We start from the raw sequence: 72,089 nt of genomic DNA, 5'->3' as shown, positions 1-72,089 counted from the left end.
ATCTTAGATTTTACACACAGCCAAGTAGTTATTAATACATAAAAACCACAGTAGACACTCCTAGACTGGAAAGAACTCAGGAAGTCATAAAAAATCAAAACCTCTCAGCAGTATCTGAGAACTAGATTACAGCTTTGAGGGACTGTGGTTGCAGATGCAATGCTTATGGGCATTGGCAAGAAAGAAGTTTAAGTGTGATACCTACCTTACCTTCTTTAATATCTTGTCACATCTAAACTCAAAGCAGATATATTAAAAAAAAATAATGACTTCAGTCTTAAAATATCTTCTAAAAATATTTCATTAACATTCTTTTTTTCCCCTAATATTTTATTGTCAAATTGTTTTCCATACAACACCCAGTGCTCTTCCCCATAACTGCCCTCCACCATCACCACCACCTCTATTCCCCCCTCCCCCTTCCCCTTCAACTCTCAGTTCATTTTCAGCATTCAATAGTCTCTCAAGTTTTGCATTCCTCTCTCTCCCCAACTCTCTGTCCCTCCTCCTCTCCCCCTGGTTCTCCATTAGGTCTCTCCTCATTAACATTCTTAAATTGAGCACTGTTCACATTTTGGCCCAGGTGAGTCTTCATCGTGGGGGCTCTCACGTACTTTATAGGGTGTTTGGCAGCACTCTTGGCCTCCACCCATTAGATGCAGGCAGTACCCAGTTGTAACATCCAAGAATGGCAGCAGACACTGCCAGGTATCCCCTGGGCTACAATATTTATTCTAGTTGAGAACCACTGCCTTAGATGAATCTTTCAGAAGCAAGTATTTCTATGACCAAGAAACAATTATAATCATATTTAGCATTTCCTTGAGTTTCACCTTTGTTCTGTTATATTTTAGTGAAATTAAATTTAGTATTTCAAAAACAGTAGCTTGTATGTTATATAAATGCATTGTTAAAGTAATTTTGACTATCTGTCAAAACTTATGAACTGACCTATCATCTACCTCTTATTTATCTTTCTTTGTATCTGTACATATGCACAGGGAGATGCTGAACAAATAGCACTAGATGTCTGGTTGATGACATTTTAGGTTAATTGGTTTTTATTACTATTGCTTAATTTTTAAGTGATAAAATATTTAAATTTTGATTTAAAGAAGTCATTACTCTAGAAATAATATGTATTTCATTTTGTTTAATTTATTTATTTTTGGCAAGGCATTGTTATAAAGTCTGAAAAATACAGATAGGCTTTAATATATTTTACTTCATGTAATACAGCTGAATAGAATAATTGGAAAATGTGTTCAAAGTTGATAATACTTGTGTTACATTTCTGTTCACAAATAATGAAGCAGTGGAAAGAGAAGTGAAGGAATCAATCCCAGTTGCACCAAAACCTGTCAGATACCTAGGAATAAACCTGATCAAAGAGGTATAAGATCTATACTCTGAAAACTATAGAACACTCAGGAAAGAAATTGAAGATGACAGAAATGAGAAAATGGTCCATACCCAGGGTACTGGAAGAACAAATATATTTTTAAGTTTATTTTTTATTTTGAGAGACAGACAGACAGGCAGACACTAGAGAGAGAGGGGGAGGGGCAGAAAGCTAGGGAGAGAGAGAGAATCCCAAACAGGCCTGCCTAGAGCCTAACACAGGGCTCGAACTCACGAACTGTGAGATCATGACCTGAGATGAAAGCAAGAGTTGGGTGCTTAAACAACTGAGCCACCCAGGTACCCCAGAAGAACAGATACTGGTAGAATGTCTATACTATGTAACGTAATGTATCTACACTTTTGTTGCAATCTCTTTCAAAATACCATCAGCATTTTTCACAAAGCTAGAGCAAACTATCCTAAAATGTGTATGGAACCACAGAAGACCATGAATAGCCAAAGACATCCTGAAAAATAAAAGAAAAGCTGGAGGCATCACAATTCCAGATTTCACACTATATTACAAAGCTGTAATCATCAAGACTATATGGTACTGGCACAAACACAGACACATAGATTATATGTATATGTACACACATATATGTATACATATACATATGTATTGTTGACAGTAAGCAATGCTATAAAAGACACTTCTAATTTCAAAATGAAGATAGTATCATAGGTATTCTTGACTCTCAGTATTAAATAGTTACCCTAAGTTTCCTCCTAACTTTCTTTGCTCAAAATTACATGATGAAAATGGACATTAGGTAAGAGAGGATTTTATACTAATGAATGTTGTGATTCCAATTGTGGGCCAAAAACTATATCACAATTCAATTTAACAGAACAGACCCTGAGAATAGCTCCTCAGGAAGAACAGCAACATCAGAGTCGCAAGGAAGAGAAGGTAGGCAAAAACCCAATATGTAGATGACCATTGTAGAAGAGGGACAAGGACAAAACTATCATAAGAGGAAGGATGGGCTTGGAGGTGAGTCACCTGTGTTTTGGGCAACCGTATGTAACCATTTTTCTGCTTCTCCCTCTTGTGGGTGTTATAACCTATCCACAGAAATACTGGTGTACAGAACCCTACAAAGAGTGCAATAAAGCATTTAGCATCAATAGCCATGGAACCAACCCTGTGCACATCAGAGATGCATCATAGAATTTTTGAAGCATTGTTAAAAGCATTCATCATCAAACACTTATTCTACAAAAGAACTTTTCATATAAAACATACACCTATACACATAGGTACAACCATATATCTGTAATTATAAATATATATATATGACTACTTGTGTAATAATGGATGCTTTGGTGATTATAAACCATTCTTCCACTTAATAACTTTTTTAACTTTGATTATTGCAAAGCATATGCCCTTAAATCTGTACTTATGAACTTTCTATTTATATAACTCAAAACTGAAGACGTAGAAACTGAGAAATTTGAGTTTAGTACTTTAAATTGCCACTATTATTCATGAAGTAATGAATTTTGAAATGAAAAATATTAGCTTAGTTTCATTTTCAAAATTTAAAAAATGGTATAGGGAATGTAAATGAAAATCAATAGCAGATTATACACTAGAACCCAAATATTCTGATTTGTGGTCAAACATGTTGACCACCGAATATGTAGCCTCTTGCACAAATGCAAAGCACCAAGACATTTCTTATTCTGTATCTTAATTCAGTATTGATCATATTTGCCCTATACCAAGGACTTTTTAAAAAGTTTTTTAGCTTTTTAAGTTTGTACTGCTTTAATAGGTATGGACCAACACCCTTGAAAAAATGGAAAGACAGAAGTTATCAGCAAAGAAATAAAATATATAAAGAAGTATCAAAAGGAAATTTTAGAACTGAAATATAGAATAACTGGAAAGGTTTCATAGCAGCATGAAGGTGAAAGAGAAAAGAATCAGTGACTTTGTAGGCAGATCAGTAAAAATGATTCAATTTGAATAGTTGAGGTAAAAAAAAAAAAAGATTAAAAAAATTAACAGAGCCTCCGTGACTTGTGAGATAATAACAAAAAGTCTTTGTGTTATTGGAACCCAAAACGAAGTTCCCCAAATATTCCAAAATATTGGGGAAATAATGGCCTAAAATCATAGGTTTGTGAAAGACATGAACCTACTACAGATTCAGAAGTTGAGCAAACTCAAAACAAGATAAAGCCAAAGAAATCCAAACCCAGACACTTAGTAATCAAACCACTGAAAACTAAAGTCAAACAAGGAATCATGAAAACAACCAGAGAAAGATAACTACATTGTTTATTGGAGAACAATGTTTCAATTGAAAGCTGATTTCTCAACAGAGGCAGTGGATGAAAGAAGGAATTAAAACATTTTTCAAGGGATAAAACAACTGTTCAATCCAAAGTTGTTTAGCAAAAATAGTTCTTTCACAATAAAGGTAAAATAAAGACAATTTGAGATGAAGGAAAACCAAGAATTTGCCAACAGCAGACCTACTGCAAAAGAATTTCTAAGGAAAGATGATCAGAAAGGAGGGACATGATACCAGAGGAAACTTGAAACATTAGGAATGAAAAGAAATCTAAGTGGTAAATATCTAACTTAATATAATAGATTAATCCTTTCCTATTGTGCTATTCAAAATATGTTTGGTTGAGAAAAGAATTATAATGTTGTCTGATGCGTTTTTAATGGTGGTGTTATACATAAGACAATTAAAGCCTAAAGGGACGTATATGGTGGAAAGATTTTTTTAATACCACTTCAAGTGATAAAATACTGATTCTATATAGACAATAAAAAGTTCAGTATGTATATTTCCTAGAACAAGCATTCCAAGGGAACATATACAAGGAGATTAAGTTTTTTAAAACAAAAAGAGAGTAGGAAATTTTAAACTGGACCACTAAAAATGTTCAAATAATCTAAAAGAGGGCAGAAAAGAGAGAGCAGAGGAGTGAAAAATAGGAAAAAGTGAAAACGAATTGCATTTCTATTTGAGGACCTCAATACTCTGCCTTATGTAGTTGATAAAACTGATAAACAGAAGGCTACCTGGGTGGCTCAGTACTTTAAGCATCTGACTTTGGTTCAGGTCATGAATTCATGGTTCGTGAGTTTGGGTCCCACGCTGGGTGAGCTCAAGCCCCACTTTGGGTGAAAATGAGCCTGGCTTCAGATGAGTTCCACTTCTCTCTCTCTCTCTCTCTCTCTCTCTCTGTCTCTGCTCCTCGTGGGATTCTCTCTCTCCCTAGCTCACTTGAGCCTCTCCTTCCTGTCTTGAAAAGAAAAGAAAACTGATAAACAGAAAATCAGAAAAAATAGAGAAGAATGTACAACATCATCAGTAAACTGGATATTGTTAAAATTTATAGAATAGGGGTGCCTGGGTGGCTTAGTCACTTAACCCTTCAACTCTTGATTTTGGCTCAGATCATGATCTTACAGTTGGTAAGTTGGAGCCCCACATCTGTCAGTACAGAGGCTGTTTGGGATTCTCTATCTGTCCTCTCTCTGATTCTCTTCCCTCTCTCAAAATAAATAAACTTAAAAAAATTATAGACTATTCAACCTATCAACAGCTAAATATACATTCTTCTCAAATGCACATGAAACATTTAGCAAGATAGACTGTACCATGGGGCATAAAAGAAAAGTTAATAAATTTAAAAGATTTGAAACCATAAAAAGTATGGTATATATTCCCTGACAATTAAATAATTCAATTAGAAATAAATAACAAAGAAAAAATTTTAATCACTTGGAATTAAAACAATGTACTACTTTTTTTTACTTAAAAATTTTTAAACATTTCCTTATTTTTGAGACAGAGACAGAGTGTCAGTGAAGAATGGACAGAGAGTGAGAGAGATACAGAATTTGAAGTAGGCTCCCAGCTCTGAGCCGTCTGCACAGCTGTCTAAAGTAATCCATGAGTCAAATGGAAGTCTCAAGAAGAGCTAGAAAATATTTTGATTTAGTGCAAATGATAATACAACCAGTCTAATTTATGCAATGTAGTTAAAGTAGTGCTTCGATGGAAATTTACAGCATTTGAATCCTTACATTATAAAAGAAAAAAGATCTAAAATCAGTGACCTAAGGACTCCCATCTTATGAAACTGGACAAAGAAGAGCAAAGTGAACCCAAAGCAACTAGAAGGAAAGAAATAGTAAATCTAATAGCAAGGATCAATACAATTAAAAACAGTATGGAAAACTAAGTAAGTGATATTGTAAAAAAGAAAAAGCAATAAAATTGGTAAAACTGCAGTAAGACTTGCTAAGAGAAAAAGAAAGGCCTGTTACCAATACCAGAAGCAGAAAAGGAATTCTAACTACAAACTCTAAGTACATTTAAAGGGTAATATATTGGGCCACCTGGGTGGCTCAGTAAGTTAAGCATCCGGCTTTTGCTTAGGTCATGATCTCATGGTTTGTGGGTTCGAGCCCCACATTGCGCTCTGTGCTGACAGCTCGCTCAGAGCCTGGAGCCTGCCTCAGATTCTGTATCTCCCTCTCACTCACACCCTCCCCTGCTCACACTGTCTCTCTGTTTCTCAAAAGGAAAAAGAGGTATATATACCATGATTAAGTGGGATTTATTATGGATATGCAAAGATGGTTCAAATCACTAAGTGTGACATACCACATTAGCAAAAAGAAGGATAAAAATCCTATGCTCATTCTAATAGATGCAGTGAAAACTCTCAACAAAATGGACATAGAGGAAACCTATTTCAACCTAATAAACGTCATATATGACAAATCATAGTTAACATGATACTCAACAGTGAAAAGCTAAAAACAGTTCTTCTAAGATGAGGAACAAGACCAGGACACCACTGTTAATACTTTTGTTTGCTAGAGAAATTAGGCAAGAAAATGAAATAAAAGCCATCCAGATTAGAAAAGAAGTTGTTAAATTGTCTCTATTTGCAGATGAGATGGTATTATATATAAAAACCTCTAAAGACTCTACCAAAAAAAAAAAATCCTGGTAGAACTAGTAAAGTTAGAATCTAGTGAAGTTAGAACTTCACTAATTCAGTGAAGTTTCAGAATTCAAAACCTATATACAAACATCAGTTGTATTTTTATGTAGCAGCAATGAACTATCAAAAGGAGAAATTAAGAGTCCCATTTACAGTAGCATCAAAAAGAATAAAATTGACATAAATTTAACCAAGGGTGTGATCAAAAGATCTGTATACTGAAAACTATAAGACACTGATGAAAGAGACTGAAGATAAACAAATAAGTAGAAAGGTATTCATTCCATGGGCATCAATTGGGAGGATTAACATCGTTAAAATTTCAGTATTACCCAGAGCAATCGCAGAGTGAAATACAATTCCTGTTAAAATTTCAATGACATTTTTCCCACAGGATTAGAATAAATCATCTTCAAATTTGTGTGCAACCACAGAAGACTTTGAATAGCCAAAGCAATCTTGACAAAAAAAGAACAAAGATGGAGATACTACCCATTCTGATTTCAAACTATCTCACAAAGCTGAATTAATAAAAGAGGATGCTTTGACCTAAAAACAGACATAATAGATCAATGGAACTGAATTGAAAGCTGAGAAATAAACCCTTGCATACACATAATCAGTTAATCTACAACAAAATAGCCAAGAATATACAATGTGGAGAAGATAGGGTCTTCAATAAGTGGTGCTGGGAGAATTGGATATCCACATGCAAAAGAATCACACTGGACCCCTATCGTATACCATAGGCAAAAAACAATGCAAAATGTATTTAATACTTGAAAAAGGCTAAAACCATAAAGCTCCTCACAGAAAACTTAAGGTGTAAGTGCCTTGACATTGCTTTTATTAATGTTTTTTTTAATTTGACACCCAAAGTATAAGCAATCAAAGCAAAAATAAAGAAGTGGGACTATATTACACTAAACACCTTTTGTACAGCAGAGCAAATCATCAAAATGAAAAGACATTGTTTGTAATATTTGCAGAACATATCTGATAAAGAGATTTATCCAAAGCATCAATTGAACTCCTACTATTTAATAGCAAAAAAGCAAAATAACTCAATTTTAAACATTGACCAAAGACCTGAATAGATACTTTTCTAAAGAAAACATACTTTTGGTGGGAATGTAAATTAGTGCATTCACTATGAATAACAGTATGGAGGTTCCAGAAGAAATCAAAGATAAAACCACCATATGATCTAGCAGTCCCACTTCTGGGTATATATCTGAAGAAAATGAAACCATTATGCTAAGTGGATTAAGCAGACAAAAACAGACAAATCCTACATAATAGGACTTAGCTACAGATTCTTATAAAAGAAATTTTTTTGAAACTCATCAAAACAGAGAGCAGAAAGTGGTTTCTGGGGACTGGGGAAAACAGGGAGAAGTTGGTAAAAGGACAGAAACTTTCAGTTAAGAGAAAGTTCTGAGTATCTAATATATAACATGGTGACTGTAGTTGATGACACTGCTTTGCATAACTGAAGTTTTCTAAGACAATGAAACTTAAATGTTCCCACCAAAAAAAGAAAAAGGTAAGTACCAAAAAAGCAAACAAACAAAAAACAAAAAAGCAAATATGTGAGGTAATGAATGTGTGAACTCTATTATGGGAATCCTTTCAAATGTATATTATTATGCTGAGTACTTTAAATGTCAGAGAATTTTATTTGTCAACTATACCTCAATAAAGCTGAAAAACAAACAACAGGATAATAATACAATTCTACAAGTACAATTTCACCAATTTAAGTGAAATAGAGGAATTCTTGAAAACTCACAACTGTCAATATTGGCTGAAGAAGAAATAGATTACCTGAATAATCTGTAACTATTATAGAGATGGAGGCTCTTGTTAAATTCTTCAAAAAAGGAAATATACATGCCAACTTGGTTTCACTGGCAAGCCCTACCAAACATTTAAGGAAGAAATAACACTAATTCTATGGAATGTTCTCCAGAAAATTGAAGAGGACAGAACAATTCTAAATTTATTTTATGAAACCAGCAATGCCCTGATATCAGAACCATACAAAGAAAGTCCCCCCAAAATAAAACTACAGACCATTATCTGTCATGACCAGGGACCTAAAATCCATGGCAAAATAGTAGCAGTCTAGCAGCATACTAACAGTATAGTGACGCCACAATTAAGTGGGGCTGCATTTTCAGTATGCAAGGCTGCTTTAATATTTGAAAATCAAACAATGAATTCTACCATATTAACAATCTAAATCTTTTATTAAAAACACCTGATTATATCAAGTGACATAAAGCATTTGACAAAATTCAATATCCATCACGAGAAAACTCCCAGCAAATGAGAAGTAAGGGGTAATGTCCTTTAGGGCAGCTACAAAATACCCACAGACAGGGTGCTTGGGTGGCTCAGTTGGTTACGACTTCGGCTCAGGTCAGATCTCACGTTCCTGGGTTTGAGCCCTGCATTGGGCTCTGTGCTGACAGCTAGCTCAGAGCCTGGAGCCTGCTTCTGGTTCTGTGTCTCCTTCTCTCTCTGACCCTCCCCCTCTCATGCTCTGTCTCTCTCTGTATCAAAAATAAATTTTAAAAAACATTAAAAAATTTAAAAAAATACTCACAGATAACTTTACTTACTGGTGAAGAAGGCTGAGCAGTTCCTGCCTAAGATCAGGAACAAGGCCAAGATGTCCATCACCACCGCTGTTCAACACCGTACTGGAGGTCCTGGGTAGTAGACTGAAGGAAGAAAAAAATAAAGTTGAAAGGGGAGAAATAAAACCATCTTTGTTTCCCAAACAACATGACTATTCATGGAGAATATCCTAATACCTACAAAAACTTCCTAGAACTAATAAATGAGTTTGGGGTTACAGAATACTAGGTAAAAAAACACAAAAATCAATAACATTTCTGTAACTAGCAATGAACAATGAGAAACTGAAGTTTAAAAAAAAATCAACAGTTCCAAAAAAAGAAATGCAGAAGTATAAATCTAATGAAACGTAAGGGAAATGTGTGCTGAAAATTACAAAATGCTGATCATTGAAATCAAAGACGTAAATAACTGGAGTGATACACTGTGCTCATAGGATAGAAGGTTCAACACAGCAAAAAATTGCAGTTTTCCCTATATTGATCTATATATTTAATACAACCCCAGTCAAAATTCCAGCAGGAACTTTTTTTGTGTGTATGTATGGGTTATCAGTTGCTCTATACCAAATTATGTCAAAATGTAGTAACTTAAAACAGTGGACATTTATAATCTCACAGTTTGTAGGAGTCCAGAATCTGGACGCGCGTTAGCTGGCTTCTCCTTTACTGGTTTGTCAGAGGCTGCAGTCGAGGCATACGTATACTGGGCTTGTTGTCTTCTAATAACTCGACTGGGGAAAGACCCACTTCCACGCTTATGTGGTTGTTAGCAGGCTTTTGTTCCTTATGGGTGGTTGGACTAAGGGCCTCAGCTCATTTGTGGTTTTTGCTTGGAAGGTCCCCTCTGTTCTATACCATGTGCGTGTTTCCAACAAGGCACCTTGTTTCCTCAAAACTGAAAAGGGAAAGAGAGAAACTTCATGTTAGTCACCTAAAGAGGGTAAATGATTTCAGGGAAGGGTGATAGAAGCTGCTGGAAGTTAGGGTAGCCAGGTAAATCTTCCGTGAGTGAGTGGTCTGAGAGTAAAGGTCTGAGGGAGGAGAAGTGACCCAAATGTCTCCCTGCAGGAAGAGGTTTTCAGGAAGAAGAAATGGCAAAGGCTGAGGTCTAAAGTAGAAGTATATCTGGAGGTTTAGTGCTGAGCAGGGAGGTGAGTATGACTGGAGCCGAGTAAGCACCGGGGAAGGAGGAAGAAGATGAGTAGATGTGGGTATCAGGTAGTGGGAGCGGATGTGCTGGAGGAATGTGTCAGTGCATCTACAGAAAATCTTTGATCGTCTTTTACCATCTGTGATCATGTTTTTTAAGTCTTTATTTCACAAAGAAAATGTTTTGTGTGTCTGCCTTGATTTGTGTGGAGTTTTACTGTCACAAATGCTCATCATCATTTTTAGCACTGGAGTTAGTAGTTAAATTGTTCCCTGTTTTTCAATTTTGTTTCTCTGGAAAAATCTTGGTTTGCAACCCTGTTTCCATCTTTGCCATTCTTATTTCTGAACTCTTTGATGGTTCCCCACTTGCCTCTTCTGTTGGGCAGTCCTGGGCAGGACTTGAAATCTTAATAGAAATCTTACCTGAGATTGTATATAATAACCAAGATGTTCTCTTGCAAGTTTGAAGAAGACAAAATTAAAGCCCATGTATTTTCATTTATAAACAAAAGCCTGAATGTTTTTAAGGAAGGGGCTATTTGACCAGTTTTAGGGACAGTAAATTTTTCAATTTTTTTATTAATGAAGTACGGTTGACAGAGAGTTAATTTTTAACCATGCTCAGCTCTTGAAACTGCTACCTGGAGTGAAAACAGCACACTGGTTCACTCATTTGAACTTTTCAGGGACAGAATATTAGTTTTTCTTTCTGCTCTCCTCGCAGACTTAATGCTGAATATTTATGAGTTTTTTAATACATGGAATTCCCTAAACATAGCTGAAGAAAAATCAGAATGATAAGAGATGATCCAAATTGCAAATCTTTTTCAGAGGTTTCCCAAAAAAGCTTTAGTATATGAATAATGATGTGCAATACAGAAACCATTTATTTCACTAAGCACTAAAACAACATGTGTCAAGAAGATAAAGTTCTCCTTTCCCATCTTCTGTAGCTGGAGCAAAGTCTTGAATGAACTTAGGGGCATGGATTTCATTGCCAAGGAAGAAGGGGGACCTTATTCTTGGCAGCAGTAAGTACTAGACCACGAAATTAAGTATCGCCCCACTGGAGGGGAGGGGGAATCCTCACAGATCCATCCATTGCATTCATCTTCTTCTCTTCAGACTGTCCCATGCTGAGTCCATGCCAGACAGATAGGAGCTTATCTTATTTTTAAATGCCTACTTCTTTTCCCAGGAAGAATTTCTACACGAGAGGAGCACTGCCCCTGCATCAGTAAATAAGCAAAGCTGATGGCTGCTTGAGAGGGAATGTTTTCTCCTTGGGAATTCTGTCAGAAACAGAAAGTCAATGTGAAACATTGATTTTCATTAAATGACTAAAGAAAAGACAGGGTTCTACATATAATTTCCTGCTAATATCATATATGTACTTACATATATACAGTATTGATTTTAAACATAGACAATGGATTGATTCCAAGAAATTGGCTCAGAGAATTGTAGAGGCTTGGCAAATCTAATTTTTTTTTACATTTAAATGGATAGGCCAGTAGGCTCGGAACCCAGGAAAGAGTTACCTTTTTGTTTGAGAGAGATTGGGTCTTTGTTCTGTTAAGCCCTTCACCTGACTGGATGAGGCCCACTCACATTATGGAGAGTAATCTTTTTATTTTTTTAGAGTCCAATGATCTAAATGCCAATCTTAACAAAAATCAACCTTCACAGAAATCTCCAGAGCAGCTTTTGACTAAATATTTGGATACTGTGGCCCAGCCAAGTTGACAGACAAAAATCATCAAGATTTTATTAATAATTTTGCCTAATTGTTTATTAATATTGTTCTTAGAAAAGCTGTTAGCTTAATTTATTCCTTTTGTTTATTTAATAAATCAATTCCCAGGAGATCAAAAATATTTTTTAAATGAGTAATTATGTATTGGTTAGTCATTGAAAATATAATGTAAACCTGAGCAAATAGAACTTTTCAAAAAGTCCAGATTAGAATGCAGTGCAGAGATTTTTGTGAATTATGAAGTGCATTTTACATTGAAATGTTACAGATTCTGATCCTAAATGATATGAAACTATTTCTAGCTCTTTTTCAGGACCACTGCCAGCATTAAATGTGGCAGTGGACATACAGGGGAACTCCCTCACTTGGAAATTTATTAGAATTTAGCAATTACTTCTGAGGAGTATTTTTTTTTTTTTTTTGGTAAGGACTGGGACTGAAGTGGACGCATGTGTGATACATTTTTCTAGAGAAAGAATGTGTGACATTTTTCTAGAGAAAGCTTAAGAAAACCAGCCCAAAGATGTTCCATAGTTAGATTCTCATCTCCTTGTGACATTTCATCATAAAAGTATCCTAGGATCAGACCCAGGCCTGGTTAGTGGCCCTCAGGAGGGTAAAGTTCGCCAGTAGTGGCTGCATATAAATAGTCAATTATATAGAAAGGATGGTTCAAATGGATTCTCCCCAGGAGGAATAAACTTTGAGATGAGGAAAGAACAATGCCTAGATAGTCTTTGTGTAAGAAATTGAGAAGTGGCCCTCAAAGCAATATCAAGCTGGCCTCCAGAGAGCTTACTGCTTGCTATAAATTGCCTAAAATTTAAAATGTTAATGTCTGTGTTACTTTTCGGGTTTCCTCATTCATGCAATGAATAGCTAATAGTTGCATTAATAAGGAAGGTATGTTGTAAATTGTGAGCCAAATTATATTAATTTCTCCTCTTATGCCAGGTTTTATTTACTAATTCATTTATATGTACAAACATTATTAAGATGAAGTTTCTGGGGGCTGTTTATTTTCTTACCAGTCCTACTGCACTTAAGAAAATCATATGAATATTATTTATACAGAAATGGAAATAAAGCACTGAGGCCTGTAGAGCAGTAGTTCTTCCAATCTGTCCGAGTCACATGGAGGGTTTGTTCCAACACAGATAGCTGGGCCTTGTGAACAGCATTTCTGATCCAGTAAGTTTGAGGTGAAGTCTGAAAATTGGAATCTTAAAAAGTTTCCTGATGATTCTGATGGTGCTGTTCCTGAGAGGATAGTTTGGGAACCAGGACTGAGGGCCTGACATTGAGCATTGGAAGCCATTAACCTTGAAGGAATTCCACCGACCATGAATGACAAATTCCCCCTTTTTGAAAAAGATCTTTATTGGTAGGGGAAATAGCTTTTTAGGTTATTAATGCAAAGTGGTAAATTATTATCATGCATACCATATATAAATATGTTTTCAAATTTTCAGCTTATAATTTTAGACTTGACCCTTTCCTATCACCAGTTAATGATGGGCTTACAAAAAATTCTTGCACTACTGCCCACCCAAGCCATTGGACACTTATTTATCCACAAGTAGTAACTGTTTCAAATACAGTCCCTCTATATATACATATATTTTACATATGTCATACATCATATATGTGTATGTATTTTATATATAGTATAATATGTACATATTTTAATAACATTTAAAGTTGTGGTTGTCTTCCCTTTAGAACCTTGTTGATAAAGTGTCAGCATCACCTGGGAAGTAAACAATCCTGGCCCCTGCCCCAGATCTACTAAATTCAAATCTGCATTTTAACAGGATCTCTAGGTTAATGAGATCTCATTTCCACATCAAAGTTTGGGGAGTTCTGCTCTAGGAATCATTTCTTAACAAATAAAAGCAGTTAATTCAATGCAAAAGCAGAAACTTTCTAAAAATCACACTATTGAGCACCTGTGGACCTGCAAGTGAGCTGCTGGAGTCACATCCTAACAAGGTGTTGCAGCTGGGGGGCTAGAAGCTCTGAGCTGTTGACCACTCTGACTTTGGTCATGCTGAGTTTTTCTATTTGTGTAAAAGAAACCCATTAATTAAATAGCCTTAGATTCTAAACAACAGGGAGAAAAATCAATTAGAACACCTTGGAGAGTGAGACAGTATTGGAAAAAAAATTTTTTTTTCAGATTCCCAGCGTATCTTGAGAGGGAACGTTAGATATGACCTCTCTATGTCACTCAGTAATACTGCTCAAAAAATGATCATGGGGAAAGTATGACCTTTACCCAGGCCACTTGACACTTTTAAATCCAGAGATAATAACTGTCCTAAATGAGTGTTGGTTTCTTTGAGCCAAAGGAAAATGCGCAAATCGGCCAGTGCCGATGAGAGGTAAACAGGTTCAGCACTGTTTTTCCATCATTTGTTTTTCCCACCATTTCTTATGTTCTGGTGGGTTCTGGGTTAAATGTGGGTTGTGCAATCATAGTTAATAGAAGTAACACCATTTGCTGCATTGGAGATTACATTTGACAGTTACTTCTTTTCAGATCCTGAGAAATTATCAGGAATAGCTTCATAAAGCTTTCGTGCAACAAAGATAACCTTTTACTGTCTCCTGACTTCTCCTGTACTCCTATAGCCCTTTCTTCATCCTGTAATTTGATGGATCCTTTTAAAACCTAAGTTATAACACATTATTCTTCTGTTCAAAACCCGCCACGGACATTCCATCCCTCTTAGAGCAAGATTCAGAATCCTTAGTGTGACTTCCAAGGTCATTATCTAGTCCCTAGTTACTACTTCTATCACTCTTTATATACTTCCTTTCTTCACACTGCCTTTATTCTCCTTGATTGACATTGTGCTAGAGCCTCAAAGTCATTGCACATACTTCCTTCACATGGCTCCCTTTCTCTATTATTCTAGGTTTTTGCTCCAATTGCCTACATGGTGGGACTTCTATGGCCACACATTTGAAGTTGTGCCCCTTTATATTTGTAATCCCCTTAAACTTTTTTTTTTCATCCTGACATTGTAGTAAATATTGCTTGTTTCGCTTGTTGAATCTTTCTCCCCCACTAGACAGCCTTGGTCTATTTTGCATCCCATTGTAATTCTATGCCTGACACAAAGAAAGGGTTCAGTAAATATTTATTGAGAGAGTTATGGAATTAAGTCAACTCATCATTCTATTTAAGTATTCAGATGATTTTTTTTGACACATCGTTGTTCAACGAAGACATATACATAGTATATGTAGTGGGCTCTTGTTTCCTGTTCTCTTTGAGGGTCGGGTCACAGGAAGACAACTACTCGTTCTTGAATATTGACCTATACATTTATTACCCCATTATTTTTATTCATAACAATCTTATGGAGAAGGCATTATTGCCCTCATTTTATAAATGAGACTTTGGGAGTTTAAATTCTTTATCCAAACACATAGAGCAAAAAAGAATGATATTCTGTAGAGTGGGTGACACCATAAAGAAAGTGAAACATAAGGCATAGATGGCAAGAAGACACTAACAACTGTTAACCTGGACAGAGGATTACTATGCAGATTCAATAGAGAACACTTAAAAACCAACTAGCAAAAGATAGATGGTCCCATAGGAAATGGAGTAAAGACTACGAACAGGCAATTTATAAGAGTTCTAAATGGCTGATGTAAGATGATGTTTCACCTGACAAGTAACTGGAAACTGCAAATTAAAACAAAATACCATTTCATACTCATCAGACCAGTGAAAGTTAGAAAGTCTAACCAATTTTGGGAAACAGGTATGCACATATTAAACTACAAGTGGGAGTATAAATTGGCTTAACCACTCTGAAGACGTCTATGGTAATATCTAGTCATGGTGAAACCATGCGTACTTAGTGACCCACGATTGCTTCTCTAGGTATGTATCCAGGGTGCTATTCAGAGTATTTAATAAGTGCTATCGGGTGCCAACAGATCAGAGTAAACACATTGCAAATGACTAGCATGGTCATTTTGGTGTATTTCTTTTGAATATCAGTCCTGTATATGGCATAAAGAAACTCCTACACACATGCATAGAGACATGTGTAAGAATATTCATTACAGCATAGTTTGTGATAAAAAAGCCCTGAAAATAACTTCATATAATCATAGAATGGCATGCTATTCAGCAATTTAAATGAATGAACCATATCTACATATAATTTCTGTAAAATTTCACTACATAATGAGAAACAGAACTCAAAAGAATTCATATGGCATGATACCACTTCTGTAAAATATAAAGCACTAGAAATAATACTATATATATATATATACACACACACACACACACACATACACACATATATATAGGCACATGCGAAAGTAGTAAACATAAAAATACTGTGTGTGTGTGTGTGTGTGTGTGTGTGTGTACAGGCACATGTATAAGTAGTAAACATATAAAATACACATGGGAAGGATGAATCCGACTTCAAGAGCATATACCTGGAGTGCAAGGAAGGGAAATTAGGTTAAGGTAGGACAATTTTAACATTCTGTATCGTTTTTCATTTGTTGACAGATTAATGAGGCACAATATTAATATTTGTTAAATTTAGGTGTACATTATCTGCTACTTTTTCTTTTTACCTTGTGTGTATGTTTCATTATTTTTTTAAACAAAGGAATGTAAGTAATGTGATAGAGCTTGTATTGGACTCAGATCTGTTTCCTTTTGAAGCCAGAGAGTTTTTCATTACCTAAGCTCTAGAAGAGACCCCAGCCCTACTTCAGAGATGCAGCCTTCTCTTACTAATACTGTCAGCAGCGTGCTTAGACACCAGTGTCATGATGGTTATTTGTTTAGTAATCATATCCCCAGAGGCCCCTGATCTACCTTAGGCACATGATGTGATACTGGAGGAGTACGATGGTCAAAGGGTGGCAGAAAAATGAATGTTTTCTTTGCACACTTTAGAAACTAATTAGGGCACAGGTGCTGGTTTGGGATGTATATACTTGTCAGAGATCCGTATCTGAGAAGTTCTGTCATCACTCTCAACACAGGGCTTTGTGCATGCATTTTCTCGCTGAGCTGGTACTCAGTAAGGCAAAAGGGAAGACTTCCAGGCATCTTGTGAAGTCCAGCTCACCACTGTTTCCCTGCCTCTGTTAGATTTTAGACAGGAGCACAAGCGTTTTATTTAGGTTTGGAATTTCTCCACCAGCTTATGGCTGAGGACTCAGGAGGCACCATGGTTTGCCATGAAAACCTCCAGATGAAGGTTTCTGAATAACCAGCAGGCCTTGATACCAGTGGTAGAGATCATATGCACTGGCAGTCAAAGCATGCAAAACCAGCGGCCTGCACCACTTCTTCTTCACTTTATGTAAAGTTATTGTCGCATTAGGAGCCTCTAGGATTTAGAGTAGGGACGACACGGTGTATATAAACTCTTCAAGGTAGGAGAACTGAGATGTTGGCCAAAGGGTACAACTTGACATTATAAATTATGAGAATCTAATGTACAGCATGGTAATTATCATTAATAATGCATTATATATTTGAAAGTTGTGAAAAGTGAATCTTAAATGTTTTCACCACCAGAAAGAAATAGTACTGATGTGACATGGTGGAAGGGTTAGTGATCTTGTGGTGCTGTTCACATTGCAATCTGTGAGTGTATCAGATCAACATGTTGTTCACCTTAAAATTACACATTGTTATATGTCACTTCAGTAAAGCTAGGAAAACAACTCCTCAAGACCTAGCCCTGATGTAATACCTGGTTCGACTGAATAGCTCACAAACATAAAGGAGCTTTCTACATAATAGCAAAGAAAATACTTGGCAGGAAACACTCCATGAAACCATTCCCCTGAATTCCCCAATTTTACCTTTGAAACATCTTTCCCTCAACGGTTTAGTCTACATTTAACCACATAGTTTATTTTCTTTCTTTTCAAGGTTCTTTGACCTCAAGGGATACTTTGTACTATCTTAAGATTTACATTTTCTGGCACATTCAATGTTATACTCTAAGATATTTTGTGAAGCAGCCAGTGTGATTAATAATTACTTAGTTTTCTATGCAGACCACTTAACTCTCAGCATACTGAACTGATACATTGAGATAACACATTAATAAATGAATGAAATGTGATAATGAATTAGATCTGTGGTAAATAAGAAAAAAAATCTATGTTATATTTGAGAGAGTTATCCTAAATCAATTTCTTTGTGGTTTAGGATGATAATGGAAAGTAGAAAGTGCCAAGAAATACTTTGTCTTACTGAAAACTTAAGTGTGACACTGAACATATATTTTTAGTACTAGTATGTTAATATCTAAACATGATAATAGGATAAGAAAATGAAGTTTCATGTAAAGATGTCTGGCGGGCGAATAACTCTAATTGATAGGAGTTGTCTTATTTCAAACCTGAAGTTTATTAATAGAACACTGTCAGATTTAGCAAAGAGTGGGCTTCAGAAGTTATGACATAGATATTATTGTGAGTACTGCTCTTGGAACTATGTTTATGAAAATTCATTAGAAGCAAGTTCTATTCATCAGATGATCTTATCAAAGTTTGCACATGGGAGATATGTAAAATAAGTGATAAATAATAATGGATATACCAATGAGTTGAACCTCTAGGTAGTATAAAAATGCTCATATTTTAAAGAAATGCCTGAAAAGAACTGTGGTGGCCTCTACAAGATAACTAGAGCTGCTAGCTAGGTTTATAAAATGATAGATATATATGCACTTTCATTTTAAGAAAAACAATTTAATACTGTAGTCACTAAGGTCCCTTTTCTCTGAAGTTTACTTCCTCTCAAATACAGTGATGGGGTGCTACCAGCTATATTTTTGTTAAAGGACCCTCTTAGCACTAGTCCTCTCACCCACAACTCTTGACTGGGCCATAAGTGGACACCTGATGTAAATTGGACCAATCACATCTTCTCTTACAGAGAGAGAAACTTGTAGTCTAGCTCAACCTAGAATGATGTTATGAACAGATGTCATGTAAACCAGAATGCTATGGAATCAACTGTCATTCAACGTGTGTGTAGAAAAATAGCAAAAGGCAGTCTGTGGAGGGGGAAGAATGAACAGACCTACAGAGAGAAAGAGAAGTCAAGAGCATGCATGATCCATAGGTAGAGAGACATGACATGTGTCCTTTCCATGGAAACATCTCCCACAACAAAACTACCATGTTTGGGGAATTCTTTCCTATTATTTAAAAATTTGTAATTTGTGGAAGTGACAATTATGTTGGATTGGCCTGAGTGTCACCATCATCTTCCCAAACTGTTTTCTGTTTTATGAAACTACTGAGTATAATATTCTTTTATCCTGGGTGCTCTCCATCTTTACCACTTAATCTTCACGAAGTAGAAATTAAAATCATCACCTTTTATAGCTCTCGAAACCAAGACTCTGGGCCTTTATATGACTTCCTCAGATTCACATAACTAATCACAAGTGGCTGAACTGAGACTCCTGTGCAGGTCTTTCTTACTTCTAAGGCTTCACCCCTAACTGTTATGTTATGCTTGAATATGGGGTCAGCAGCAAGTATCTTCCAAAAAGTGAGGGAAGATCTTTGTCCCTCATTTACAGAATCAGCCAGTGGAGCTCACTCTTCATATTATGCATTGCACCATGTTCTGAGTTCTGAATGGCAGAGGTCTGGATGACTTAGGGGTCTAGTGCAGGCTGTGTGTTCTCAGCAAAACTGGACGCTGACACATCTAAGTCTGTACTCTAGAAGCTGGGGGATGAGTAAGGAGGGGACTCTTTCCCAGAAGCAGAAAACTCATCTTTAATTAACAGAGTTAACATCTCCCATCCATGAGAGAGTTAAAGTGAAATGGATTGACACATGGTGCTTCATAGGAGGATACCCCCAACAAGGGTGTGTGTTGTAGGAATGGCCTACATATGGAACAAAAACAGAAATACTGGGAAGAGAGATGATAAGGCCACATTTATTGATTCCAGAGGAAAATTAAAACATTGATATAAAATAGCATATGGGTCCTCACAGAACACAGGCCTAAAAGCAATTAGCTCAGGCTTCAGTGGGATTTTGCTGAATATGAGAAATGGGTTCCAATTGAAATTTTAATTAGGACCCCAAAACATATCAATATACTTATTGCTGAAAGTTCACCACAAATTGCAAGCTTTGGATGATTGGCTGGACTTTATTTAGGCTGGGTAAACATCACTGCAGACATTTTACCCTGTTGAAAGGGCTTGAAGAAAACAGAAGTTCACAGTAAGAGAAGGGGCCTCAAGGGTGACATTTACATGTGGTGGTGAGCAGTAACAGGCTTTTACTATCTTTTGTGTGCTAGGTGAGGAGGTGTCAAAGACTACGGTGGTTTTGTGGACTTGAATGACCTGCACAGCTTCAGCAGAATTTAGGAAGTAAAATGGAGGAGTCAGCATAAAGACAGAGGACCAGTTCTCCCATTTTCCTACTTAATTATAGACTTTTTCCCCAATCAATAGACCAAGAAATCCTGAATTACCATTTTTTTTTATTAAGGGGAGAGCACTTGGGTTACAGGAAGAGAGGGGAGACAGAGAGAAACGTTTGGCTGACTTTCTCAATTTTCTTTAAGAGCGTACTTGCTCTTTGCTTTTTTTAAATTGGATTTTCAAGCTCAGGTGGATAAACAAAGATGGCCCATCAATGCCTCTCTCCTTATTCCCCTTCTCTGTGAAAAAAAATTGTTTTAATTCCTTGTGTTCAAGAGAAGATTCCTATTGTTTTTGACTATGTATCTCCATTAAGTAGTATTATTCACCCTGAGCCCTTCTATGCTGTTGAATGCAAGAACTTCTTTGGTAGGTGACATTTCAAGTCTGTCAGAGCCAGTGATGTACTCCAGGTGCAGCCAAGTGTGCATGCTGTTAAAGCTCTTGGTTCAGATGACCTTGATATTGGGTCTTTTCATGACTGCTGCTCAAGTTTTCTACTCTACTGGTTTCTCACTTCTTCCTCTAATTGCTGCTGACTATTCAAAACCTGGGCTTGTTGGATATGCTTCCAGTTATCTATAACATCGTATCAGCTTTCTATAGAATCCTATGTTTGCAATACCCTCATTATATAAACCTCCAGAAGAGGGGTTTAACTTGTTTATTGTAGTCAACTCTCATCTAGTAAAGTGTCCTTCATTGGTGCCTCTTCGTAATAATGGAAAATTCACTGCCTCAACACAAGGTACTGTATGGCTGTTTTTCCAGTTTATCAGTTAAGGATTTGGGCTGCTGGTAATAAAATTAATAGTGACTTTAATGATAAAGACGTTTATTTCATATAATGCAAAGTTCAGAGGTAAGGGATTCCTGGGTATATTTGCTGGGTCCAGTGTTTAATGGCTGTAGCACCTATGAAAGGTATTGAGAGAAAAGGTCAGGAGTGGTCAGACAAATCCTTTCAACCCTAGCTCATACCTGATACTTGGGAAAGGAGGGGAAAAAGAAGAAGGATTAGGTAGCAAGAGCATAAGGCTCCACTGAGGCTCTGAGAAACTCAAAACAGGCTTAAAAGGGAGCTCTACTGAAGATATTTTCTGTAGAGGAGTCCCATGTTCAGCAGAAATGATGGAGTCCTGCTGTCCCACTGTGCTGAGTCACGGGCCAGCACTTCCTGAAGAGCTTCATCTCCACGCAGTTGCTGCCATGGATTGTTTGCAGCTGGGGGCTGTCAGATACCTGCACTCGTGGCAACTGATCAGTAAGCTCTTTCTTGAACAGAGATCTGAGCCCCCATCCCCACCCACCCAGGCTGCCATGCCGGCTTTGTTTCAGAAGCACATCCAGGCCCCAGGTGCTTTCCACATCTATATTCCATCACACCCAGTGCCTTGGTGGTCTTCAGATTTAGTCTAAAATGACTGTTAAAACCTCATGTTTTCATACATATATCATATACAAAAGCAGGAAAAAGAGCTTATCCTTGCATGTATCTGTGCTTAAGGGAGGAAGCTCTTTCTTTAAGGTTGCCAGGCACCCTTTCCTGTCAGTCTGTGGGCAGGTTTGAGTCACATGACTCTGCTGGAGCTGCAAGGGAGGGTAGGCTGGGTGTTTTTCTGGCTTTTCCAACTGAATCATGGGCAGTGGGTTAGGCCAGCAACTAAGAGGGAGGTGGTGGGGGTGGCTGTTCAGTAGGTAACCCACCAGTGTCTGCCACCCTCAGTATTGCTAAGGTGGCACTTCATAATTGTATTCCCAGAAATTCAGACAATAAAGGTTATAAATTGATTATTGAACTTAGATTTGGTCCCCTGGCAGGTTAGTCTGCTTCTTTTGTATTCTCATCTGTCCCCCCAGCCAGGAATATGAAGGCTTTATTGCAGTCTTCATGTCTTAAATATATTTTGTATGTAGGTGTCGAACATAGTAGGGGCACGTTCCTTTTCTTTCTTGTTGCTGTGGTTCATAGTTTACTAAATGTCTAAGTGAACAGATCTCCAATTGTATTGTTGAGACTAATCTTTTAAAAGGACTTCCGAGAAGTGTGATTGCATTAATTGATGTTTGTAGTGTGTCATCTTAGACTTTGAGTGGACTCTGTAGGTTTCTCCACTGTGCGAAAACTACAGATATACTTAAGGCCCGGGGAGAAGAGTAGAAAAAAGTTGGCCAAGTGTGAAAATCCCTACACAGGGTACTTTTTTGGTACAGAGTGAAATATCCATATGCTTTGCCTTTCTCATCCCTTGTGTGTTTCTGCACACTCTATGCTACTACTTCACTGAATTTCTCATTTTCAGCAGAGTCAGCTCCACTACTCACCTACTGGGGGAAAGCTGTGGGACGTCTTCGAGCCTCCGTAAAATGAGATGAAGACTTTCCTTCCTGTGGGGCTCCCCTCTTCCTCATTTGTTTTATGGCATTAGAAAGGTATTTCTTGACATAGAATTTATCCGATAATCTGTATAAATAATTATGTCTTTCCCTTTCTGCCTCTTCACACAATTTTTGCTTCTTCCTAAAGCAAAAACAGTTCTGAATTTTGCAAGTAAAACCATAAGAACCCCCAAATTTTATTTCTACACAAATTAGATTTCTTTGAGATTCTGTGGTATGTGTTCTTGGAAAAGAAGCTCAGATATTTGAGTCTTAGTCTTGTCTACATACGCACTGACTCTGCTATTCATACATGAAGTAGTTTTTGTTACAGAAGTATTAGAGCTGTGTAATTGTTTTCCCCCAAAACCTAACTTTCCAGAGACAACCATTATTAATATTCTCATGTATCATGACAAATCTGCCCCTAAGCACTGCCAAGCATGCGTGACTGTATTTACATACAGCTATAATTAGGATTTTTAAGTCAAACTGGAATCCTATTGTGCAATACTGCAGTGTCCCTTGTTTCCTTTAACAATGTCATCTGATCTTTTTTACTTTATTTTGATATGTAAGAGTTAGAAATCACTGGCTGTGAAATCCATGGTAAGTATTAAAACAAACAAACAAAAACACCCAAAAAAAAACCAGAACCAGAGTTTCCATTGGTCACATGGAAAAGGACAGTGGGTGTCTGATCCAAGTAAGTTGGAAGCCACCTCCAATCCTTCCTTTTTTTTTTAAAATTAGCATTATTGAGGTATTATGTATATGCAAAGAATTGTACATATTTAATGTGTGCAGTTTGATGACTTGAGACATATCTGAACACCCATGATACCATCACCCAAATCAAGGAAATAAACGTATCTAGTACTTTCTAGAGTTGCCTTGTGTTCCCTTGTTTTTGTTTTGTTTTGTGGCAGGAACACTTAGCATTACCCTTATTATGAAACAGAAGACAAGGTAAGGTATAGGCCAATAGATGTTAACTGACAAAATAGAGAACAGAAATAGAAAAGCTCACTTTGGCTTAATGATAGTAAAATAATGTATTTCCATTTATTCATTCCCTTACTAAGTTGTTCAGATATTTACTGGGCTCCTCTTAGGTTCCACAAGCATTGTTTTCAGCCCGTAAGATGCTGTGGTGGAGAAGAGAGAAGTTTCCTATCAGTGATTTTTAAATTTTAATGGGGGAAAGAGAAGAAATGCTTGTATTTTGAATACTTTCAACTACAAGGCTTCTTGATTCATTGCTTTAGTCATTTTATTATTCATGAAGTTACTTTTGAAGTAGTCACTCAAATATTATATACAGTATCATTTTTATTATAATAAAATGATATAAATTTTAGAAAAATATTAAAACTACCTATAACTGCACAGTATAGAAAACTATGACTATCATTAATATGTGCCTATCTCATCTGTTTTTGTCTTTAATTTTTAAACATTTGTTTATTTTTAAGAGAGAGCATGAGCAGGGCAAGGGCAGAGAGAGAGGGAGGGAGACACAGAATCTGAGGCAGGCTCAAGGCTGTGAGGGGTCAGCACAGAGCCTGAAGCGAGGTTAAACACACGAACTGTGAAATTATGAACTGACTTGGAGGTCAAATACTTAGCCCACTGAGCCACCCAGACTCCCCCTTATCTGCTTTTTTCTATATAGGTATATAGACAAGTGTGGCTTTCTAAAAATAGATGACTTTATGAACTTCCCTTTTTACTCTTAAATATTCTTTAAGAACATGATTTCTTCTATTTAAGATTGGGAATAGATATCCTGCAGTTTATTTAACTTGTATCCTGTCATTGGACTTTGAGGCTTGTTTTTAAATTTAGTTTTTTCATGGGTGCCTGGGTGGTTCAGTCGGTTAAGCATTTGACTTGCTCTCAGCTCAGGTCACGATCTCACGGTGTATGGGTTCAAGCCCCACTTCAGACTCTATACTGACAGAGTGGAACCTGCTTGGAATTCTCTCTCTCTCTCTTTTTCTCTGCCCCTACCCAACTTGTGCTCCCTCTCTCTGTCTCTTTCAAAATAAATAAACTTAAAATTTTTCTTCTTTCAAGCAACCTTGTGGTAAACAGCCTTGTATGTACATCGTGGTATGTGTATGTGATAATCTCCTTAGGGTAAATGTCTAGATGTGATTATTACTGGGTCATAGTCGATTAATCATATACTGATTTCATACGTAATCCCAACTATCCCTCCAAGGAATATGATCTTACCAAATTTTAGTTTATCAGTGTTTACTTCCCCGCATCCTTACTAGTGGTAGGTATTTCCAGTCTTATTTTTTTAATCCTAGCCCAGTCTTCTAGAGGAGACAGTATGTTATTGATTTAATTTTTATTTGTTTGAATAGAAAGATGTAAAGCAGTTTTTCACATGTACTGTTCAATTGTTTGTCTGTTTGGTGATTGCCTTTTACATTTCTGCCCATGTATCTATTTTGGAACTCATCCTTTATTTTTCTTGGTAAAAATCTCTGTATAATAAATATCAATAACTATGACTTTTATATATTTTAAATTATTTTCCTATTTCCTATTCCTTTTATGGTGTTTTTGACCTTTCAGTTTTACATTGTTAAACCTGTTAATATTTGCCTTTGATTTTCTGTAGTTGCTTCTATGTTTAAATTGTTTTCCACTTTCATGTCAGAAATTACTTTCCTATATGAGTGAGCTTCAATTTCTTTCACTTTTATAAAAAGCAAGAATCTAGTGGGGGTTTTATTTTCATAGTAGGAGTTTGATGATTGATCAGTTGTCCTGGTATGTAATTTTGAATTTTTAAAGTTTGTTTTAGAATAGACTTTCCTGTCTTTTACTAACTTAAACATTCCCCCTTTACTGTATGCCATACTAGCTTTTTGTGCAGATTTAGCTCTGGATGGTTCCCTCATGGTTTGTCAGTCATACAGGATAAACTGTTTCCACTGTTATATTTTTATAGTGTGTTTAAGTATTTGATAGTGTAATTTCTCTAAATTGTTTTGAATGTTTCAAAATTGTCTCTGCAGGAATGCAAATTAATACAGTACAAATGTCAACATTATTAGTAGATAACAAAAAACTACACAAGTTTTGAATTGGGGGAAAGCAGAGAGGATCGTAGGGAAGATGTGGCACTTTGGCTGGACACAAAATGATGAATCTTATTTGACCTGGCAGAAAGGAAGGAGAAAGGGTTTTCCAGATGCTGTGACTAAGAGCTTCCAGGATTGTGGTGAAGAAGCATCATATAGTGGGTGATGGGTGAAGCATGGCAGATGGGTCCTTATCTTTGTTGGGTACCTATTAAATGTGAATCATCAAAGTAAGCCCTGTACAGGAATAACTGAGGTTGGCTGAATCCTCATACTTTCTCCTCTGTCAGTGCATGCTCAGTGATCTGCTTTTACTCTATTCCATTTTGGATGCAGAATTCAGTATTTCTTTGAGTTTCTAAAGGAAGAGTTGACTCACAAAACTTTGGTCAGTTGATGTAAAGCACAATTTCTTGACATCAATACCATAGACATTTTGGGCTGAAAAGTCCATTGATTTAGTACTGTCCTGTGCATTATAGGATGCTTATCCCTGTCTTTGTATCCACTAGATGCCAACAGCAATCTTGATGCCTGGGTGGGACAACCAAAAATGTCTCCAGACATTGCCAGATATCCCCTAGGGGGGGCAAATCAACTCTGAGAATCATTGATATAGGTGATACCAAAGATAGGGAGGTTGGTGGAGGATTTTCTATTAAACAGTGCACAAAAAAGAAATATCCTTTGTTTTCCCTGCTGAACTCCCTTCTTGGTTTCTCTGCAGGCAAGTTCGAGGAATGATGTTTTGCTTAATTGATTGTGAGGTTTCTCAGCTCTGACACCAGTGACATTTGGGCTACATGATTCTTTGTTTTGGTGGGTGGTCCTGTGCAATGTGGGATGTTTAGTAGCACTGCTGGACTCAACCCAGGAGATGCCAGTACCCTTCCCCTTCCTTAAGTTGTGACAACCAAATCTGTCTCTAGACATTGTCAAAATCAGCCTTGATGGGGAACCAGTGATGCAGATTATGTCAAGAATAGGAAGGTTGTAGGGTTTTATTCTGTGTAACCCATAAGATACCATTTTTCCTCCTTTTCTTTTAACATATGGTATAATAATATTTTCAGAAGTAGAATTTAATGATTTGTCACTTGCACATAACACCCAGTACTCATCCCAACAAGTGCCCTCCGTAATGCCCCTCACCCATGTAGCCCTTCCCCCCACCCGACACCCCTCTAGCAACCCTCAGTTTGTTCTCTGTATTTAAGAGTCTCCTATGGTTTGCCTCCCTCTCTGTTTTTATCTTATCTTTCCTAAAAGATATCATTTAAAACTCTCTTTCTTCCTCTGAAGCTTTTTCTTGGTTACTGTGCACCTGGTTTTCGTTGTTTTGTTCATGCTCTTTTAGGGATTGTCCATCTCAGTACTAATAATGTTTGGGGCCAAAAAATTCTGTGTTATGTGGGGCTATCGTGCAGATGGTAAGGTGTTTTCACAGTATCCCTCACCTCTACCGACCACCTGCCAGTAGCACCTTCCCACCCAAGCCCCCAGTAAGAGACCAGTGCTATCTCCAAATACGGTTAAGTGTCCACTGGAGGGAGGACCCACAATGCCCCTGGTTTAGGACCACTGTTCCAGCTCTGCTTACCTTTCCACATACAGCACTCTTCTTTTCACTTGTTTCTTTGACAAGAAATGGACATTTTCTCCTTTTCTTATGCATTGGTATTGAGTGATCATTTTTGTTGCTGTTAATTGAACATGATTGAAGAAGCTCACTATCTCAAAGTGGTTTAGTTGTTACCCTTTTCTCTAACAAATACAGTGTTGCCCGTAAGAGGAAATCTGGCAAATAACATACAATCTGAATTGCTAAACTTTCATCATTTCTACTCTAAGTGAATGCGAGTGGGCCATTTGAGCTTTCATCACCGGTTCTGCGCTAGACTGCTTTTGCATTAGGGTAAATCTGCACATACCACTCTGTTTCACTAAACCTGAACATATGGGCAACCTGAAGATGAGCATATTGTCTTACACACATTAACTGTGTTAAAATGAAAAGAATGTCAATACTGGAATTAGGCACAATTGGGTTAATGTATCACTTAACTCCTTTTTAACCAATTTAGTAACCTTAGGGGAATTCGTTTCTCTGATCTTGTTCCATTCTTTGAAAATTAGAAGTAAGATTACCTTCTGAGTGGGTTTTTTATAAAGATTATGAATTATAAAATACCTTTTTGTATATCAAACACTCAAAAATGCTAACCATGGTTAGGAATTTCATCAAGAAATATTGACGCCCATATTAGGAGCCTTTGAAGCCAGGTATTAGCCTCAATCACCTATGCCTAGAGTATTTACCTCTTTATTTCACTTAATTTCTAACTGACTTGTTGTGGTCACTGCTAGGGATGCTGGGGAAAGATATGGTTGCATTAGTTTTTTTAATTTTCTGGGAGTTTTAAGGCTTGACTAGTTCTTATGTTTTCATAAAGTGACTTTTAAAATTTAGCATCATTGGGAGGACTTCTTGGGATGTGAGAAGATTCATATTGCCTCTAAATAAAACATACAAGATAGAATTATAAATTTGGAGTTCAACTAAAATTGGTTCCTATACTGGGGCACCTGGGTGGTTCAGTTGGTTGTCAGACTCTTAATTTTGATTTGGGTCATGATCTCAGGATTGTGGGATCAAGCCCCACGTCAGGCTCCATGCGTCAGGCTTCACAGTCTGCTTGGGATTCTTTCTTCTCTCTCTCTCTCTCTCTCTCTCTCTCTCTCTCTTTCTCTCTCTCTCTCTCTATTTCCCTCTCCCCCTCCCTCTCCCCCACACTTTCACACTCCCCATCCCCCCTCCCACTCACTCACTTTCTCTCTCCCCACCTCCTGCTCACTCACTCTCTCCAATAAGTAAAATGAAAAAAAAATTTTTTAATTGGTTCCTATGGCAAAAGTGCCATTTGGTTGAGTTTTTAATATTTTCCCCAGTATATAACATACATTTTTCTTTCACATTAATTTTTCAATTTGTGTAAATGAAGTTTTGGCCTTTGTAAGACAAATTGAAAAATAAAATATGATGAAAAAGCAAATAAAGATAAGCTGTGAGTCACATTTCAAAAATCAATAAAAATGCAGAATACACTATTCTGGTCATTAAAAAGGGTTTCATGGTTTCAATTTGTTACACAAGGATGTGGTTTTCTTTCTAGATTAAAAAATAAGGTGTTAGTAAAGGCTGAGTTATACAAATTTGGTTATAATATAGAATTTAGAGGTGAAGAGGACCCCAAAATTATGTAACATAAGCATCCCAATTGATTAGTGAAGAAAGTGAAGCCTTCAAAAGGTAAGTGATCTCCACAGAAGTTTTAAGCAAAGGTTAGTGATAGAATTTGTATGAGGATCAGATTCCCATTGAACCAGACACCATTGCTATTGGTCTCATCTATCTGAAAAAACAGAATTGTGGATCTTCTAGAAGACTGGGCATTTATTTTCTAATGATTTTTTTTTTTAATTAGGGAATGACAGTGGAGATATTTTTAGGGATTGTTGTGGAACTAACCACTGGGGGAAAATAGAATATTTTGACCAGGATAAACTTGATGAAAATTATGTTTCAGTTTACAAAATGCCACTTTGTAAAGCAAGAAAAGCACCATTGTTGTCTGCTCCCAGGCTTTTAGAGAAGACACAGATGGACATGGCAGGCTATAAAAGAAAACTAGACTTAACCAACACATAACATTTAATTTTTTCCCACATAATCTCTCACTCTTTCATTTTTCAAACACTTTTGGTTTTATTAAGGAACATAGACACCATTGAAAACTTGTATTTAAGAACTGGGTAAATGTCCTCCAGCTGCTAATAGGTTTCTAAAACTTCTTGATGTATCTTGAATATTACAGATCTTTAACATATCTTCAGTCTTCAAGTAGTGTAGTACAACTTTTCAATGTAGATATCAGAAAAACTTCTTGGGCTTGTCACGAGATTTTGATTTTTTTCCTATGTCCTTCTTTTGCTTATATAACTTGTATTGCTCGGCCATTGTTACAAGATCTTCGGGGACATGCTGATTTGCTCGGTTCAGAATTTCAATCACTTCGTTGGCAATCTTCGAGTCATTTTGAGTCATGAGAGTAATTGATGTGCCAGTCTTCCCTGCTCTTCCAGTACGCCCCACTCTGTGTACATATTCTTGGATATTGCGTGGGAAGTCGTAATTATACACATGTGTGACATCATTAACATCAAGGCCTCTGGATGCTAAATCGGTAGCAATCAATATTTTCACCTTTCCTGTTCTAAAGTCCTCTAGTGCTTGTTCACGATCATATTGTTCTCTGTCACCATGCAGTGACTGTATAGCGATACCTTGTATGCTGAAATCACTGGATAAATCATCGGCCACAAGCTTTCTGCTGACAAAGATTATGACTTTGTCTTGTGGAGACAGATTCTTAACGAATTCTTGGATAAGAGATCGTTTTTCTTCTTCTTTGGTAACAATTATGTTTTGCTTCACTGTATTTACGGCAACTAGATTCAGAGTGCCAACATAAACAATCATAGGCTCTTTCAAATAAGATTGAGCAAGTCGACGAATGCTATCTGGCCAGGTTGCACTTGTCATAACGGTCTGGCGGTCTGGGCGCACATCTAATAAGATCTTCATTATCTGGTGTTCAAACCCGAGATCTAGCATTTTATCTGCTTCATCTAAGACTAAATAGGTTATGCTTCGTAGGTTGACAAACTTATTCATTTGCAGATCATTTAGTCGTCCAGGAGTTGCAATAATGATATCTATGCCTTTGGTAATGTCTTGTATTTGCTGATGTCTGTTTCTGCCACCATATATGCAAACACTTTTAAGACCATTGTATGAATACTTAGAACATTCAGCTTCCACCTGAAGAGCTAATTCTCTAGTGGGTATAAGGACCAGCATGCCAGGTCCATTCCTTTCCTCTCTTGATGCTGATTGATTATTGAGATGAATAAACCCAGGCATTAAATAGGACAAAGTTTTGCCTGTTCCTGTTTGGGCAACTCCTATAAGATCTATTCCCTGTAAAATAATTGGCCAAGCCTGTGACTGAATTGGTGTTGGCTTTTGAAAACCAGCTCTCTTCAGGACTTTCACAAGTTCAGGAAAGGGTTGGAAAGCATCTTCAAATTTACAGGTGGGATTGGGGATGCTACGCTTTTCACCATCTTTCAAGTCATCACACATTAAGTCAAAATTTTCCTTTCTCCACTTAGCTACTTGAACCTGGCTCATTGACCTTGTTGCTTTAGTTTCTATGTAAAAATTTTTCTTAATTGGTGGTAAATCGGCCCATTTTTTTTTCCTCCATTCTATGACTCCCATCTTGACTTTATCCCAATCTATCATAGGCCGAACTTGTTTACTGGTGGCACCTGTGTGAAAATCTCCTCCCACAGAGGGCTGGGGGCCAGCATTAGCAACACTGGGTTCTGAAGTGCTGCTTCGTTCTTGTTTTTTAACAAGACTTTCTATAGCTGCCTTGGCCTTTGCTTTCCTATCTTTGGTGCCAAAAATTTTAACCTCTCCTTCAGAATCACCTTTTATAATCTGTATTTTGGTGTTGGTCGTACTCTGGATGTCTTTGATCTTTGATCCACCACGACCAATCACCACACCAATCATGTTGCTCTTTAATTTAAAGCACAGAGGTGGTTCTCGGGCGCCGCAGATCTCCATGTAGCTGCTTCTGCCGCTTCCGCCCCTGTCTCTCCCTCTGCCTCTGGGGCCACTGCTGTCACTGCAGCCAGCACCACCACCGCTACTGCCACCGCCACCGCCACCGCCGCTGCCACCGCCACTGCGGCCACGGCCACCACTGCCGCTGCCATTGTCACTACCCCAGCCGTTCTGGCCGGCTCTAGAATCTCTTGGATTAGGCTCTGCCTTTTTCTCTGGGACCCAGGCCATTGCTGAGTAATGGTGAGATTGGTATTGGCCTCTTGCCTACCTAGAAGTAGATGTGGTCGGAGACCTCTCTCATCATGCGCTTGACCAAAGGACTACGTTGCTAGGCAGTGGGTAAACAGCCTTTACACAAGGACCTATTGTTTGACGTGGGGCAGGGCTTTGAAGGCGTGACCAATCAGAGGACTTGCCACTAGAATGTGGTAGGCCGGCACCTCTGATGCAAAATTTAAAGGTACACTGTACCAGTGAGCCATCACTGGTAACTTTAACCTTGATAATTTGGTTAAGTAATATTACTCAGGGTATCCTCACTGTAAAATTATTATTTCTAGCTTTCCATTATACTAATAAATAATTATTATCTCTCTGTTCTTTGGCAGCAAGACATTAAGTCTAGGTGACCCTCAAAGGCCCACCTCCTTAAAAGCAGTTCTTACTAACAAATTGTATTTTTGTGGTACAATTTGGAAAACACTGCTCTGGGTGAATATTAATTATCTAATGACTTTTTTCATTTGGTTATTCACCCAGATGTATTTTGTCCAGACACAATATGAGTTTTCCACACTTCTTTGTGAATTATGCTAGGAATTTTAAAGCATTCCTGGTGTCTTTTAGTTCATTAACTATTAAACTATTAAAAAGGGAAATTTTAGTTAAATGTGGCTTTTATTTAATGAACAATGTACTATATTTCTCTGTCTAGGGCTTTATCTTTATGTGGAATAATACCACATATTACAGAAGCACAGAATTCTAGAGGTGTTGGATATTTTAGGGTCATCTTATTTTATTCCTTCATTAAAGAGAGAATGAAATCCAGGCCCTGATGTACTTATGCACTTGAGTAGGAGTATTCAGCAAGTCCTTGAGAGTATAAACCCAGAACCATTTATTAGCTTAGACACAGGAACTCTTACTCCTTTACTGTGAAGTGACTTGTCTCTGCCACTGTTGTTTTATGTGGATGACAGGAGAGAGTAGAAGGCATGATCATGAAGTGAAAGCAAGTCATAGAGTGGGGAGAAGGGTAACTATGCACAAAAACAATGCACTTTGTGGTGGAACTCCTTGTAGTGAATTATCGGGATAGAAGACTTTTATAGCTACTAGAGGCACTGAGAGATTGTGCCTTTAGAATCATTTATTACTATGATTGGCCTCATCAATTGGAGAAGCTGATTGTCACCTAAATTAAGGGCCACCAGTGTGATATTCTTTATATCTCTGTAAACAGGCTTATCACTTTTTTTCTGAAATGTTCCCATTAGGTATTTATCCCATGGGTTATGGTTTGATACCTCAATAACTTATTCTTAAACCACACACACACACACACACACACACACACACACACACCCCAAAGGATAAAGTTGTCAATTAGATGTGTTATAGTGGAGCCTCTGGCTAAGAGTTTCTTACAGAACAGAGGGAAGCAAAGAAGGAAGGGTTGGGGCTTCTGGTAAACTATATCTGAAGGAAAAAAAAAGGTAATGAAAGAAAAGAGAGGAGTGTACTTAAGATATTCATCACCATTTTGTTTAGGGTGGTCCCTTACCTTATACTTGATAGACAACAATAAGAGTGAAATATCATGAAAGTTAAACTGTGACTTCCACAAAGTTTTACTGTAAATGAGTTAATGTTGTTGTCCTAAACATTCTTGCAGGTAGGACTTCCTTAGAAATAATCTTGACAGTATTTTAATGTAATCTTCTGTGATCATCTAAGGCAACCTAGACTTGTGGAATTCCAGGTAACATTGGTAATTATAATTATAGTTCATTTCACATCGGTGTAGCATTTTATAGTTTATAAATACCTGTAGAATTGGTCTACTTGGATGATAAGTATCTGGCCATTATTCTATTCTGCAGGTGCAATATAGTATGGCAAAAGCTGTCATGATTATCGTACACATTGCTGTGTTTGCTTTGTGGACAGAACCATACTTAATACTGTAGGGTCTAAAGAAGCAGCAGCAGTGTGGAGTGGTAGTCAAGAACTCAAAAGCTTTGGGGCGCCTGGGTGGCTCAGTTGGTTAAGCGGCTGACTCTTGATTTTGGCTCAGGTCATGATCTCATGGGTCATGGGATTGAGTACCACATTGGGCTCTGTGCTAACAGTACAGAGCTTACTTGGGCTTCTCGCGCACACGTGCGTGCTCTCTCTCTCTGCCCCACCCCACTTATTCTCTCTCTCAAAGTAAAATGAATAAACATTTTTTTTTAAAAAAAAGAACACAAGAGCCCAAATAACTGGGTTCTGCTCTCAATTCTATCTCATATTAACTGTGAGTCCTTGAGCAAGTTCTAAGCTACTTAGGCCTTGGCTCTGCTATCTAAGGAATGACACAGTAATACTTATCTCATATACACAGACACACATAGTTACATTCCTTGTTCATAGTAGGAAGTCTCCAAATCTCAAAAACCCATGTCACAGAAACAGTAGGTGTGTACAGACAATTATGGAAGTTCCCAATTGCCTGTCCAAGAAGGTCAGATAGAATTTCCTCCCTCCACATCAAAATGAAGAAAATAAAGGTAATAAAAATATATTCATAAATCTAAATTAATTCAATGTAAACTTTTTTATTCTAACATTTTGCCCTCCTTTTATTGGTAAAATACCCTTTAAAAAGTGAAATGAGGATAACAGATGATTTTTAAAGATGTCCACTATGGCACAAAAATAAGTAAAACTAATGCCAGTAACAAGATTTGGTTTTAAAAGATTAACTTATATGTGAAACCCAAGAAATTCTAAGCTCTAATCTAGTATAATAGCAAGTAAACACAATTAGGATGCTATTAGGAATTACTCATGATGGCAGGCCAAAAGGGCTAGAGGGAAGTCTGGGAGGCTGGAGAGTTGAGGCACAGCCCTCTAAGGGATGGAGGTTTGTTCTTTGACCAGAAGGTGTGAAATGAGAGATGGGAGGATATTAAAGTTTTAGGGGAAGAAACCAATGTGGCCTTGCAGAAGAGATGAGGGCAGGCTGGAGGACCAGGACAGAAGACTTAGGGTAAGCAGAAAGGGGAAATGGAGAAAAATAGTTTGAGTCAGAGGAAAAGAAAGGGGGAGCTTTCAGGAACTGAAAAGACAATCAAAGACCTTTCAAAGTAATATGGTAAAAAAGGGAGGGGAAGTGAATCTAGAGTGAAGAAGCTCTCTGACACTGTCCGTATTCATCAGGGCCATGGGGGGAAAGCAGGATACAATGAAGCAAAGAACAGGGGCTGTGTTTGTGGTATTTTAAGTATATTGAACTGAGAGACTTGAACAGAGTGTGGCAGTTCTAATTCAAGAAAGGAACAGCTATAAAGAGAAGGGGCCCAAGTAGCAACTAATATTTTTTTAGTCCTACTATATGTCAAACATGTAAAATGCACTGTTGCATTTTAACTATCACAGCGGGTCCATAATATGCATCTTCCTCTTTTTTCATGTGAAAACACTGAAACTCCTAATTGTCACATAATATATCCAAGTCCATGCAGTGGTATGATAAATAACTTAGATAAATTTAGATACGGGTCTGATTAGCTTCAAGGCCTTTCTGCCTCCACTATACTCCCATTTGTAAGGGAAAACATGCTTGATTTGGTGTCTGATTGTAGAGATAGAATAAAAAGTATGTTTATGCAAGCTGATAGGTTGGAGACTCCTTGAAGCAAAGAACCTTGGAGCTCTTTGGCAGTGAAGATGGAGGGGAAGTCATTTATAGGCAGGAAGAGGAGTTTGGTTTCAGACATATGTAGTTTGTGTTAGTTTGGGGAAATGCAAGTGGGTATGTGAAGGAGGACTGGAGATTTGGGACTCTAGTTCAGATAAGAAAACGGGGAGAGATAGGAGAATAATCAGCATGAAAGTATAGTTGAAACTGAGAGAATGAATATTGTCCCAAGAAATAGAGTCTAATGGAAAATTGGCTTGAGAATATCTTCAGGAATCAGAGCAGCTGTATGGTTAGATAATGAGAAGGTGGGGACAGGGAACCAAGCGAAGAAATAAGAAAAAAAATCAAGAAAATAAAAAAAAGAGCATTATAATAGGAAATAAGGCAAGACGTGTTGAGAAGACCTACTAAACAATGTAAAATGCTTCATGAAGGACAGAAATTAAATAAACTACTGAAGTTGGGAGAAGGAAATTAGCAATGACTTTCAAGGCCTTTTTTTGGCATATTGGGGAAACATACATTGCTGGGGAAGCACTTGGGAAGAGAGAAAATTGGACCACTGGGGCACCTGCAGTGCTGGGGAGAGAACCTTCCATCTTGTACCAAAAGCTATAAGGCACTGTCTTAATTTTTAACCAAGGCTTCTAGGAAACTAAGATTTCCTGGGCAAGTTCCTGGTATTGTTCTGTCAAGGGTCCAGTGGATTTTCAGTAAGATTACATATTATGAATATTGGAAGGAAACGAACGTCATTGGTCTTTCAAAATATGTGGAAAGGTAGGAAGAGGGAGAGAATCACAAGGAGACAAGAACCATTTGTTAGCAGTTTCCAAAAGGGAAAGCCTTTCTAAAAGGAGGAATAGGAAGTTCTGGGGGTTCTTTCAAGGAGACTACAGTGCTATTTTTAGCTACCCATTAAAGCTTTCTCTCTCAAATTTAGTTTCTTCTCAGAGTAGGGGGATGCATTATTTAGGTATATGAAGAAGTGAGGCTATTGAGATAATTAAATGTCCTTTCAGCACAAACAGTAAAAAAAAAAAAGAAAGAAAACTACTGTAAGCTGATTAGCACCTGCCTTGCTTACCAACTACTTCCTGTGGAAATTTTAACATATTGGCATGAGTTTAAAAATAATAACCTTCAATTATCCTTTGGCTATTTTGAGTTATTTGAAAGGCATTCTAAGACCATTTCATTTCTGATAGCTATCATGTTAGGTAAGCAGAGACAGCAATGGTTATCTACATCATTTGCTTTATATACAGAAACCAAACAACAATCCTTAGAATTGTGGGCTTCTAAGGTGGGAAGGACTTGGAAGAGCATCATCTACAGCAGCTGTGTCCAGTGGGCACATGATGTGAGTCACACATACAATTTTAAATTTTCTAGTGGCCTCATTAAAAAAAAAAGGTGGGGGAGCCTGACTGGCTCAGTTGGTTGAGTGTCCAGTTCTTGATTCAGTTTAGGTCATGATCTCACAGTTGGTAGGATCAAGCTCTGCATTAGACTCTGTGGTGATACCTGTGAACTTGGTTGGAATCCTCTCTCTGACCTTTCCCCTCTCTCTTTCCTTCCCCCACTGCCTCCCCCCTCTTTCCCTTTCCCTCTCCCTCCCTTCCTCCTTCTCCCTGTCTGACTTTCTCTCTCTCTCTCTCTAAAAATAGATAAACTTTAAAAAAAAAAAAGGAAAATGGGGAGACTTCTGATTCTGGACAAGATGGTGTAGTCACATTTCTTGCTATTCTTTCTGTTTATTTATTTTATATCTAAAACAGGAAGATACTGAAATCTGGAGAGAAGAAGACAGACCAGCTAAGGATTTTGGAACTTTAGGGATGACAAAATGCTGAGTTCCCTTGGTTTTTGTTGTTGTTGTTTCTATTTTTTTTGTTTGTTTGTTTTTTGGCCTCCCTTATATCCTAGATTTGGTGCTGGAGAAGTCTGCAACTCAGGAACACCCATAGGTATAGCCAAAAAAGAAGTCCCAAGGAAAACTTGTTCTTTCAAGCCAAAGGACCAAGAAAAGCACAGCCTAGCAAGAAAGAACCCTTTTATTGATAGTAACTTCCCTTCTCACTTATTGCAGAAGACCAAAAACACAGTGCATTTCCCCTACCACCATGAACAAAGGCCAAGTGTGGACCCTAGATTTCTATCCACATCCGTTGGTAGTGAGATGCTCCTACTTCTCCCCACTGTGGTGATGTCCAAAGAGACCAAGTCTCCAAAATGGTATATTCAGCACTGCCCAGAGGTGATGGGATGCCCTCTCTCCATCCTCCTCCCCCATTATGTCAGTAGAAACCACATAGGGAAACTGGAGTTCTGTCCTCACCTAGAAGTAATAACAAAGCATACCTTACTTTGTCACAGTGTCTGTGAAATCTTAGTAGGGAGCCTGGACTTCCATCTTTGTCTGGCAGTAAGGAGGCAGGGCCCAACTTCCCACACCAGTATGGTGTCAGTGGAGGCTTGCAAAATTAGCGATTTAAATAATATCTAAAGTCTAATAATAAACAAAATGTCTAAGATAGAACTAAAACTCACCCATCGTATCAAGAATTAGGATGAATGAGGACAAAAACATGAGTAGATGCCAACATTGAGAAGAAAGAGGCATTGGAATTACCTGAAAAGGATTTAAAGGCAGCCATCATTGGGAAAAGTTTTTTTAAAAAGCTTCAGTGAGCACTTAGATCATACTGGAAACAAAGGAGGAAAGAAGTCTTGGCAAAAAGTAGAAGATACAAAGACTAACCAAGTAGAAATTTCAGAGCTGAAACATACAGTAATCAAAATAGACTCCCCTTATGGGCTCAATAAAAGGATGGAAATGAACAAGGACTTTAACAGGGAGAAAAAGGACTGAAAAATAATAACAGAGCCTCGGGCCTGTGGACAATAATATGTGCTCTGATATTCATTAGAATTGCAGAAGGTGAGAAAGAACATGGTATGAACAAGCATTCAGCAGAATAAGGACTGAAAATTTCCCAGTTTTCTGAAAAGCAAAAACCAACAAATTCAAGTAAACCCCAAACATAATAAACCCAACGAAATCCATGCCAATATGCAGCGTAATCAAATTTATGTAATCTAAAGACAATGAAAAGTTCTTGAAAGCAAATGGAAATAACACATTACCTATAGGGGGAATACCTGTTCAAATCATACTGGATTTGTCATGAGAAACCATGGAGCCCAGAAGGAGGTGGCATAATATTTTTTTCAAATGCTGAAAGACAAGAACAATCAATCCAGAATTCCATGCAGAGGGATGCCTACTTGGCCCAGTCGGCTAAGTGTCTGACTTTTGATTTTGGGTCAGGTCATGATCTAATGGTCATGAGATTGAGCCCTGTGTATTGTTGGGCTCTGTGCTGGGTGTGGAGCTTACTTAAGATTCATATTCTCTCTCTCTCTCTCTCTCTCTCTCTCTCTCTCTCTCTCTCCCTCCCTCCCTCCCTCCCTCCCTCCCTTTCTCTCTCTCTCTCTCTTTCCCTCCCTCCCTCTCTCTCTACTGCTTGTGCTCTCTCTAAAAAAATTAAAAAAAGAATTCTGTATGCAGATAAAATAACTTTAGAAATGAAGATAAGGGGTGCCTGGGTAGCTCAGTGCCTTAATCGGCTGCCTCTTGATTTTGGCTCAGGTCATGGTCTCAGGGTTTCTGAATTTGAGCCCCACATCAGGTTTCACATTGACAGGGAAGAGCCTGCTTAGGATTCTCCCTTTCGCACCCCCCCCACCCCACCCCTGCTTTTGCTCTCTCTCTCTTCAAGAAAAAAATGAAGATAATATCAAGATGTTCTCAAATTAAGTATAATTAAGAATTTGTTGCCAGCAGACCTAACCTAAAATGATGGCTGACACACATTCTCTAAATGAAAGAGAATGATAGAAGAAGGAAAGGAAACAATAATTAGCAAAAAAAAAAAAAAAGTAAGTACAGTAGAGTATCCTCTTTTTGAATTTTATAAATTATGTTTGACAATTGAAGCAAAGTTATGACAGTGTCTGATAGCTTTTAAAAAGTTTTTTTTTAAGTTTATTTATTTATTTTGAGAGAGAGGAGACAAGCAAGCAAGGGGGAAGAAAGAGAAGGAGAGAGAAAATCCCAAGCAGGCTCTGAACTGACAGGGCTCAAACTCCCAAAATATGAGGTCATGACCTGAGCTGAAACCAAGAGTTGGACGCTTAACTGACTGAGCCACCCAGGTGCCTCACCCTCACCATTTGAAATGTATTAGAGGAAATAGTTAAAACAAGTATATTACAATTGGGGAGAATAAAGGGACATAAAAAGAGAAAGGGTTTCTACACCCAATGCAGAGCTCAAACTCACAACACTGAGATCAGGAGTTGCATGCTTCACAGACTAAGCCAACCAGACACTCCTTGAAAGGATTTTTATACTCTACCATACTGACAGCATAGACTGGGATCAGTTATGGATATATAATGCAGCACCTGGAGGAACCACAAAAAAGCCATACAAATACATATACTTAGAAGCAATACAGGTAGGGGTGCCTGGGTGGCTCAGTCAGTTGAGTGTTTGACTCTTTGTTTCAGCTCAGGTTATGATCCGAGGATCATGGGAATGAGCCCCACATTGAGCTCTGTACTGAGTGAGGAGCCTGCTTGGGATTTTCTCTCTGTCCCTGTGCCCTTCTCCCCCACTCACACTTTCTCTCTCAAATTAAAAACAAAAGCAATACAGACAAATTAAAATGGAATTCTAAGAAATTGGTAGCTAAGCCCCAGGAAAAGCACACATGAAAACATGCTCACAATTATTAGTCATAAGGGTAATGATAATCAAATTCACAATGTGATACAACTTTATACCAACTAGAATGACTTTAATAAAAAACACAGAAATAAGGTAGTGAAGATGTGAGGAAGAGGTTTGAACCCCCAGACACTGTTAGTAGAAATATAAAATAGTGCAGTCACTTTGGAAAACATTTCAGTGGTTTATCAAAATGTCACATGTAAAGTTAGCACAAAAATAAGTAAATGAACATTATGACCCAGCAATTCCTCTCTTCAGTATCTCCCCAAGAAAAGTACAGACATATTCACGCAAAAACATGTACATGGCATGTACATGGCATTTAAGTAACAGCATTATTTACAGTAGTCAAAAAGTAAAAAATAACCCAAATGTCCATCAACTGATGAACGGATAAACAAAATGCATTGTACACATACAGTGGAATACTGGTCACAATAAAAAGAAATGTGATGTTAGTAAATGCAGTGTAGATTATCTTTGAAAACATTATGTGGAGTAAGAGAAGCCAGTCACAAAAGACCACTTTTCTTCTTATTCCATGTACGTGTTATGTCCAAAGTAGGCAAATAGAGAAGCTGGATGGGTGGTTTCCTAGGGCTGAGGATGGATGTGGGAAGTGAGGTGGACTTGAAAGTGAGGCAGGAGTTATAGAGTCTGGTTTTGGGTAATGAAATGTTCTAAAATGAATTCTTGGTGATGGTTTCAGAACCCTGCAAATATAGAAAAAAAAAAGCATTGTTCCCTCTAAGTGCATGAATTATATGGTATGTGAACTATGTCAATAAATTGTTACAATTAATAATATATATGGAACTATATGAGTGGTAGATTTCTAAGTACATTGTCCTCTTTCCTATATGTGAATAAGTTCAATCTCTAATTTTTCCTTCTGAAAGCAGTACAGTTGAAAATTAGAAAACTGAGACAGAAATCATTTATTTTCCAAGGTCACACAGCTAACTCCTGAGCTCCACGAAGCAAACCCAAACTGATTTCCTGACCACACACAAGGGTGATTAGCAAGAGGCTGGGGAGAGATGGGTAAGGCGAGAAAAGGAAAGCATTTCCAATAAACATATTCAGCTGTGATAATCTGGGATAAAAAAGGCAATCCAGTATGACAAGTTTTTATTGCCTTCCTCAGGGGCTTCGGGACTGCTTGGAGTTGATAAAGCCATTCAGAGTAAGGATTTGGGACAAGGGCTTATACTCGATTCTTTGCAGCACACATTACCACTGAGAGATACAGCAGGTGACTTAAGTCTTCAATAAGAATCATTGTAGGGGAAGAGAAACACAAATGACAATGTTAACAACTGCTGAAGCTTTTCTTTGGGAGTTTATTGATATTCCTAAATGATAGTAGAAAATTGATGGACGAAAAGACAGCAGCCTTTAAAGCTGGATTAATTTGGCATGTTGTTTTTCTGTCAGTCTTATTATAGAAATTGACAGGAAAAAAAGATGCATTTGATGCCATTTACTCTTTTCAACATGGCCATTACTTCAGAAATAGTCTCACTTTTGATTTTTCAATTTTTGCTCAAATGATGTTTGGTATAGTTTGAGATATACATATATAGTCTCTGTCTCAATTTGCTGAAGAAGATTGCAACCCCAGTGAAGTATGGCAGAAAATTAATTAATCTGTGTGGCTATTTAAAGATCATTCAGGGAGAACATCAAGCAGTGTTTTCTAGACCGTCTGACTTTGATCTGAATATTCTCTTCTTGCACTGATACACGTTTCGTGCCTGGCAGCCATGAGTTAAAACCCCAAAATTTTTGAGGCTTGTATGTCTTAGCTCAGACAGCCTGGGGTCCTCAAGGGTGGGCCTGTGGGGAGAGGAAACAGGACAGGTGAGGGAAACTAGCTTGCCTAATGAGGATGACCCCAGCCTTTCCGGTATGCAGCATCTAAAAAGCATGTTCATCTTAGACCACGTCCAGTTACATGCTGGATACAGGTGTTCTAATCCTACATGTAGCTAGCTGCACTTCCCACAGCCAGCCCTAGAAGATGCAATGTAAGAGACCACTTTGGTTCCAGTCACCTTGCCAGTCACAGAGCCTTTGGGATCATTCTGTGCTCCAGAACAAATAATTAATGAGTTGCTGGGACAGCACACAAGAAGGCTATGGCTCAGGGTGGGATTTTGCCCTCAGAGGAGCATGGCAGTGTTGGGCAGAAGGAAACATGATGACTTATTGTGGAGACTGTTTTAATAAGGGGTGGGCCTTGTGTGAGGCAGAGCCCCATGTGGTCCACTTGATACTATGTCAGTGACCGCAAAGTTGATTCTAGCCTCATGGGAAAGTGGGCCAAGGTTGCTGATAGGATTCATGCCATGATCAGGCTTTGTGGAGGAGCCATCTTTGCTGAGTCCTGATAGAAGCGTCTCAGAAATAGGGGTGTATGCCCCCTCGCAGATCGCATCAGCAATCATCATTGTTATGTAAATAGTTACAGGTGGTGGGATGTAGTAGGGTGTAGTGATTGTGAGCAGAGACTGTATCATGTAGATCGAAATTAGAGTTTCACATCTTCTACTTGCTATTTGTATGACATTGGGTAAATTACTTAACTGCTCTGTACCTCAGTTTCCTCTGTTGTAGAGTGAAGTTAAATGGTTCTTATCTCATAGGGTGGTTGTGAGGGTAAAATGAGACAATTCACTTCAAGTGCACATCTTAAGAGGAACATGGAATGTTTTCAGTTAAAGCAGTTCATCATGGTGCATTATAGTAGAATGCCTCACTACTCAGTATGGTCTGGAAACTAACACGTCACTTCGGAACATGATAAAAGAAGACTCTTGGGCTCCATACTAGTCCTCCTGAATCAGAATCTGCATTTTCATTAGGTCCACAATAAAAACCCTGTGTACATTTAGTTTTGAGAAGACCAATATAATAATGGTTTACCTTAAGATGGGGATCTTGCTTTCATCACTTCTTAACTGTATGAACTTGTTGAATTAGTTAACTTCTCTGAGTATATTTCCACATCTGTAAAAAGAGAATAATTGATGTGTTATGATAAAAGTATATTAAATAGCATATCAGGGTACTTAACAGTACTCTAACAGTATATAAGCAGCACAGTCTGTGATTGCTAGGCAATAATAATGTCAAGTAATTTTCAGGGCTTTGGATGTGGTCAGCTATTGCTAGGCCTTTGGCTTTGTAAGTCCTTCACCATGAGCATAAAATAGACAGCAACAAGGCTTTAGTGAACGAAGCTAGGTAATTTCTCCCCTACCCCCAATTTTACTGATGTATAATTGGCCAAACTGTACATATTTATGGTATTCAGTGTGATGGTTTGATAAACGTATATATTGTGAAATGATTACCACAATAAGTTAGTTAGCATATCCATCACCTCACATAGTTAATGTATACCCCAAAGTGACTATAAATATTAGATGGCAGGCTTTTTCTGTAAGTGGAAGATGGTGCTAACTTTAGGCTCTGTAGGCCACTCAGTCTCTGTTGGGACTACTCATCTCTACCCTTTTAGTGAGAAAACAGATATAGACAAGTAAGCAAATGGGCATCCTATGTTCCAAAAAAAAAAAAATGCACAAAACTGATGGCATGGTAGATCAGATTGTAAGGAAACAAAAGGGAAATTTAAGGCATATCTTGGAGTTCATTCCGAGCCCTTTCCTCAAAGGCTTTGGGGGACCTAGGAAGGAAGTGGAGATGATCATATTATTGGCTATCTGTTGGAGCTGAGAAGTGTGGGTTGAGGAAGAGGGTATTTCTTTTGAATGAGGTGAGTATTGCTTCTCATTTGCCACCAAGGTTGTGCTTGAGAATGGGTCTTTTCTGGGGGCAGTGTCCTTGTTCAGTGTTGGCCAATCCCTAGAGCCTTCCTAGCCTTAGTTCACTCTGGTAAAAACTTGCCAGAGAGTCATAGCATATTCCCCACAGCATGGTTCATACATGCATGATTTTTCCCTGGCCACATGTAAAGATCCCAGCAACCCCAAACATGAATCTTTGGTTTAAAGGGAAATTAAGCAATGGAGTGTATTGACATAAACTCTGTGTTTCTCATGAATGGCTTGCAAGGCCTCTTACTTTGGGCAAGGAAGGGTAGGGGCATAAGCAGGGACCTGAGAGCACTGGGAGGATTGACCCAACTGTGGAATCAATGTGTTAGGCCTTAATGCATTTATGTTAAGAGTTGGACTGCCCTTGTCTCCAGAGGATTCAGGCACTGGATGGGGTCTTGGCAATGAGAATTTCTGGGTTATAATTTTCTTTTCAGGGAAGTTGATTGAGATTGAGGTGGAGCCTGAGCAAGTGGAAACACCAGGCTCCAGCTCTTCAGGAAAGGAATCTGGCAAGGGAGTTGATGGCCCAGGCCAAGGTGAAATGAACTCAATACTGGAGCTGAAGCCCAGGGATTAGGGAGTGGGTACTCACTGGGAACCAGAGGAAAGCTGCAGCTTCAGGAGGCTCCTAGTGCCACCATCAGGAATGTTCTCATGGATGGCATCCTGTAAGCTTCTAGGTCTCCTGTGGGGCCCAAGAGTATCAAATAGGAACTGGCTGGCCCAAAGTCCCAGATTCATACACATACTCTTGAGTTTTCGTACATGCCCGGATGCTACAAGTTACTGTACATAATTTAAAGCTTGTGACTTTGTCTCATTGTTCAAAGATAGCTCAGGGTGTTGTTTTGTGAGAAAAAGGGGGAATTTATCCATGTGAGTGCTCAGTGCTTGCAGTACAGTGAAGAGGCAGAAACATCTTAAGTGGTTTTAACAGGAAAATGCATACCTAAGTATAAAGAATTATTAATGATGTATAATGTTGTTCATAAGATACTAAACAGGGAAGAAGAAAATACTGAGGAATCAGAGAAGGAGAAACTACAGGAAACAACATCCACTTGTGGGGCTAGGGAAACTAAAAGAGACTGGAATTCTTAAAACTTCATCTTAACACTTAGCAGTGGAGAGGAGGGTGTCCCTGGAGTTCAACCCAGGCCTCTGAGAATGGCTGCTTCCAGTGTTGCTGGGGAGAGAGTGCTGAAGCCGGTTGTCCAAGGGTTGAAAGACTCGCAAACCACTCTGAGCTGTTGTCATGGGAGGGCATTGCCACTGCAGTGGAGGAGTGTTGGAGAAATCCTCACAGGAAGCAGACAGGAAGGAGCAAGTCCCTCCTCCTCCCTCCAGCCCTTCAGTCCCCTCTGGAGCTAATCAGGTTCCAGCCAGCAAAGCAGAAATGTGCATTGCAGAGTCCCAGCCCCCACATCTCAGTCCAGCCAGGGAAGAGCAGAGAGGTCAGCAGCTCAGGGAGAAGGAATGACTAACCCAGAGTGTTTCTGTGCTCTTCTGGGACCAGTTCTTTGGGTTTGCTGGGCCTGTCTGTATGCTGAGATGAGAAATGACTCAGGAGAACCCACCGAATTTCTCTGTCATTCTTTCTTCCCAGCACCCGTACAGTGATCCACAGAAAAATCCCATGGTGGGTGCTCAGTAAGCTGTGAATTAAGTGGCTGACGAGATGAACCAAGGGCTCCAGAATTCTGTATTCTCGGAGATGAGAAAGAATACAAGGACAGGATTTTCTGCCTTTATGTTTTTCTCCCCCTGCAAAACAAAATTCATACTTCTGTGGCCTGCATGTGATCTGGTAGGAAATAAGTGGCCGGCAGGTTGCAGTGCAGCCAGAGCAAATGTTTGATTTTATGAGAGGAAAATTAAGGGCAATGATATCTGCTGAGGAGTTCTTTGGAATAGCCCAAATGCTAGCACGCGTCCTATCTTTTTCAGACATTTGAGGCAGTCAGAGTGGAAGCTCCATCTCACATACTCCTGTTCAGAGAGAGGGATCATTCTGAGATTACCATGAGGCTCTTTGCAGTAAGCCATTGAAAGAGAGTACCTGCTTGCAGCACAGAACTGAATTGGAGCTAATTGGGAATGGCAAGAGCTAGACAGTGTGAGACCACTGATGATGGTCTGAGTTGTTTAATTATCCCTGTTAGGACAATGAGGCCATTCCAAATGCTATGTACATAGGCAGAGGACATATGAGTAGAGTAATGAATCATAGACCCAAGCAGTAAGACAAGAAGAGAATCAAGATAGCAATGACTGAGGTTTTCACCTTTCCTTTTTGAGGAGCAGTTAGAGTCGATGCCAGATTTATCACGTGTCTTATTTATTATTAGTGTGTATCTTTTGATTACATAAGTTGTTTTATAAATCAGACACTATGAATTGCACGGTCCATTATCGTTGACCTCATCCTGTGCTTTTCAACACATCTCGTTGATCCAGTGAAAAGTGAGCCTGCAAATTCAGAAAAATGACTTTCAATCCCCGACTGTATGTGGAATAAATCTAGATCTATGTGTCTCCTATGCTGTAATTACAACTCTTCTTAATACACGCTGACATCCTCGATTCTAGTTGGCTCTGCATCATGGTTTTTCTGACCATTTGTGATTGATGATCACTTCTGGCTTTATTACCTGACTGACCCTCTGATATCAGACAGCAGCTGTCTTGATTGTACCCTCTGACCTACAACAAGATGTAAGAAGTATGTGGCTATCCCAGTGGACCCCTACCCCAACTGAGATCAGAAGAGTGGCATCAGGCATTTCTTAAGATCATTCTTCTATAATCTCAATATAAGCTAAAGTAAGAGTAGCTCCATGCCTTGTTCGGGCACCACTGACAGTTGAAGTTAAGTTCCAATGCCCTGAATAACTAATCCAAGTAATAATTGCCCCCCTCCACAGAATGGTATCTAAACTACATATATTCAATATTCATATCACACTACATTGTATCGGTGGTAGGTGCAGTTGCAGGCGAAGTGGAGGAAAAGCAAAAGCCTGTAATTCTTTAGGTGTTAGGGAATCCCGCTTCACCTTCTGTTTCTGTGTTCTGCTAAAGCTTCGGGGCCTTTTTTCAGAACCACACAAGAAAATTCTTGTGGGAATTGTTAAGAGCGTAACCGATGTCACAAATGGGAGATGAAATCTCCAAGGGAAGCAGAAATATATAGGCTGGTATAATAATTGCAAGTTCGGTCTGCACTGGGAAGTGTCATTCCCGAAATGAAAAACAAAAGGTTACACACCATCAATTGGTTGGCTGGATGGTTCAGATTGCCTGAAGAGTTTAGGAATTACTGGTTTAGACCATGTCTGTGGGAGAAAAATGGAGACTATAGAAGGGTAGACAAAGATAATAAACATTTTTTATTTGATAACATGGTGCTTCAAATAAAAACTTTTAGACAGAAATGGGGGAGAAAGATGTCCAGAAGGGTATAATTTTCTCTGCGTATTTTCCTGCTTCTTGACAACATTGGCTAATAGGTAGCAATGGGAACTAAAGCCGAGTAGATTTCTGAGGTATGCTGGATGAGCAGAGCTCCTTCAAAAAGCAGCATGACCGACTGCTTGAAGTCTTGAGGGCCAGACTGGTAAGGATTAGGAGACAGTACGAATCTGTGTTGGAGATGTAAGTGGGGACCAAGTCGGGTTTTCCTTTCTTTATCGAGGGACACAAGTAAAAGAATGAAGATTTTGGCATTTTTAGCTACATTATACACCCCAGTGTAGGATGAGGTTAAGTCTCACTCACTTGTCTTATGTAGAAAGGCAGCCTGCTTTGCCCCTGAAATTTCAGGATGGATTGTTCACATCAGTGACTATTCATTTAAAAATATTATGTTGACTATGTGCTTAGGCTTGTGCTAGAGCAAGTCATTCTCTTTGAGGAGAACTTTTCTTCTGTAAATCCTGGGGCTGGGGCTTATCTGCCATTTTATAGTTGCCATTACCTCTGAAGCTGAGTACACTGCCCAAGACCTTTGCAGTTCTTAGTTCACATTTTCCTAATTGGATGAACCATTTAAGGTTCATACCTACCTATTACTTTGACTTGATGAACTGAGCACATTTGGCGTAGAAGTGAGTCTTAGTTGCCTGGTAGGGAATATATCTAGGTACTAGATCATACTAACCAAAAACAGTCAGACATCTACTAATTTCATCATGGTGCCCACATTGGTCAGTTGGTCATAGCTGCATACAGAGTAGAACCAAGAAAGATTAAGTACTAGAGCTCTGATTGATTTGGGGTGTCTGTCACATGGGGGTGAAAGGAGCCTCTCTGTAGAATCCTCTCCCATGCTTGTCACATCATTTTAGCTTAAAGGCTGGAGGAAAGAATGATGGAAACCATTTTTAAGTATGACTCCTCCTAGTTTTCCCATTTCAGGTAATAGCAACTCCATTCACTGTTGCTTCCATTCAGAAGGTTCTTCCTAAAGATACCTCCATGAATGAAGTAGAGGCAATAGTGTGTACAAAGGCCCTGAGGCAACAGTGTACCTGGCTGGTTACACTAGGAGGCCATTGTGACTGAAGTGAAGTGAGCTACTGGGGGAGAGGTAGGAGGTACCAGTAGCAAGGTGGCTAGAGACCAGAGCAAATGCCAGGTACAAGGGGAGGTGTTCCCAATTCTTATCTAAAACAGTGTCACCAACCTCTGTCACTTGCTAACTCCCTCAACCCCCTTTACTTTCCTTTAGCACTGCTACTATCTGGCACATTCTCTGTTTATTATTTCCTTACATATTTCTTCACACCTGAATGTAAGCTCCATGAAAATAGACACTTTGACTCTTTTTAAAATCATGTATGTATTCCCTAAACTCAGATCAGTGGCAGGCCATGGTAAGCAGTCCACAAATATTTGTAAAGCATGAATTGCATGTTGATCTCGAAGGTCTAGCAGGGTGTTAAGATGATAACCTTTTGCTACATGACAAACTCATCCCAAATCTTAGTGACTTAGAACAGCTACCATCTGCCAGGCAGTTGACCTAGTCTGGGTCACGCTCAGCCTCTCTTGGGCCTTGGTCATGTCTGACATGTTTGCCTGTTTGTTTGGTGACGGGGGACAAGTGGGAATGGACCTAGGTTCGGTATTGCTCTTCATGCTGCAAGCTTCTGGCCAAGACTCCAAGAACCAGCCCAGGTTCTAGTGACGGAGAACTGGATTCCAACCCTAGATGGGTGAAGTAACAAAGACCCAATGACTGCAAGAGCAGGGAGGATTTGGGGCCGTCTTTGCATTCTACCACAGCCTTTTGTTCTTCCTAGTCTCACTGCATAATCTCTTTGAGCCACGTGCCTGTTTCTAAAGCAGCCAGCCCACTGTTTTCTCCATCTGAATATTATCTAGCACAAACTTTTTATACTGTTCTCTGGAAGTTTATATATCTCCATAAAACTGCTGGATATCACCAATTGCTCTGATATTGTTTTACTCTGCTTTTTATGGAGATTAACTTCGAAACATGTCAAATATTTTAGATTCAGATAACTAACTTCTACGTGACTCTGGCATGCATTTTTCTTCATAATTTTCATGGTTGGAATGAACTAATGCTATTTCCGTCTACTGCAGAAGCATTTCATCACTGTGGCATTTTTAAGCCAACACCTGGTGTACATGGCGTACAGTTTAGTCACACTGTTTCTCTTTTCAATAGGGTTTCCCCTTGCCATTTGGAAAGTCATTTGCACTTCAGTGTTGCCCAACTCTGTTTCCTGTGGTACAGCGTGTCCTGTGCCATATTCATAGAAGCAGTTTCCCTCACATAGCTACATGCTAAAGCACTCACACTAGAACATACTAAAATATACATAGTAGCAAACTTTTTCTGTAGCACATGTCATTTGTGTCCCTGATCACTTCATGTAACTTGCCAGCAAACATTTCTTGGTCCAGGGGTTCTCCCAGGCCTCCAGGGCCTTATTGCTCACCTGTAGCAGGTCATAAAATGTGTCGTGGAATCACTCCCCACTTCTAGCCCTCAGTGACTGAAGGAAGCCGGTGTATGAAAACCCTAGCTCCTTCACTCATGGGTCAGGGGTGACAATTCCAATTTGCCCATCCTATACTGACTCCCTGATTTTTCCCAAGGGCTCAAGTTCCCGTTTCTTAGAGGGTAAACCTGCTCATTCATATACTCTTTTTTGGATACTTTCCCTTCCCCACTCATTTCTGTTCTTCTCCCACATATACTACCTACCTACCTTCAAATCCTCAGCTCATGTTCTGCTTTGGGGAAGCCCCAACTAAAATATATGCACGTGTCTTTCTAATTTTTACAGTAGTATTTCCTTGGTTCTAAACATGTCTTAACTTATTAAATCACATTTTCTTTTTGCTGCTCCTGGGAATCCAAATCATAAAAAAGTCAGATTCTGTCAGGTAAGTTGCTGCTTCTCTGACACTTCCTACCTTGCCTCCAAGTACACTGTATTTGAGGAGGGAGGAGGAGCAGGTAGGTGTGAGTAAATGTGTATTTGCAAGTGTGTATACGTGTGTTTGATTGTGTGCGTTCAGGGGCATGGGAATGGATGAATATATATCTCTGTGTTTACATGTGTTGTGTCAATAACACGTGAAGGGGAAATGATAGGGAAGTCCTATTTTTAAAGGATTTTAAAAGTTGAAATGTTACACACTGTATTCACTGTTGGTATTAACAGCTTCAAGACTGGAAGGGTGACAGGACTGCTGTTAATGCTTTTGACTTGCTTGGTGCTAAGGATGATTAGTAATGAACAGGAAAGCAGAGTAACAGATCTTTTTCGTATCATTAAATTATAAGTTGAAGCCTCTGTAGTAATAAGGATGAGGTTTGCTCTATAATCTAAATGTTATCGCTGCAGCTAGGTAAGAACAAAAGAAATTGCTTTGTTTTCTATGTTTCTCTGTAGGGAAGTAGAATTTTGCCCTGAAGTCTTCTCAGACAGGTGTTTTAGGAGTGTGTGTTTCTGCAGGGGGTGGGGGAGGGCGTGGGCAGAGGATACATACGCATCACAAAGCAAAGTCATGTTGCTCAGAGGTTCACATGCTTGTTTCATTCCCTGTCGCTCTTCTCAGCACCACTACCCCCCCAACCCCGAATGTAGCATTGGTTTACTTGGTATGTTGCTGTTCTCCCCTGTTGTCCTGGGAAGGATGAGTTGCTCTCATCTTTTAAGAGGCACCTGCAGAGAACTGGAAGGCAGGGATTAGGGAAGTATTAGCAGAATAGAATCATACAGATTATTCCATACACTAAAATTTTGTCCCCCAAACTGAATAATCGATAGTAATTGGTTGTATTTAGAGTTTGAAGTACCAATATCAGGAATTTGACATTTATATACTGCCTATTTTTTAAGTAGGAAAAAAGGTTATGATTTCAGAATAAGATAAAAGATCAGTGGCAGGAGAGCCAGAAAAAATTCTGGTCTGGTATTCAGATCATGGAAGGATCCTGGGAAGAACCCATGTTTTTCACTCCAAGTTTAAATTTTTAAAAAATGTTTATTTATTCTTGAGAGAGAGTGCACAAGCGCTCGTGAGTGTGCGAGAGGCAGAGAGAGAGAGGGAGACCCAGACTCTGAAACAGGCTCCAGGGTCTGGGCTGTCAGCACAGAGCCAGACACAGGGTTCGAACTCACGAACCACAAAATCATGACCTGAACCGTAGTCAGGTGCTTAACCGACCGAGCCACCCAGGCACCCAATTTCACTTGAACTTTAGATGAGGTTTCTGTTTGTACATTCATTATTTTTAAGGAACAGTGGCACCAAATCTTACTTGTCACTAAAACCAGAGATGGGAAACTAAGATGGGGCATTTGGGATGCGGGAGATTGTATGTCACTGGGCAAAGCCCACCACAGCCCTACCAGCAGGCTTTGAGGCCTTGCAGCCCACAGAGGCCTGTCTTAGATTCAGAGTGCTGTGGATCAGCAGCTAAAATTTCACAACAATAACATGGTATTTGTCTGCCAGGAGCTGCCGAAACTTATAGTTTTTTCAACTTTACTCTCTGCCACTAGAAGGTAACCGGGAAGAAAGTGGCAGAAATGATCCCAGCATGAACTATGAGCTTTGCACTTGTTCTTGCCAGTGATTTATGCTTCTCATAAATCTATTGTGACCTAAATTCAAAACATGCCCAGTGTCGATTATTGGATGTTTGCTTAAAATAACGATTAGAAGAACTATCAGAAAACAGAGAACTCAGCACCTCTGGTTATTATCACTTCAAATAAGTGTCAGTCCTCTAGTCAAATTCACAAGAAAGCGTGCTTTCTTTCTTGTGGAGATTTCTCTGTTTATGGAGACACTTTGGCAGCCACCACCTCCTTTTACTCTTCCTGTAGTCAACTGCATTAATTTCTCACATAGTGGTAGGCCCCCATATTTTAATATTCTAAGAGAACTTCCTCTCTAGTTGGGAAGAAATAACCTAGCAATTAAGTCCGATGTCGTACGTCAGTGGAGTTCTGCTCTGAGGTTTTTGAGGCTTTAGTGGTACATGGCCTTGAGGAAGGAGAGAGAAAGCAAGGATCTTTTGGGCTTGGGCCTGGGGAACTGGCAGTTCCTAAGGGGCTTATCCTGAAGGGAGTTATCATCCCTACCCACAGTGCCTGAAAAAGGCTCAGCATACTGGGCATGAACAGAGCATCATGGTTGGCTTCAGCAGAACTGGACCTCACACTTGGTTATTCCCCTGACAAGCTGTCATTTCAAGTCCTGTAAGTTTTATTTTCTCTTACATAAAATGGGGCTATTATATAAGAGTATTTTCCTCATATGGTATGGATTGAATGAAATAATGTAAAATTCACTACCTGGAATGTGAGGAGTGTCAGCAAATGTCAGTTGCTGTCATTCTTACTCTTGCCACTGCTGCTATCCCACTGTGTCTGGTATCTTAGATGAGGCATAGGAGCAGGGTATCCAGGCTGTGTTTGATACTTATCAAAGTGTGGGATAGATAAATTTGGAACATTCCATCCCAAGCCAGTGCATTCTTTAAAAGTGCACATGGAACATCCTACAGAATAGATCACATGTGAGGCCAAGAACAAGTCTCTGCAAATTCAAAAAGATTGCAAGCGTATTATGCATCTTTTCTGACCAAAATAATGCAAAACTAGAAATCAGTCACAAGAAAAAATCTGGAAAGAACACACATACATGGAGCCTAAGTAACGTGATACTAGATGAATGGGTCAACCAAGAAATCAAAGAGGAAATTAAAAAAATACATGGACAGAAATGAAAATGGAAACCCAACATCCAAAAGCTATGCTAAGAGGGAAATTTATAGCATATAGGTCTACCTCAAGAAGCAAGAAAAATCTCAAACAACCTATCCTTATGCCTAAAGGAGCTAGAAAAAGCAGAACAAACAAAGCCCCAGGCTAATAGAAGGAAGAAAATAATAAACATTAAAAAAATAATTAAAAAAAGAAATCAGTGAGAGGGGGTGTCTGGGTGTCTCAGTTGGTTGAGCATCTGACTCTTGGTTTCAGCTCAGGTCATGATCTCATGGCTTTGTGTGTTTGAGCCCTGCACTGAGCTCTGTGCTGCTGACATAGAGCCTGCTTGGGATTTATTCATATTCTCTCTCTCTCACTCTCTCCCCGTCCCTCCCTCCCTCCCCCTCTCCCCCCTCCCTCCCTCCCTCCCCCTCTCCCCCCTCCCTCCTTCCCCCTCTCCCCCTCTTCCCCACCTCTTCCACTCATGCTGTCTCTTTCTCAAAAATAAATAAAATTTTAAAAATACAAAATATAGGGGCACCTGGGTGGCTCAGTCGGTTGTGCTTCTGGCTTTGGCTCAGGTCATGATCTCATGGTTTTTGGGTTTGAGCCCCACATCGGGCTCTGTGCTGACAGCTCAGAGCCTGGAGCCTGTTTCAGATTCTGTGTGTGTGTCTCTTTCTGACCCTCCCCTGCTCGTGCTGTCTCTGTCTTTCAAAAATAAATTAAAAAACCAAAAAAAAATTTAAAAAACCCAAAATATAAAGAAAAATTAACATATTAACCAGCAAACAAAGAACAAAAAACACGGTGTGGGACAAAATGATTAATCAGGATAGGATCCAGAAACTCTGAGAGAGGTTGTAGGGAGGTAGATGGAGATGTGTGGCAAGATGATCTATCTGTCTAGGGAAGAAGGATGTGCTTAGATTTCTGGTTCTGGTCAGGTGGGCTGGGGTGTAAGTTGCTTGATATTTCCATGGAGCAAAGGTAAAAACCTCATCCTGGAAGATGAACCAATATGGCAAGAGTGAGGGCAAGATCCTGGGTGCTCAGAACTCACTTCATGCATGCCTGCTATTGAGTCCCCAGTAGGATTAACTTCCAGGCCAAGTGGTGGCACTGGAGTTCCTGACACATGTGGAGTCTCTTTGGGACCTGGTGAGGGTAGTGATTTCCAGGAGAAGAACATCAGTGAAGATGAGGGCCTAATTTATAGCCAAGTTGGAGGCTCACTCGTACTCCCATCCATGTTTGTTGTTATCTAACTACCCAAGCTCTTTCTTTGAACCCTGAGACTTGGTAAGCATCTTCCTACACCTGAGTTAGATTTCTGCTTCCCATGCCTTTGGTTTGGCAACATTGGGTACTCTTGTTCCTCCTTTTCTATGTTGTTTCCAGATTTTATGACTGTGTCGCTGTGTACTCCTTGAGGACAGGGGAACATCTTCTTGATCTTTGAATTTTGAGCCTATACTCTGTGATAGACATTCTAGACGTTCAGCAAATATCTTTGGAGTAAGAGAAGAACTACACCTTGACCCTTTTGTTCTTTATTTGTTAACATGATTTTATAGTTAGAGATGGCTGTATGAAACAACATGGGTAAAGTCATGTTATAAGCAAATCAGAATCCAATGTTAAAATAAAACACAAATACCAAAACTTACACATCCAATCTTAGCAAGCTCTGAAAAGGGGTTATAGTAGCTTTTGTGGTCTACTCGGTGGTGACTAATTTTAGCTTATTAGGAAAGTGTTTTTCTTTACAAACTCTTTATGACAATCCCTAAATCCCTCCCATTTCTTAACAGGAATTTTTTCCCCATTATTAACTCCCTGAAGAGGCAAAAGTGGACATATGTCAGTCCTATCACCTTCTGTCCTCTAGAAGCCTAGAAGAGTTCTTACGCTTCTTTTCTCCTGTCTATATTATTCCCTTACTAAAAAAGGATCACAGAGTGTCCAGGACACCTTTTGCAAACTCCAGGGAACACAGGAAATGCTCTTATTTTGAAGCCTAAAAATTTTCTTCTATATTGTTTTATTTAATTTTATCATTCAATAAAGAATGATCTCAATGTGAGGGTAGTTAACCAGCATGCTTGAGAACCCTTAATAATTTGATGTGAGAGATGTTCCTGGTGCCTGGATCTTTCTGCTTGAGGATGTTCTTTGGCTATAGGAGCAAGCTTGACCAGTGATAAGAGCAGAACAATATTGCTAGGGACTTAATGCTTCTGGGAGCCATCTACCAATGAAGGATAAAGAGTTGATGAATACATACCTGAGGTATTGCCTCTTAGAAGCCCCCAGCAGTTTCTTCTTGAGCCCAGTTGCCCACAATGCACACTGTGGTTGCTTCTTTCTGTTCCTTGCTTTATTTCCTCACTCACCTACCAACCCTTTCTGGGTTTACCTCCTGAGTAAACTATTTATATTCACACCCAAGCTTATTCTTGCTTTTGAGGAGCCCAAACCAAGACCCTGACTAGAAACAGACATGAATACTCAATATAATTTCCTACTGGATATTAAGACGTTCCCATAGAGTTAAAACCAGTATACCCAGGTCTCAGTATTCAGGTAGAACCCATATGCATAGCAATTCATTGATAGAATCAGGCAGAATATGAAGGGCCAGTCACTTGCCAACACCTCTACAGTCTATGCTTTGACAGTTTAAATGAACATCCTTTCCTCTGAGGTTTTGTCTTATATAAAATGATGGTTGTAGTGCATGGTATTTGGGGTTTTTTTCTTTCCCTTTTTAAAAATAAAATTACTCCATGAATGATAGGTTGGCAAACATATAATATTCCCAGAAACAAGCAGTTTTGTACTTTAGAATTGAACCTGTCTAAAAATCCAAAAGTCTTGGAATACAGTTGTCACAGAAGATGCAAGGATGTAGAAAGTATATAGATATTTTTATGATTGCTGGTTACATGTTTATGAGGAAATCCATTAAACCCTTTTGAGTGAAGCAAGTGTGGCATTGACCTCAGAGGCTTCTTCTAAAGTCTAATAACCTTTGAGCTGTCTGGCTGCAGAACCTCTTGGAGTGTAAAACTACAAATGTTCTTTTTGGTAGCTTTTTCACACTTTTTTTTTTGCTTCTCCAAAGCCTACCATAAACCTACCCCAGTCATTTGTTTTACGTAGGAAAATATATCCATTCTGAGGTATGAAGCATCTCTTAATCATCCTTTAATCCATGGTGTTGAGGGGAAGAGGGATTTATTTAATGTGGAATAATTCTAGCATCTTCAAATCATGTATTAGAGTTATTTGGTAAAGACTGACTGAGTTGATTAACAGCTGGGTGAGATATAGAGCCCAAGGAGGGCTTACAAGGAGTTGGTTACAGAAGAGAAGGAAAGCGGAGGCAGAGAAAATGTGAGTAGAGGCGTCCCTTGCTTTGGGAGGAGGTAAGAAGGAGGCAGACTATGTGGATTTAGGAAAAGCTCCACACTAGAGTCGTGCTGAGGCTTGATCACTTTACCTCTCATGGCAAATTGAACTTACAAAATCTAAAGTGAAGATGAAAAAAGAAAACGTGTAGACGTGTAAGTGAACAGGTAACATAGTGCCCTGGGAGTCTAACAGAGTGCTAAAGGTATGGCCTCCGACATGGGAGGAGGAAGATGGTAGCCATGACCTGCTTGCTCTCCTAGAATAGAAGAGAAAGGGCTGTCTATGTGGAGACTTAGCCTCAGGCTGTTGGCTCAAATAAAAGAGAAAAAGAGCTTGTATCCTTGTTAGAAGAGGGGCAGAAGATGGTGGCTAAAAGGTCACTTTTGAGTTAGTGCAGATGTCAGATCACTGAAGCGGTTCACCTTTCATTCTTTCCTGTGGTTGGTGTTTCCATGAGTCCTTCAAACGTTTTTTTTAATGTTTATATTTCAGAGAGAGGAAGAGAGACAGGGACTGAGCATGAGTGGGGGAGGGGCAGAGAAAGACGGAGACAGAATTGAAAGCAGGCCCCAGGCTCTTGAGCTGTCAGCACAGAGCCTAACATGGGGCTGGAACCCACAAGACCATGACCTGAGCTGAAGTTGAATGCTTAATCATCTGAACCACCCAGGTGCCCTGGGTCCTTCAAGCTTTTACACTTTCATCTTTTCTAAAGTTTTTTTTAAAAGTAATAGATTTTAATAATTAACACTTTGCTAAATACAGATGCATGAGAACAAGTAAACAAACCACCAGTAATTATCATGATTTTAAAATTATTTTCCGTTTTTCCCCTTTGGTATTTGCATATTCTTTTGTGAATTTTATTAACAGTGGTGCCATAAAATAGAAGTAAATAATTTATTTATATAAATATTTATAAAAATACTTATTTATTAATACTTTGGTTTGTTTCACATAACTTTATGTTGTGAACATTTTCCTAAATCATTATTTTTCAAAACCTAATTTTTCTAATGACAGAATACCATTTTTCTTAGCCATTTTCTGTGTGTCTGGCACTTCACCAAGATGTTGAAGTTCCAGATGCAAATGGGACAGAGCCAACTCCAGCTTTCTTGATGACTGACATTAGGATGCAGTCTCATAAATATTATTGGGGTTAGAGGTTGTTCTCAATGATGCCTTGTTGATTGTACTTTCTTCATAGAAACACTAGTGCATACAGAGAAGTACATCCGTGATGTGCTCAGTTTTGTGATGACCTGTTCTTCTTAAACTTCGGTGTAAACTGAACCCAAAGAGAGACCATGCTCACCTCCTGCTGATAGCAACAGGTGGTACAGACACAGCCTAGAGGAGTAACTGAGGTTCTTTCTCTTCAGCTAAAAGTTGTGATAGAAATACCACTCCGACTTCTATAATTACTCTTCAAGACTGAGTGGCCCTTTTGACTCAAGCCTTCCTCAGTTTATAAGGTAGGCTTGGGGTGGAGTCCTTACAGATACACTTCAAATTACTATGTCAGGAACTGTCTACATGAGGTCTTTACGATGTACAGATAAATTTATTAAAATTTGTTAGATTGATTACATTTTCCCAAAGTAGCAAAAGTCTTCTCAAACAAGTCCAAAGCATTATCAGTATCCCAGAAGCCCCTGGCGTGCCCAGTTCCAGTCACTAATCCCCCTACCCAGATAATCACTATCTGACTTTGAACAGCTGTATAGAATTTGTTTTCTTTTGTGTCTGGATTGTTTTGCCAGTATTATGTTGGTGAGATTCATTGATATTTTTTAGTTCAGTTTTGTTTTCTTCATTTCTCACTGCTATGTATGTTGCATTGTAGTGACTATAGCACAGTTCTTTTTCTATTCTATAGTTGATGAACACTTACTATTGTCTTTAGTTTTTTTTTATTTTTTAAGAGTAATGCTGCAATAAATATGCTTATAGAATCCTCTGATATACCATACGCATGTGTTTCTGTTGAGTATATGGTAGGAGCATAATTAGTGAGTCATAAGGAATGCACATGTTAAGCTTTAGTAGATACTGTTTTCCAAAGGGATTGTACCAACTTACACCCCAACCAGCAGGGTCTGGGAATGCTAGTTGCTCCATGTTCTTGCCAATGATTGATGTTGAGCGTAGAGATTTTGTGTTTGTTTTTAATCACAGTGTTTACAGGAAATAATCAAGCTTCAAAATTTTGGCCAATATCTTCTGAAAGCTTTTACTCATCTTTTTATTAATGATGTTTAACCACAGAGCATAAAACTAGATACATTATTAATATTTCATTTTGGGGACCTTTGGGTGGCTCAGTCGGTTAAGTGTCCAACTTTGTCTGAGGTCATGATCTTGTGGTCCATGAGTTCAAGACCCACATCAGTCTCTGTGCTGACAGCTCAGAGCCTGGAGCCTGCTTCAAATTTTGTCTCCCACTCTCTCTGCCCCTCCCCTACTCATACTCTGTCTCTCTTTGTCTCAGAAATGAATAATGTTTAAAAATATTTTTTAGGGCGCCTGGGTGGCTCAGTCGGTTAAATCTCCGACTTTAGCTCAGGTCAGAGCTCATGTTCGTGGGTTCAAGCCCCGCATCAGGCTCTGTCCTGACAGCTAGCTCAGAGCCTGGAGCTTGCTTCCAGTTCTGTGTCTCCTTCTCTCTCTGCCCCTCCTCCTCTCATGCTCTGTCTCTCTGTGTATCAAAAAATAAATAAAGCATTTAAAAAAATATTTTTTAAAAAATTTGATTCTTATTAAAGATGCAAAGAAGCAGAAATTAAGGAATTTTTCTTTTTTCCTGTCTTCCCAATAGAATTCAGGCACAAATACTGGTTTTCCCCATACTCAGTTAGCAAACAGCTAACAGTAGCAAACAGCTGCAATCTCTTTTATACTCTTTGAAGAGGATTCACCTTAGCTCTGCTAAGAAAGTACAGTGACCAAAGACATTTGAGAAATGAACTTTGGCATCTCTATCATTTATCTTTGCCACAACAATAAACCTGTGACAGAAAATAACCAATTGCGTTAAGCTAGGTTTCAAACTTACTTTTGTTTTCCTGCTTTGATAACTTTTTCTCTGTGACTCAAGTTCTTGAAGCGATTTAAAGAACCCAGCCTCTAGACCTAGGTAGAAATCCCTACCTGGGATCTGGTTGGAAAGAATCCGTGCTCTAGCTGGGACTGCATCCAAATCTGCATTTTAACAAGATCTCTGGGGCATTCATTGCCTGCCAGAGTCTGAGAAGCAGGGTTAGTGCTGCATTTACTACTTGGGTAAACAAAGACTCAGTCCTCCTAGGTCTTCAATTAAAATAGAATCAAGGGTGACTGTCCTACCTTTTCTGTAAAGGGCCAGATCCGAAATATTTGAGGCTTTGTGGGCCACGTGGCCTGTGTTCCAACTCGTCAGTGCTCTTCATAGAGTGAAAACAGTCCTAGACAACATGTATACAAGTGAGTGTGTCTGTGCTCCAGTAAAACTTTATTTATGGACACAAGTTGAATTTCACATTTTTCAAGTTTTGTAAAGTATTCTTTTTATTTTGACACTTTGCTCAGTGATCTAGTCATGTAAAAATCACTTGGAGCTAATGGAGTGTTCAGAGGCCGGGTGCTGGATTTGGCCTGCCTGCCATAGCTTAAGAAGTCCTGTATCCAGGTTTAAATGGCTCATAAGCCTTGTGAGGGCAGAGACCTTGCGTTTCTTTCACTGTTAGTGTTCTAATCCTGGCACAGAGCTTATGCTCAAAAATATTTGTGGAATGAAATATTATTGCCATTATCAAATTATGTAGCATGGCAGACATCTCCAGTTGCAATTTAGAGGGCTTTATTTCTTTTATTTAGCATACAGGTGTCCTATGCCTACTATGTGTTCTGCAATGTGTGAAATAAAGGTAATGTTTACTGGACTCAATGGCCAGTGAAACAGGAGAAAAACCCATTAAGTTGTCATTCATCTTACACCACATATGTCCTACATTCAGGACATTGGGTATTAGTTTTGTAAATGCCTCTGTCTATGAATAGCCACAGTTATTATCTGTCAAGCATTCGGATGAGAAAATCAGGAGTATAACCTAACAAAGAAGTGGGAGATATATTCCCCTTTCTCAGAAGCCACCCTAGAACAGCTAACATTTCTTTAGATAATGTACAATAAATCATGCATAAATGCAGAATTATAAACAAGTCAAACCTTACTCTGGAACATGAGTTGATACAGTACATGCTGGTAACACTTGAGTTTCAAAAAATCATTCTCATTCTTAAAGTAGATAGTCATCAATTAAACATTTTAGAGAGACACAAAAGAATAAAGAAGAAAATAACCAGTAAAATTATCACCAAGGTTACCAGCCCTAACATTTAATTGTATCTTCCTCCTCTTTAGCTTCTCTCTCTACAGTCAGGATACAACAAAACTGCAAACTTTGGAGCCCAATCTAATGGCATCATGCCCTCTTTGGTTATTTAACAACTGTGTGACTTTGGATACTTATTTAGTATCTCCATCCCACAGTATTGTCATCAGCAAAAATAATAATATTACATTGTATGTGTATGCATATGTGTATATATACAATATATTTATCTGTTCATGTGTTGATGGACATTTAGACTGTCTGTCCTGGCTTTTACAAAAAATCCTGCAACGTGGGGTTATAAATATCCCTTCAAGATGGTGATTTCATCTTTCTTGGCTATGTACCCGGAAGTGGAATTGCCGGATCATATGGTCGTTCTGTGTTTTATTATTTGAGGAAGCTCAGTACCGTTGTCCATCGTGGCTGCACCAATTTCTATTCCTACCGACAGTGCCCAAGGATTCCCTTTCCTCCCCATTCTCACCAGTGCTTGCCATCTCTTGTCTTTTTTATAACAGTCATTGTAACAGGCCGAGATACATCCCTGTGGTTGTGATTTGCATTTCCCTGCTGATCAGTGAAGAGATTGTTTTCAAGTATCTGTTGGCTCTTTCTATATTTTATTGGGGGAAAATGCCTCTTCAGGTCCTTGGCCCATTTTTAAATCAGATTATTTCATTTTTTGCTATTGAGTTAAAGGAGTTCCGTATATATTTTGGATGTTAATTTTTTATCAGATAGATGGTTTGCAAGTATTTTCTCCCATTTGCCAAGTTGCCATTTTATTTTGTTGATCTTATCTTTTCCTGTGCAGAAACTTTGTAGTTGGATGTAGTCCCACTCACTTTTGCCTTAGATGGTTGTGCTTTTGGTGTCATATCTTTAAAAAAATCATTACAGGGGATGCCTGGGTAGCTCAGTCACTTAAGCCTCTGACTCTTGATGTCGGCTCAGGTCATGATCTCATGGTTTGTGAGTTCAAGCCTTGCATTGGGCTCTGTGCTGACAGCATGGAGCCTGCTTGGGATTCTCTCTCTCTCTCTCTCTCTCTCTCTCTCTCTCTCTCTCTCTCTCTCTCTCTCTCTCTCCCTCTGCCCCTTCCCTGCTCACTCCATCTCTCCCTCTCAAAATAAATAAATAAACATTAAAAAAATAAAAAAAATCATTACCAGGACCATTGCCAAGGAGCTTTGTCTCCCCACTTTCCTTCAAGTTTTATGATTTCACATCTTACATTTAAATCTTTAATCCATTTCAAGTTTATTTTTGCAAGTGTTACAGGATAGGAGTCCAGGTTCATTCTTTTGCATGTGAATATCCGGTTTCCACAACATAGTTTGTTGTTACATTTGATGGAGTCACTGAGTTCCCTGAAACTATTCTCCTGTTCCCTAATTCTTCTTTCTCTCTTTTTGTTCAGCTTCATTATTATCCATTATATTATCCTCTATATCACTTACTCATTCCTCTCCTCCTTTAATCTTGCTAGTGTTGATTGCATCCAATCTGTTTTAAATCTCATTTATTGTATTTTTCATTCATTTTTTAAACAATTTTTGAGACAGAGAGAGACAGAGTGTAAGTGGGGAAGGGGCAGAGAGAGAAAGAGACACAGAATCCGAAGCAGGCTCCAGGCTCTGAGCTGTCAGCATAGAGCCCAGCACAAGGTTTGAACTCATGACCTGAGCCAAAGTCAGACACTCAACCGACTGAGCCACCCAGGTGCCCCATGTATTTTTCATTTCTGACTGGTTGTGTTTTTAACTCTTTATCTCTGCAGTTAGGGCCTCCCTGAAGTCTTGCATTATTTTCTCAAGTCCAGCGAGTATCTTTAGGATTGTTGCTTTAAATTCTCCATCAGGCATATTATACCTCTTTTGCTTAGCTCTGTGGCCATAACCTTATCTGTTTTCATTTGGGATGAGTTCCTCTGTTTTGGCATTTTGTCTAAGTCTCTGCCTTCTTCTCTGTGTTAGAAAAGCCTTTTATGTTTCCTACTCCTGAGAGTAAGGGTCTTATGAAGAAGAGGTCATATAGTGTCTGGGGCCAGTGCTTCAGGGAGTGTCTCTGGTATGAGCTAAGTGCACTCTGCTGCCGGGTTGTGGCTGGTCTGTCTTCAGGCCCCTTGTCTGCTGAGGCAGTGTTTAGTCCTTGGCCAGAGTGTGGTGAGTTTTAACTAGGTGGACCCTGCTCTGCTTGTGAAATGAGACCTAATGCTACTTCCGCTAGAACTGAAGCCTTGCAGAGCTCTCTGGTCAGGAGACATGGTGTGAGCAGGGGCTTCCTCTGGTCTTTTGGGGAAGGGGCCCCCATGCTGGGACTGAGGCAAGCTTGACCAGGAAAGGCAGTACCAGCAGAGAGCAGGGGTGCGAGACCCAGTGTGAGCAGGTTAGGCAGCCAGGGTTGGTGCTGTGGTGCTTCCCACAGGTGGCTCTATGTTTATACTGAGGGGTGTGCATGGGGAAGGAAGGGAAGCTGGTACCACACAGCTCCTTTGTCCCCAGAGAGGGGTCTCCATGCTTGCTGCTCCCAGGCAAGCACTATGAGAAGAGCACATCATGTCTCTTCTACATGCCCTAGCCATTTTTCAGATTTCAGTTTCTGCACTGTCTGCCTCCAGGTTGCCTGCCTGCCTTCTCTCCAGGAGCAGCATGGTGCCCTCCAGGCTCTATCTCAGCCCAGCCTGCTGACTTTTAAAACAATAGGCTTTAGGGACCTGGTGTGGGCAGGGACCTGCACTGGTTGACTGAGGGAGGGTCTCACAGCACTGGGCCCAGAGGGGAGCTTGACCGGGAGGGGCTATACCACCAGAGCACAGGGGTGTGGGACTTGGAGCAAGCAGGCTAAACAGCCAGTGTCATGGCTGTACTGCCCTTCACAGGTGGCTCTGTGTTTATGCTGAGAGGTGGGAAGGGGAAATGGTGCCTAGCTCCTTTGTCCTTAGAGAGTCATTTCTGTGAATGCCACCTCTCAGGGAACAGTCTCCCCCTGTGTGCCCCAGGCATTCTTCAGATCAGATGTCTGCCTCCACATCTCCATCTGCTCTTGGGTCCTTTGCCTGCCTTCTTTCCAGGAGTAAGGTTGTGCCTCAGGTCTCTATCCCAGCCAAGCCTGCCAACCTTTAACTCCAGTCTTTAAGTCCCACTGGTTGCAAAACTCATGAAAATCAACTTCTCTCATTTTCCCAGGCAGTGACTTTGGGGAAGTATTTTCCTTGTGTGCTCCCCTCTGTTCGCCTCTATCTCTCTCTTTTGGCTTTTCTCTGTGACCACAGTTCCCTTCCCTCCATGGCACCCATGATCCATTTTACTCCCAAAACACATCTCCACACTTCCTACCTTCTTCATTGTGGCGTCTTTTCTCCCTTTAGTTGTGGAGTATGTACTGTTAGTCCTCAGCTCAATATCTCGGCATTCAGAATGATTGGGTAATTATCCAATTGTGTCGGGGGGATGAGTCAAGCCTTGGGTCCTCCTACAAAGCTGTCATCATAGCTCCCCTCTCCACAATGCAGTTTGTTGAAGAGACCTGTCTTTTTAAATTAACTGTTCTAGGATCCCTCATCAAATATTAATTGACCATATATGCATGGTTTGATTCCCAAACTCTCGATTCTGTTCGTGTCTCTGTTTTTGCCAGTACCATACTGTTTTGATTTTACTATAGCTTCACAGTATAGTTCAAAATCAGAAAGTGTCATACCTCCAGCTTTCTTTCCCAGGATTGCTTAGTCTGTTTGAGGCATTTTGTAGTTCCATGGAAATTTTAGAATTTTTTGTCTGCTTCTGTAAAAAATGCTGCTGGAATCTTGATGGAGATTACATTGAACCTATAGATGGCTTTGGGTAGTATGGACATATTAACAATATTAATTCTTCTGATGTATGAATATGGAATATTTTTCCATTTATTTGAGTCTTCTTTATTTAATTTCATTAATATCTTGCTGTTTTTGGTATACAGACCTTTTACTTCCTTTGTTAAAGTTTTCCTAATTATGGCATTGATGCTATTGTAAGTGGGATTGTTTTCTTTATTTCTTTTCCAGACAGTTTGTTATTACAGTGTAGAAATGTAACTGATTTTTGTATCCTGATTTTGTATCATGCAACTTAACTGAATTTTTTTTTTACTGCTCCTAGCAATATTTTTGGTTAGATCTTTAGGGTTTTCTATGTTTAAAATATGTCATTGACAAACAGAGAAACTTTAACTTCTTCCTTCTAATTTTGTTATTTTTATTTTTCTTGCCTGATGGCCCTGGCTACAACTTCTAATATTATCCTGAATAAGGGTGATGAGAGAGGGCACCCAGTACTGTTCTTAAGTTTGGAAGAAACTGTTTCAGCCTTTCACCATTGAGTATGATATTAGCTGTGAGTTTGTCACATAATGCCTTTATTATATTGAGGTATGTTTCCTGTAACTCCATTTCTTCTGAACCCATGGGTTCCTCTAAACCCATGAATGAATACTGACTTGTCAAATGTTTTTTCTACACCTCTTGACATGATTATATTTGTCTTTCATGCTATTAATATGATGTATCACTCTTACCAATTTTTGTAGGTTCAACATTCTTGCATATCAGAGATGAATTCCACTTGATTATAGTATACCATCTTTTTAACTCCCTGCTAAACTCAGTTCAGTAATATTCTGTTGAGATTGTTTGCTACTATTTTATCAGGGGTAGTGGCATGTAGTTTTCTTGTAGTGTTCTTATCTGGCTGTTATCTGGGTTATATTGGTCTTGTAATACACATTTTGGAGTGTTCTCTCTCCAATCTTTTTGGGAGAGTTTGAGAATTGGTGTTTTTAATAAATAAAGATCTCATAAAATAGGTTTGAAAGTGTTCCTTCCTCTTGTATTTCTTGGAAGAGTTTGAGAATGATTGGTATTATAGTTCTGTAAATGTTTGGTAGAACTCAGCAGTGAAACCATTTGGTTTTGTGCTTGAATTTGTTGGGAATTTTTGGATTACTGATTCAGTCTCCTTAATCATTATCGTTCTGTTCAAATTATCTGTTTCTTCATCATTCAGTCTTCATAAGTTTTATGTTCCAGGGAATTTACATATTTCTTTTAGGTTGTTCAGTCTGTTGGCATAAAATTGTTCATAGTAGTCTCTTATTATTCTTTGTATCTCTGGTATCAATTATAATGTCACCTCTTTAGTTTATCTTCTTATTTGAGTCCTCTTGTTCTTTTTTTTCTGTTGTTAGTCTAGTTAAAGGTTTGTCAATTTTTTTTTATCTTTTCTAAGAACCAACTCTTGGTTTTAATTTTTATTGTTTGCTTATTTTGTATTTCTGATCTATATTATTTCTTCCTTCTAATTTTTGGCTTATTTGGTTTTTTCCCCTAGTTTCTTTATGTATAATACTAGGGTTTTTATTTGATCTTTTTCTATTTTATTTTATTTACTTTATTTTGAGAGAGAATGCACAAGCAGGGAAGGGTTACCCAGAGAGAGAGAGAGAAGAGAGAGAGGAGAGTGAGGAGAGCGAGAAGAGAGAGGGGATCGAGAGAGGAGAGAGACAGAGAGAGAGACGGAGACAGAGACAGAGACAAAGACAAAGACAAAGAAAGAAAATCTTAACCAGGCTCCACACCTAGCGTGGAGCCTAATGTGAGGCCAAAACTCCTGAACCAGAAGATCGTGACCTGAGCCGAAATGAAAAGTCAGACCCTTAACAGACACCTGGAGATTTTTAAAAATATATTAATTTATAGTATTAATTATGTTGCTTTCACTGTATCCATAAGTTTTGACATAGTGTGTTTCCATTTTTGTTTCTCTCAAGATATTTTTTCAATTCCTTTTTGATTTCTTGTCCTACTTGTTATTCAGATTGAGTTTTTAGACTTTCACTGTGAATTTCCAGCTCTCCTCCTGTTACTGATTTCTGGTTTCATACCATTGTGGTTGGAAAAGATACTTGATATAATTTCTATCTTCTTTAATTTTCTGTGACTTGATTTATGGCTTAACATATGATCTATCCTAGAAACTGTTCCATGTGTGCTTGAGAAGAGCATATGTACTCTTGCTGTTGCATGGAATGTTTTATATATGTCTGTTAGGTCTGTTTGGTCTGTAGTGTTGTTCAAATGTCCTTTTTTCCTTGTTGATTCTCTGTTTAGATGATCTGTCCACTGTTAAGAGTGAGGTATTAAAGTCTTCAAGTATTATGTATTATTCTTTATTTCTCCTTTTTAGTTCTGTTCATATTTCCTTTATATATCCACTATATATGTAAATATATGTTGACAGAATTCCACTAACTTTTGTACATGCATCCCTTTTTCACTGCCTGTTAAGTTTCCTTTTTATTAAACACTACCTATTCATGTTTTAGAGTATATTTTAAAACAAATTCTTCTAATATATTGATCCATATATTCATGTTCTATGTATTTAAAAAAATTTACAGAATGCCTATTAATAGGTTGATACATTGTTAAATTAGTTGAGGTTTTGTAATGTGTTTCATGTGGAGCAAGTTCTCTGTTTCTAAAAGCACTCTTTCACAAAAACTTAGTTATTTAATTACTTATTAGGACAGTCATCCATTTGAACTTTATTTTTATAATAATACAGTCTATATTGAAATTACTTAAATTTACAAAGTATTTTGAAGCAATTGACTTATTGTCACGATTCACCTTTTACAAGTGGATCATAATATGTATCTCCATATTAGCTCATAAGCTTTTCTGGCTCTCCAAAGGACATGTCCAAGATTACCTGACGTATTTATGTATTTTATTGCTATCAACATATGGCTATTACTTTTGGTTATATAGAACATTTTGTATTTTCTATATTTGCTCTGCATTTTGTGACTGACTTGACTAATTTTTAATGTTTTATAATTTTTTAATGTTTACTTATTTTTGAAAGAGAGCGAGAGAGCACAAGTGCGGGGGAGGCAGTATAGAGAGAAAGGGAGACCCAGAATCTGAAGCAGGCTCCAGGCTCTGAGCTGTCAGCACAGAACCTGACATGGGGCTCGAACCCACAAGCCATGAGATCATGACTAAGCCAAAATTGGAAGCTTAACCAACTGAGCCACTCAGGCACCCAGTGATTTCACTAAATTTTGATTGATTTTAAGAAATTTTCAGGGTATTATCCTGAATTTTATAAGGACATTTTTGTCTCTTCTAAACAATATGATTCGTGTTTTTTCTGTTTTAATGTATTGTACAGCACTTGTAAATTATTGACAAAAATGAGAATATGACTAAAAGAAACACTGTATTTAAGAATTAATGAGATGGTATTGTTTTCATTGATAATTGTTTTATTTTTTAATATAAATGAGGTCACATTCTCTTCATTTTTGTTTAACAAGAAATAGCTCAGAAATAGTAAATTTTATTAAATGCTTCTTTGACTATATAAGTCAAAGCTTTTCTTTATGACTTTTTGATGTGCTATATTTTAAATATTTGTCTCCCATCATAATTCACTCTAGTGAAAGCTCTGTGTGTTATACTATGTAAGATTTGAAGTTGTTTCTGAAATTTTTGCTAGTACTTACCATACAATTACTGTGATAATTTTCCTAAGAGGCATTAGGTTCCAGTTATCTTTTTGTGTTGTTTTTTCAGGCTTAAATATGACATTCACAAAATGAACTGGAAATCTATTTTTTTTCTATCATTAAGAACAGTTTCTGTATCTTCTGAAATTTTTGGAACATTTTAATAAAATTGTAAGGCGGTGCATCCTATCAAGGGGCTGTTAGATTTGAAATAATCGATTGTTTTGTTCTTGTTTATTAAAGATGAGAAGCCTGAAGCAGAGAAAGATTAAATAACTCCTAAGTAGTGGGTGTTAGAATGAAGATTTGAAACCAGGTGATGTGGCTCCAGAAGTTTAGTCCACACCCACTGCCCCATCCTGCTGTAAACTCAGTGCCAGCAGCTTTACTGCCTACCCCCCGCCCCGGGCTGTGAGCGCTGAGGGTTCTGGTGCCTGTGGCCGCTCAGAGCCTTACTGCTTACTTACATGCATGTGGCTTCCTTGCTTTGTGTACCTGCCGTCTTTGATACCTGAATGCTATGCTCATTGCTCGGGTGTTCCAGACTTCTCAGGACTGTCTACTCCTGCTCCCTGCACCTAACCCCCCAGCAGCTTATATCTCAGCTCTATGTTGGTTTTCTGTGTCTGTCTTCTTCTTTCCCTCTGTAACTCACTGGTTGCCTCAGTGTTCTAGATACTGACATTGATCCTGGGAAGGAAATGTAAGAATGGGGGTTTCTAGGAAAGTGCTTTCAAATTGATTCTGACTAACACACCAGTCTGTTAGTCACACATGAATATAGAATGTAGAGATAATTGCAGCATTCACACATTCGTCCCTTCACAGGAAGCATGGTAGTGCTATAGTTTGATAACTCGTCATTTGATATCGACTCTCTGCACAAAACCCTAAGTACCTTTAAAATGTTAAACTAATAATTTCCACAGGGTTGGGTGCCAGGTGAAGAGATTTTTGTCTTAAATTTTCAACCTTCTCTGGCATTGGTACCATACATTCTTACGCATAGTGTGGTTGCTCAATAAGTTTTTAACCAGATTTATTACCTTGTGATGAGTTTGTGTCCAAGAAACTACATTGTGCCCCCCCCCCACATTTATTTTTCAGCATTTCTGAAGTGTTCTCTCCTGCCTAGGTGGGAAAGTTGGCTATAAACAGAACACTTGATTTCTGATTGAGGCTAGTTCTGTACAGTAAGAGGGAGAAAGTCTTCTCAGTTTGGCCTCAAAGACGACTCTCTGGATAAGGACGATGATTCATCCTCCCAGGGTCTTCCTGCTGAAATGCTGCAAATAAATATCTTCTGCAGAGGACGCAGAGTACTGCAGTGCGGATAAGAGAAGACCCAGCTGAGTGGGACAGGGAGGCTGTGCAGTCAAGAAGCTGTCAGCTGCAGCTGAGAAACCCCTTTGAAAGGGAGAATCAGAGGATTAAGTAGTGCCCCTGGGTGTTTTGCCACTTAAAAATGGTGCAAGCGTATTTGCTTAAAAATCCTAAGAATTTGCTTAATTGCAAAGCCTGGAAGGTAACATTGAAATGCAGAGATAATAAGAAAATGTCAGGGCTAGAAAGCTAAGGATCTTGGTGAAACATGTCAACAGCACTGAACCAAAATTGGTGTTTGGCTATATTTATGCAAATAGCTTAGTTTCTGATAATGCTTGTAATTATGCAGCCGTTATTGGGAAATACAAGAACAGTTTGTTTTTCTCTCTCAACTTAGATGCTAACCTCCTTATTGAACATTTTTTACAGACACGGGAACATAAGTGATAATAGATTCTGAAAACCATATCCCTTGAACAAACCTTTCTTGCCTTGCTTGTATTTGTCATGCCAGGATTGTGGGGAGGGTGAAGGGTGGGCATATGGCTGGAGAAGAGCCTGAAGGAACAAGCGATGGGCTCAAGAAAGACCAGCTTTGCAAGCCCAGGGCCACAGAAGAACACATGAGAGACCCTCTTTGGTGGGAGGGGACGATGGTGAGCAGGGAAAAGGTGGATATTGAGCTGTGTTTGGAAGGACAGGCTAGAATTTTTCTGGGTGAAGGAAGGTGAAATTTAAATTGATAGAGAAAGTAAGCAGCAGCGTCTGCAAAGGAACACACTGTCAGACGCCATGTTACCTTTGGGAAACTACATCTAAAATTGCGCAGTCTAGCTTCAGCTTAAAGGAAGAAGGGAGGAATGATAAGGCTTAAGTGGGGAGATGGGAGATTAACAATGGCCACATATTAGGTTGGGTTCCCCTCAGGATAGACCCCGGGATAAGGGCTTGAGGGCCAGTGTTTCCCTTGGGAGGTGATCGTAGGCTGCTCTGGTCAAGGAGGGGAGGGTTAAAGCAGGGCACTGCTGTGGGCAGCTGGGGCTCAGTCTCCTAGGGAGTCTGTACTTCTGAGTTGTCCTGCCTGAGGAGTGGGAGCTCCCAGAAGATTCCGCCTTCTCTCATCTTTGGGGAGGGCTACTCCCAGGAGAGTTAACTCCCTGGGTCTGTAGGCATGCCCCTAGGGCAGAGGATTATAGGTGCTTGTGGTACTAAGCTATTGGCAGGTACAGAAGAAAGCTGAGTGCGGAAAGGGGAAGAGTGGGACCCTTACGGCATCTGTTACAGGCCCTGTATGCCATGGGAAAGATGGAGGCTTTTAACCAAAGGAAAATGAGGATCTACTGGTTTACTTTAATCTGGGGATGCAATTTGCATTTTAGAACAAATTTTTTCTGGTATCAATAAGAATGGATTAGAGTGGCTCAGGAATAATGGTGAAAGAGACAATAAGGACGTTTTATAGAAATTTATAGGAGCAATCATGAGGGATTGAATATTTAATAACTGATTAAATGTTAACCATCTGCTTGCCCTTCCCCTCCCTGCCTCCCCAAAAGTCACATGATATGTAGACCTTGCTGATTCCTATTGCACAAATAGTGCCAGCCAATTTCAAGTTACCAATGCCACTGAATGCGGAGTTAGGTGGTATGCACAGTCACCTCTTGCCGCAGCACTCCTGGCCTGATCCGAAGTAGTGATGGTAATATGAAGAATAAGGAAAGTATCTGAGGAAAAATTGAGTAGAATCATAACTGGTAGAGGGGGTAAGATGCAATGAGGTAAAAAGAGTGAAGCTCAGAGTTTTGTTTTCTTTAATTAGGTGATGGCGACCTTCACTGAGATAAGGAATTTAGACTAATGATAATGCCGATAGTACTAATAGTAGGTGTAGCAGCAGCAAAGAGAATGTTTACTATGTGCTAGGAACTATGGTAAATCCTTTATGCATATTCATTTGCTTAATCTTCATAATAATCTTCTGAGA

General features: G+C 38.9%; 1 protein-coding gene across 1 annotated transcript; it reads right to left on the bottom strand.

The window, feature by feature from the left end:
- Positions 1–29,647: 29,647 nt before the first annotated feature.
- On the bottom strand, positions 29,648–31,835 carry DDX53 (DEAD-box helicase 53). The gene is made up of 2 exons (XM_029930591.1): positions 31,763–31,835; positions 29,648–31,633 (listed from the first exon to the last, which is right to left on the bottom strand). The coding sequence occupies exons 1-2, from the start codon at positions 31,833–31,835 to the stop codon at positions 29,838–29,840; spliced, it is 1,869 nt and encodes a 622-aa protein (XP_029786451.1). The 3' UTR covers positions 29,648–29,837.
- Positions 31,836–72,089: the final 40,254 nt, after the last annotated feature.

Source organism: Suricata suricatta, chromosome X (genome assembly GCF_006229205.1).
Source record: "Suricata suricatta isolate VVHF042 chromosome X, meerkat_22Aug2017_6uvM2_HiC, whole genome shotgun sequence".
Classification (NCBI taxonomy): Eukaryota; Metazoa; Chordata; class Mammalia; order Carnivora; family Herpestidae; genus Suricata; species Suricata suricatta.
Note: the sequence above shows the minus strand (reverse complement) of the source record. Positions and strands in the feature narration are given on the sequence as shown.

Bases quoted from the DNA above. Each gene is read 5' to 3' on its own strand.
- DDX53 (XM_029930591.1), bottom strand. From the start codon at position 31,835: ATGGCCTGGGTCCCAGAGAAAAAGGCAGAGCCTAATCCAAGAGATTCT. The intron at 31,634-31,762 runs GTGACAATGGCA...GCAGAGGGAGAG, and splicing joins CGGCCAGAACGGCTGGGGTA to ACAGGGGCGGAAGCGGCAGA.